Here is a 65390-nt window from a genome sequence, read left to right as displayed (position 1 = left end):
TCCAGAAAAAACACAGATGGTAAACGTTGAAAGAAGTGAAAATATCTCAAATATATTACAATATATAAAGGAAACTTAAAATGGGGGTAATCCCATTGTTAGCGGCCGGAAGTTTTTTTATGGGGCCTCTTGGGCCTCATTTGGCCCAATGGCCTAGATTTGCGTGCCTGGACGTGAATAGCCAAGTTCAATTTTATTTCGGGTTCGGTTTTTGGCACGAAAAAAATATCGGGTACGTCAAACAGTGCGGAAACGATTGTTTTTCGGCTAGTTTTGTGTAAATTCATAAAAACATACTATACGTTTGTAAAAATCGAAAATATTTTCACGGATCGCTTAAAACATTTCAAATAAGTGTTTGGTAAGTCTTTTTCGGCTTAATGGATGATACAATGCTTGGTTTGTAACTATCTTTCGCGTTTAAATCTATAGCTGGTAGTTAAACGAGCATGTTTTCGTTTAACTTGTTTGCTATTGAACTAAGGTCATATTATTAATATATTAGCTTATATTAAACGTATATCACTTATAGATGGCCCCCCAGGATATCTGGATCATAACCCGACCCGTTCGGTTAATCGTTCGTTCGTTACGTAAAAAGCGTTTATTTGCTAAATTGATAAATACATACTGAGGTGTACCTTGTTTTGGCTCAAAATGTCACAGAAACTGAAACCAAAGACCGAATAAACTGAACTCAAACTGAAACGAAACAAAAAAACCGAAAACAAACCGAAACAAAAAGCTGAATAAAATGAACCACAAATGAAATTAAAAACTGAATAATTTGACACTAAGCTGAAACGAAACTTAGAATCTTAATAAACTGAAATCAAGCTGAAATTGAAATAAAAAAGCGAACCGGAACTTACAATCCGAATCCAAAACACGGAAAACGGAAACTGAACAAAAACCAACAGCCAACTAAATTGCACTGAAACGAAACGAAACACTATAACAGCCGACATAATAAACTGAGCAAACCGAAACGAAACGACATATCAGATCATTTTCTGCCACAACAAGGTTTTACAAACCCAAAAAATAAACTTTTAAAACCAAATGAAAATTCAGAAAAAAATATGAAGCTGCAACGAAACAAAAAACCAAAATAGTAGAAACCCGAACCAAAATAATACTGAAACTGAAACCAAAGACCGAATAAACTGAACTCAAACGAAACTAGTAAACCGAAAACGAACCGAAACCAAAAGGATTTATAAACTGAAACCGAAAGTGAAACCAAAGAACGAATACACTGAACTCAAACTGAAACGAAACCAAAAAACCAAAACTGAAACGAAACCAAAAAACCAAAACTGAACCAAAACCAAAAGCTGAATAAACTGAACTAAACGAAACCAAAAACCGAAAACAAAAGCTGAATAAACTGAACCAGAAATGAAACTCTAGTTTTATTGGTGTTTTAGATGTTCAAACAACAGACTATGGTTTCATGATTCACTTCAACTATGGTGTCAACTTTCAACATATTTCAAAGAAAGTGAATTTACAATACAGCCCTACTTGCATATTGCTGCTGTTGCATGCCCAAGTACAATTGCAATAACCCAGGTTACTCACAAATCACACTCACATCAGTTCATATTACAATATACATTAACATGACGATTAAATTTGATGTGTTTTTTCAACAGTTGCCTAGCATGATATCTCAAATATGGATTATGGGCAATTGGCAAAAACTCAATGCGCGGAAAGTCAAATCTTAGAAGACTCAAGTATGTTTAATATGATTGGGCTGCCAATATTTTGTTAAAAGTTTCATCTTATCTGTTTAATTGCGTTAGATTAACAACCAGGAACGGTCCTTGGTGGTTTTTGCATCAGGATTTTAATAAAGCTACGATATTGCTGGTTAGATGATCTGACATAACACACTGCTGATACACATGCTGACTGTGAGTTCTTTATTTGGATGTGTTTCTTCAACTCTGAGTTAATATGCTCGTTTGTGTTGGGTCTACATTGAAATGTTCACATGTGTATATGTATAATTAAGTTTCAAATGTCAATATGAGGGGATTTGGGTTGGGTGATGTTATGTTGAAGACAACGTGCGTGTGTGTGTTCCTAACTTTATAGGTTTTTTCTGGCTGCATCTTACTTAGGCAGGCACATGTTTCTGCTCGCGTATGAATCGACAAATTTCAGACATTTAACATCGTATTACAATGATCATATGTATGTTTACTTTTTTTTTATTTTTATTTTTTTAAACTAAATTTTAACTTCACCTCGTTTTGAGGCTCAAACCCGGCGGTCAAGAATACCATTAGGGCATTGCTCTTTTGGTAGATACATTTACTACCCATTTTCGATGCTAATAAGGTTGTAGATGAACCTGTTTCTTATGTTTTATAAGCATCATATATATTAAAAAACAACTTAGTAAACTAATATAATGATTGATTTATTGATTTGTATTTTTCATCTGTTGATAAGCTTTTAATTTTAAATTAAAATTAGCATTTTTGAATTGATATTAATATACACGCAGTTATAAAATATTAAGAAAGTATTTAAGTTATGAAATGTAGTAATTTTTATTTAAAACCAGCAAACACCTTGTGCATTCTTGAGCATTTGAGTGATCTTTATTATATTTTTAGTAATAATGTTTAATATTACATATTTTTTCCTTACGAGCAGACTGTTGATACGGCAGACATCATGGTACCTAAAGAAGGTGGAATGGATCCAACCAACTTAGAAGGGGGCGCACCATATTGGATTTTAGCTAGAAAAAACATTGTAGAAGCTGAAATTGCAGCTATGGGACATGTATGGTGAACCTGTTCTTGGTGAGTTTAGACCTTAAGGAAACCGGACTTTGAGGTGAAAGTAATGGTTTCTTTGGTTTAAAAATTGATATGCATTGTCAACTTTTGTCATAAATATTAGTAAAAGCTTTTTTGCATTTATAGCAAATGTTCTATAGATTAGTGTATACTGTATAATGTACTTGCAATTTCTTTTTGTGAAATTTCTAAGGTGATAAGGTGAGAGCCACAATTTAACTAAAAAGTCTAAATACACCATCTTTCTAGAGTGTTTTTTTTTTTTTTGCCATTTTGAGTTTAATTTACTATCTGTAAATACAGTTCTTATACGTTCATAACGAAACCATCATCGTGATAGCTCACCCATTCTTATACGTACAATTCTTATTACGACAACCAAAATGAATCTAACATAGTTGTGACGCTCGATCCAACTCACCCATTTTAAAACATCATAGAGTTATGCCTTATTCAAAGTTAAATCATTAGATCAAACTCTAATCAAAATACTTTCGCTTATTATTCAGATATATTAATCATTTTTCATTTACACGGCCCATGTGTCCAATCAAGCCTGATCAAATGTCCGTCGTATCCCCGTCGCAACGCGCGAGCACTTCTACTAGTAACAATTAATCAAACAATCCTAAATATTCATACGCATCAATTTAATATAATTAAACCTTTTACTAAATTATAAAACCATAATGATAAATAAATCCCAAATCAAAACACAACGTCAAAGTAGGTTCATTATAAGCCTAGGCAGTTTATAATGTTTAGCTTAACATCATAAAATCAAACAAAACAATGATAAACGAAATCATGGCGAAAATAAATAAGAACGGAAGATTAAAGGCGATAAAACCCGGAGTCTTCGTCCTTGAATAATAAGCACTTCGCCGGCTGATTCGTAGCCTTCAAACCCTCGGAAATATCCTCTCTTGAGCTCCCAAATTTGTCCCAAAACGACTAGGGTATTCAGGTTATGTTTAAGGTTGAGTTTAGGGGTGTTTAAATAGGAAAAAACAAGGCCCAAACCCAAAAAACAAAGAATGTTCTAGAAGGTGCACCCAAGGTGTTGCGTGGTGGCCCTCACCCCCTTGGCCGCGTGGCGCTCCGGCTGGGGGGGGGGTTCACCCGGTCTGGTCTGGTCCGATTCACTCCTGGTTCGGTCTGGTTCGTTTCCTAATGCTCCATTTCGCCTATTTAGCTCGTTTTTGATCGTTTTTCGCCCTCTTTAACCACGAACACGTCCCGGTACCTAAATTTATTCAAATAAGTTAGTAGTATACAAATCCTAACAAAAACCAAGCATAAACTAATAAAATATTATATAAAAGGTACACGGGAGTCATGTATATTAAGCATTATATCAATACCCTTAGTAACAAATAAATTATAGTTAATTAAAAAAACTTAAAACCACACAACAATCCACCGTTCTTCCTCGTCAAGTGCCTAAGGCTTTTCCGACCACCTTCAACCGCCGGCAACAAATCTTAATTCCTGTAAGTCCCCCCGGGGCCGCCGATCGATACGAGATCTTCACGAGGTCTAGGAGTGCGGAATCCTCCTAGACTCGTTAATGGTGTAGAAGACGAAGAACACGATTACACACAAACACATACACGAACAAACACACGAACGAGATAAACACATCTGCAGATCTTTTATATAATAATCATAACTCGTTACATACCAAACACGAAAACAAATGACGGCCGACCCGAGGTGAGCTCTACCTCGGGCCGTCCCACACGACTCTCCATCTCGGTTTCTCTCTAGCTACTTGAACTGGACACACAATACTCTAATTTTCTGGATTCACACCACCTAAACAAGACACGCATATACATATATATAAACTTCTCGGGCTTGGGCTTGGGCTTGGGCTTGGGCCTGTAGGCGAAGGTGTTCTAACTTCGCCTATGGCGAAGTTGTTCTAACTTCGCCTATGGCAGAAGTTGTTACAACTTCGCCTATGGCGAAGTTGTTCTAACTTCGTACTTCGTTTCCGCTGATCAGAATTGCATAGCGACGGTCACAAAATGCACCAACAGACTCCCCTTTGACCGTTGTTCTCAATTCTAACAAACACAAAAGATCATCTGTTACAAAACATGCACCAACAGACTCCCTCTTAACTGATGATCTTCTGTTTGCTCTTCAACCAGCCGTGTCTGAAACTGTCTTGTAGCTTCATAAATCTACCAATCACCCAGCGTCTTCCATATCCGATCTCCCCTTCAGTGTAAGCTTCTCCGACTATATAGATTGAGGTCTTTGAAATGCATGCATCCCCGTGCCTAATTGATCATCTCAACCAATCACGTGAGTCCTTCTGACTTCACAACACGTGAAGTTCTTCTAACTTCACCAACACGTGAAGTTGGGCTCCCTCCACAACTTCACCAACACGTCGGCATACGATAAGGTTTAATCTTCAACTACTCAACATCAAGTGATCAATTTCATCACAAAACCACCTTGACAGAATCTAACACACATGACCATTAATTAATCTGAAGCATCTTCAATCACCAGGGATAACGATCAAGAACATAAACACTTTAATTCCCGATTAAATCCAACTTGTTCCAGAATTTTCACTTTAATAAATAAGCATCACGTTTCAGGATCCAATTCTCAAATGCCTTGAATAACATAAATTATATGCTCTGACCGCAATCCAGTAATGACAAAAACCTTCAGTTCAATTTGACTTTCTTCAGTTGGTCAACCTCGAACAACAACAATTTCATTGCCCACAAACACCCAAATATGTGTCAATATCCAGTTTCAATCAATATCCCATTCACAACCTCAACTCCATATCCAGAGTTGACACGTATTTGTTCACACGTAAGACCAAGAGATAACAAGTTTCACTCGTTGACGGAACAACGTCTTCGGTCTCACAATAATCGTGTACACCTGGCCATACAGACGAAAACTCTTTTTTTTTTTTAACTTCGCCTAAAGTCAACTTCGCTCCTCCTTAACTTCGCCTGTCCAAAACTTCGCCTGACAGATAACTTCGCCTGAGATAAGCGAACTTGTGAGGTAGGCGAAGTTGTGAATAACATCTCTTAACCTTATATCTTCGCCTAAACCCTAAAATTTAAGCGACAACTTCGCCTGAACCCCATAACTTCGCCTGCGGTGGCTGTTCGGCCAGAAACGCATCAGAAACGTGCCAGAAACACCAAAACGCAGATCTCGAACCATAGCATAAGAGCCTAAGGCTCTGATACCACTTGTAAGCCCCCCCGGGGCGTCGCCGATCGATACGAGATCCGCACGAGGTCTAGGAGTGCGGAATCCTCCTAGACTCGTTAATGGTGTAGAAGACGAAGAACACGATTACACACAAACACATACACGAACAAACACACGAACGGGATAAACACATCTGCAGATCTTTTATATAATAATCATAACTCGTTACATACCAAACACGAAAACAAATGACGGCCGACCCGAGGTGAGCTCTACCTCGGGCCGTCCCACACGACTCTCCCTCTCGGTTTCTCTCTAGCTACTTGAACTGGACACACAATACTCTAATTTTCTGGATTCACACCACCTAAACAAGACACACATATACATATATATAAACTTCGCGGGCTTGGGCTTGGGCCAGTAGGCGAAGGTGTTCTAACTTCGCCTATGGCGAAGTTGTTATAACTTCGCCTATGGCGAAGTTGTTCTAACTTCGCCTATGGCGAAGTTGTTCTAACTTCGTACTTCATTTCCGCTGATCAGAATTGCATAGCGACGGTCACAAAATGCACCAACAATTCCACCCCCGCCCATCTCAAACTCGAATCACAAACACCATATCAAATGTATGAACACCGCACACATCCTCCATTACCATCAAAGATAGTCACCACTGCCCCTCATTTTTTCGGCCACGACAGAGCCGTACTCTGACAACCACATCGAGCGACGATTCCCCTCACTTTCGATCTCCTTATCCGCCCCTTTCCCATGAACCACCATCCCCACCCCCCATCAAACCACAGCGCCCATGCCTGCCTTGTCTTTCCGGCAAGAATCTAGGAAGCAACACAAAACATGATGTAGAGATAGAGAGATCTGAGTAGTGGTGTAAAGTAAATTGTCGGCGACCGTCTGTTTTCAAACCCAGCAAACCTTAGTGGTGGTGAGGTGTAAAGCTCGAACACAGCCGCTGAGAGAGGATAGAAAAATAAGGGTGGTGGTGGTGCTCGTACCTTCACTCGCCGGAGAAGAAGAGTGGTGGTAGCCGGTAAAGACTTCGCCAAATGCCATTGATCTATGGTGTTATTCCTAAATTAAAATTGATATACGGTCTCACTATTTAGAATATCATATTATTATTTTTAGGTTTTTTTATTAGCTCAAAATGTATATTTGTTGGTAAGGGTATTTCGGTAATTTAATACTAGTTTAAAAGAGAATAACTAACGGAGTTATTGATTTGTTAGACTAGGATTGCTATTAGTAACAATGAGATTGTTATCAGTCACATTGTTAGTTGGGATTATTGGTGGTCAATAGTTAATAGTTTTGATTACTAAAATCAATTTTTCTTCATTTTCATAGGAAAACTTTTACGTGTACTTGCAAGCTTCGATGATGTTTTTGGAGGAGGTTATTCTAGTTGGCATTCTTAGAAAGTTGTAACGATTAGGATCTTATATAGTGCATCATCTATGTTCAAAGATAAGGTTGAACAAGTTAGATGGGTTGGGGTTGATTTTATGTTTCTTTTCTTTAATTTGTTGTAAATAATTTTATGTCAGTTGCTTTCTATCAAGACTGGACAGTTGAGACATCAGAAATGAGAAGTGTGATTTTCAAGAGAGCATAATCGAGTAATCGGCTATGGAGAATCATAATCGAATACCAAAATCGATTGTCGAGAATCACAATTGAGTTCTAGAATCGCCTCTCCGTTCCTGACCTCTTCAACTCTTAGTTCAATGGCCAAGAAGCGGGCTTGTGACCAAACATAATCAAGTTACTGGTTGCCCCATCAGATTTATTCAAACAAAAAGGGTAACTGGGTTCAAAGGCATAGCTTAATTTCTTATGAAGTGAGCTGCCCTCAAATTTTTGTTATCTAAAGCCCCATAATAACTTCAATATTTAAATTAATATCTCTGCTCAAAACGAATAAAATGATCAAAATAAGACTGGTCAACAAATTGCTCATTGCTTGTATTCAAATCCATATGCTTATCCACGTGATCAAGGCAGCAGTCAACATGTGCAGGGCAGAATAATAATATAAAATATGTATTAACACTACTTTATAGATCCAAAGATATGTTTAAATCGGAAACATAACCATAATGGCAATTTTGTTCAAATGTTTCTTTTAACTCACGACAATTTTTAAAAACAGTTTTCGTTTACTTGGCTTAAAAGTATACATTACGCCATATAATATATACAGAAATACAAATTTTGTCTTTTAAACATATTTAATTTATGGATCATGTACCTTAAAATATTTACTTTCAGGCGGTATCCTTTAGATGAAAAATTATTTCGCTTTTAGTCCTTTAAAATAACAAACGTTAAGTTTTTTGTTAAAGTAAGGGCATTTTAGTAATTTTCAGCAAGTCATTTGTTTATGATTACAAATAAATATTAAAGGGACCAAGCCACTTCTTCTCCAGACCCCAACTATTAGAACGGCGGCACTCCACCACCCCCACGGCACTCCGCCACGTTGACCGCATATCAATACGATTTCATCCTGGTTAACCTATTCACAAGCTCTTGCCGGATTTAGCAAATTCAAAGCTCAAGATTTGGGGGTTTAATCAGATCCGTTTAAGTTATTCACAAGCTCCATCCCCTACTCCGACGACCTGCAACTCGAAAAAGCCCCCCCAAATCGTTTTTCCGGTCTCAGTTAGAATCGGTTCACCAAACCCAGACGCGCTCTAAACGCTGTCGGCGTTGTCCACTAATCACAACACTCAATTATCCTCGCCTAAAATCGCCTCCATTTGATATTTTGGTTGTTCGTTTTACGGTTTTGAGTGGTGATTTCTTATGGGTCATATGGTGGTTAAAGACCATGGACAATGTGGGTGCTGCAATGGTAATTGTGTGGTGGCGGTGGTTCGTTGGTGAGCAGGGTGGTGGTGGTCGCCGGCGTGAACAGATTGTGACTGTCGGTGGGTTGAAGGTCTGTTAGAATGAAGATGAAAGGTTAGTAGGATGGTTTAATATTTGGGTTTTGGTGGAGGGGATGGTGGAGCCGGAGAGGATGGTGGAACCGGACCGGAGAGGATTGGCGGTGGTATTTAGTGGCGGTGCTCTGGTGGTGTGTTGTGGTGATTAGAGAAAGAGAAAGAAGAGTGGAGTAAGATAGAGATAGGGACCATTTATAGGTGAAACTTAAATTACAAAATTGTCCATCACATGCAGCTCACATGATGCCATTTAACTAAGTTTTTGGATGACCGTTAGTTAAAAGGACGAAAATCAAGTAAACATATCAAATAAAGGACATCGTCTGAAAGTAAACTTTTTAAAGGATCTGATCCGTAAATCAGATATGTTTAAAGAACAAAATTTGTATTTTTGTCTATAATATAAAAAGGAGACGCTACATCACAAGTATATAAAAGTCATTTTCCGTTTTAACCAACACCTCCCCCCCCTAAAAAAAAATACATTTTAGTCATTTAATTGTTTTTTCAGTTTCAGGAACTTACTTTCACAAGTAATGGATATTTCACTCGGCCCAGGTGTTACAACCGTCATCAAATCTGGTTGACTTTGAAACCGCTTGATACTTTAAGTGAGCGAAAATTGTTATCGTAGAATTCTTTTTATTGATGTTGCTAGTGTTTGGTATGCGTATGTTTTAGATCTTTCGGTGTGGTTGACTAATTCGGTGTGGTTGACTAATTCAGATGAGGTGGGGTCGGGTTACATATGAAAAAGAGAGCAAAAATCAATTTTAAGTAAAATTTGGCTTATGATGTATTTGTATCGTTTGTTGAGACTATGACATGTAGATGAGTATGTACAAGTGAATTTAGTATAATGATGAGCATTTTAGTGTAAATGGGATTACTTACACTGTGTTCCCAAGTTTAAATTAATGAGAGAAGAGAAAATAAGGGAAATTAAGATAGAAAAGAAAGGAAAGAAAAGAAAATGATATCGTGTTCCCGAATTTAATGAAAAGAAAATGAAAGAATATTAATCATTTTATGTGTTCTCGAGTAGAGAGGAATAGAAAAGAAAGTTACAGTTTTACCAATTTTGTGGATTCATCTCTTCTCTTCTCTCCATATCTTTCCAATTTGGAAAGAAATATAAATACAATAAAAACTCTTCTCCTCATTTCTCTTCTTTTCATTAAAAAAACTCTGGAACACCAATTTTGTTTATTTCTCTCCAAATCTTTTCTCTTCTCTCATTAAATTAAACTCTGGAACACGGCATTAATGCCGAAATGGATAAAAAAAGAATAAACATTTGTGTGAATTATGAGGTGTGATATACCCTCGTTCAATACTATTTTTGTTTTACGAATCAACAAAGTTGGAGGTTAAATGGGAATTAGGGATGACTAAATTCGGTACCAATTTGGCATAATCAAGGTACCGAGTTGAACATTTCAGTACCGCCACCAAATATTTTTAAATTTCGGGATTGAGATTTTCGAGGGAAACATTTGTATTTTTTTTACCTTTTTCATTTTTTATTTATATTTTGAATTATGATAATTTATTCTTATTTTTCTTGAATTTTTAAGGGATTTTTTAGGCCACAAATCCTTTTCACATTTCTTTATTTTTTTTTCCTTTAACCTTTTCCACGGATAAAAATGACAGCTAGGGCTGTTCATCGAATTGGATAACGGATTATTCGGTTTGTTCGGTTCGAATTGTTCGGATTTGAAATTTTTAGGATAATATCTGAAATCTGATCCGATCCAAATTAGAGGTGTTCTTATCTGATCCAAATTGGAGGTGTTCTTATCCGATCCAAATTGATTTCGAATGGATTCGGATAATTCGAAATAATCCGAATAACTTGAAAATAAACCGTGTAGCAAACATTCAAACAAATGTCTAATTAAATAAAAACACTAAACCGGAAAATTAAAATAAAACATTCATTCACAAAGAAAAGTCAAACTTCAAACAAAAATTGAAATAAATCCATAATCCATCACAATATAAAAAATTAAAATAGATACGAATAAAGCAAAACCTCAAAATAATAAAATCACATGTTATTTATTCGGATATCCGAGTAATCCGAACTATCCAAATTTGTTTGAAATCCTATCCGAATTCGATTCGAATTTGAATTAGTTATTCGAAATGATTCAACCTGAATATCCGAATAAGAATTTGGATCTGATTATTCGGGTTTCAGTTTCGGTCCGAATTTCGTTTTTTTTCCCGGATTTCAGATATCTTGAACACCCCTAACCGGATCGAACCGTTGTCCGTGTTCGTCCTTTAAGCTTTTGTTGGACAAACGAACACTCTACGAAACGAAAATTCGTGTTCGTGTATGAGTTTGTCTGTGTCTGTTCGTTAGTATTGTAAACGAACCCTAGCAGGCACTAGTGGACAAATGAACACTAATTGACAAAAGAACACATGGACATCAATGGGACATCTAAGCATAAACTATTCTAGCGAACCAATAAACATAGACAATTACATATTAATTCAAAAAGAATTCTCCCACAAATTCAGAATTACACCACATGATGTCCAAAAATACTTAACACTTAACATAGTGACCAAAACATTATATTGGTTACCGCACGGACGATACTAAACGTTCACGAACACTATCGAACAAACGAGGCCATATAAACAAACTTTCTGTCAAACAGACTTGCGATTAGCTTATAGTCCTAATGACAGCCCTATGCAAGAGTCTTTAATCTAATTTTAATAATAAGTTTTATTATATACTGCCTACATTATGCTATCATATCTATCTTTGTCATAATTGAATATTTGAAAAATAAGTTACATAAATACTATACAAAAACAAATAAATCATAAAAATCATGGTTACAAAGGAGTCAATATGGGTCATCTCACCACATACATATAAACGGACCCATTTGGTTTAATTCCACATTTGAAAGCTCACCTACTTGTCTCTTACCAACTTCCTTCCTACTTACTTACTTGCAACTCAGGTACCATAAATAAACTCATCCAATAACGACTGATTTCCACCTGTTTTACGGTATGATTTCGTCAATTGACTTGTCATCCGGATCATAATTGGATCTGATTCTTCGGTTGATGTCATCAATCGGATCTGATTATGCCTAATTTAGGGCTTTATTTTAGGACTCGAATTCAACTATTGTGTGCTTGTTTATACCTGAACACAATTAATCTCATCTGATTTCATTGTTATGTTTAATCTGTTGCATTGAAATCATCTAATGCTTCATTTCTATATCCTTATTATGTCTTTGGCTTCAATCATTTTCTATGCAACTTGTAGCATTGTTAGTTTTTACAAACATTTATGTCTTATGCAATTAAATTTGTTTAAAATGACATTATCACAGTAATATCTGTTTTTGGATTTGCATTAGCTGCAAGATTTCCTTTTTTTCTGATACTTATATCATGTTTTTTTTTTGTGTTCGTATGTTGGTTTGTTTCGTTTATATCTTTATAATTTTCGATGGGGAAAATATTTTATTTACATTAGTTATACATTCAGGGAGTAAGATGGCGACCGGGCAAATATTCTCCCGTACAACACAAGCATTGTTCTATAACTATAAGCAGTTACCGATTCAACGGATGCTTGATTTTGACTTCCTTTGTGGTGTGCTACATTTCCCTAACTATCATTCATTTTTATTAAACTTCAATTCCTTAACTTTTAACTTATGTCACACAATTTTTATTAATGTTTAGGTAGGGAAACGCCTTCAGTTGCTGGCATCATCAACCCCGGTGCCGAGGGATTTCAGAAATTATTTTTTGGCCAAGAGGAAATTGCCATACCAGTACATTCAACGTATGTTTTAAATATATATTTCTGATTGTGGTAACATAATAGTTAATAAAAAACTATTTTACATCTGTATTGCAGCATTGAATCAGCTTGTGCTGCACACCCTACTGCTGATGTATTCATAAACTTTGCATCATTCAGAAGGTTGGTTTTAAGTTATTATAAAGCTTTAATTCTATATTTATGTTAATTTATGATTATTGATATTTGGAAATGTAACAGTGCGGCTGCTTCATCCAAACTTGCTCTAAAACAACCTACAATTAGAGTTGTGGCTATTATAGCCGAGGGTGTTCCTGAATTAGACACCAAAGAGTTAATTTCTTATGCACGGTTGAACAATAAGGTTCGGATTTCAACTGTTGGTTAAATTTGAGCACGGGCCAGGGTTGGTAGGAGGCCATTAATTGGCATGGTGTAATCTGCACATGTATGTGTCTAAGTTAGGTAGTGATTGTGGTTGCAGGTTGTTATTGGGCCCGCAACTGTTGGTGGGATTCAAGCTGGAGCTTTCAAGATTGGTGACACTGCTGGAACAATTGATAATATTATACAATGCAAATTGTACAGGCCCGGATCTGTTGGATTTGTATCCAAATCTGTGAGTAATCATGCTTGATATTATGTTGTTGACTAGTGGTGGGCGTGCATAATTGGTGGGTTGGGTGACGGGTCAAACTGGATACTTTTTACCTCTTGTGTTCATCCGAAACACTGTTTTTTCGCCAAACATTTTACAATTATTTTGTAAATAGATAGTGTGCCACAGATGATAAGAGTTTTCTTATTCCACTTGTTATCAATATTTTAAACAAGGTTATATAAGTACTTTCATGCATAAAAAGGTAAAAACACACTTTGTAGAGCTTTCTAGGGGTGTAAACGAGCCAAACTGCCTGTGAGTTACTTAAGATCAGCTCGCTAAAAGCTTGAATCGAGCCATGCTTAAACGAGCCCCAGCCTGAGCCTAAAATAAGCTTGTTTAATAAACGAGCCTCTAGCCCAAGCTTCACTTATCGAGCTCGAGCTTGCTCGCAAGCCTAAACGAGTCTATTATTTATATAGTTTTGTTTATTATATTAGATAAATAAATAAGGTATTATATGATGAAAATAAATAATGTATGATGAAAATAAGGTATTTTTGTTTATTATACAGAAAATTATGATGAAAATAAATAATGTATATTATGTTAATATAAACATTACATGTAAAAAATAATAAGAAAATTATATTTAAAATTTTTAATTTATAATAAAGAGCTGATCTCAAACTTGAAAACTGCTCACGAACCGCACTCTAGCTTTACAACTAGAGCTCAAAACGAGCTAATCTCGATCTTGAAAAACTACTCATGAACCTAGCTTGAGCTTTAGAACTAGAGCTCAAAACGAGCCGAGCTTGAGCTTTCGTAAGTTAAACGAGGCGAGCTTGGGCTCGGCTTGGCTCATTTACACTCCAAGAGTTTTCGACCCATTTCATGTGTTTAACCAATTTCCTTTTTAGTTAACTTTTTTTTAATTATCGTTTTACCCGATGGACCAATTAGTGATAAACATAACCCCAATCTACTCATGCATAAGTAAACGGCTTGAAAACACCACTACATTTTTTGGTCAATGATTAATCTGTAAGTCTAAGAAATAATTACATGCTGTCTTTAAACTACAGGGTGGTATGTCTAACGAGATGTACAACACAATTGCACGTGTGACAGATGGAATCTATGAAGGTACTTATAATGAACATTATTTCATTCAAACTACTAAAATTTGAAGAAAAGACTATTAAAATTGAAAATCGTAGGTATTGCTATTGGAGGAGACGTTTTTCCCGGTTCCACTCTTTCTGACCATGTTTTGCGGTTCAATAACATTCCTCAGGTATGTTTGTTACACATGTCATAAAAATTAACTAAAATGCTAAGTATCTCTTTATAATTGTTATTTTAATTTAGATAAAAATGATTGTTGTGCTTGGAGAACTCGGTGGTCGAGATGAGTATTCGCTAGTCGAAGCACTTAAATCGGGTAAAATAACCAAACCTGTATGCGCTTGGGTTAGTGGAACCTGTGCACGCCTCTTTAAATCTGAAGTCCAATTCGGTCACGCGGTAACCTTATGTTTATTTTATCTTATTATAACCTTTTGTAACTCAAAAGGGCAATATGATAATTTCCATCAATCAATCAGGGAGCCAAAAGTGGAGGCGTAATGGAGTCTGCACAAGCTAAAAACAAAGCACTTAAAGAAGCTGGTGCAGTGGTCCCCACTTCCTACGAAGCATTTGAAAATGCCATCAAGGAAACATTTGAGAAATTGGTAAGTCTTGGTTCAAAAATTTATATTTTTATTTTCCTAGTTTTGCCCTTTAGGTACTAAAATTTGTTTTAATGTTTTTATAGGCTGAAGAGGGCAAAATTACCCCTGTTAACGAAATAACTCCTCCACAAATTCCTGAGGACCTCAACTCAGCAATTAAGAGCGGGAAAGTGCGGGCCCCGACTCATATTATTTCAACCATTTCTGATGACAGAGGTATGAATATGAATGTTTTGCCATTATGCATTTTATAAATATTCTTTTAGAAAATAATTTATTTAATTTTTGTTTGCAGGTGAAGAGCCTTGTTATGCAGGGGTACCAATGTCCACAATTGTTGAAAAGGGAATGGGTGTCGGTGATGTCATTTCTCTTCTGTGGTTTAAGCGTAGTCTTCCCCGTTATTGCACACATTTCATTGAGGTTGGTCGACGCTGACTTTTTATGAAATGGAGTTGCTTTAATAATTAATAGTTTCATTGAGGTTGGCCAATGCTGACTTTTTTTTATTTTAACAATTCCTCAGATTTGTGTAATGTTATGTGCTGACCACGGTCCATGTGTGTCGGGTGCCCACAACACAATTGTAACCGCTAGAGCAGGAAAAGATACCGTATCGAGTCTTGTTTCAGGTAAGTTTTTAAAGATTTATGTAGTTATGTGATTTGAATATTTGATTTGATTTAAAAAAGTTGAATTATTTGAATAATTTCACATTTGAAACAGGTTTACTGACAATCGGTCCTCGTTTTGGCGGTGCTATTGATGATGCTGCACGGTACTTCAAGGATGCATATGACCGAGTGAGTTTAGAAAATTAATTTCAAAGTAATTTAAGAGTAAATTAAACTTTTCGACCTTTAGGTATATAGCAAGTTTTAGGCTTTGTCCTTAAACCATTAAACCAAGGAAATAACTGAAATTGTCCTGTTGTTTAAGTTCATTTACAGGTTTCATCCTTTCCACTAAAGTGCGTTATTGTTAAGCCCAGTCATTTGCCTTGCACATGAGGGCACACTTAACAGACAAATGTAACGCCTGTTAGTGGAAAAGACGAAACGTGTAAACAAATTTGAACATAAAGGACAATTTTGTTGTTTTCTTTAGTTCAGAGATCATCATCATCATCATATCATGCCCAGTAAAATCCCACCGACAGCAAAGCTATAAGTAGGGTCTGGGGAGGGTGGGATGTAGGCACACCGTACCTCTATCCAAAGGAATAAAGAGGTGGCTTCCAGAGAGACCCTCGGCTCTAAGTACATATGTATCAAGCAAAATAAAGGAAAATCAAAGTTTAACAGTTATATAAAAACTACTACTAATTATAATAATATTAATAATAAGATCACAGTTTAACAGCTATATAAAAGCTAATAATAATTATAATAATAATAATAATATATGTAAGGGAAATACCATTATGGTATGTGACCTAAATAAGTTAAGTCTAAGTTCTAAGGTATTCAATTCTCTCTAAAAATCCTTAACTTTAATTCTACTTCTCCACGAATTCCTATCCTCAACCATGTCCTCGGAGAGGTTTAGGTCTATCAAATCATGCCTAATCCTCTCATCCCAAGTCAATTTCGGTCGTCCTCTACCCCTCCTCCCCTCTATAGTAATGTTTTCTACGGATCTAACAGGATTCGTCGTCTGTCTTCTCTTTACATGTCCAAACCATCTCAATCTCCACTCTCTTATCTTGTCTGCTATGTTCGCCACCCCTAATCTCTCGCGAAACACAACGCTTCTTATTCGGTCTAGCCTTGTGTGCCCACACATCCAACGTAGCATTCTCATTTCTGCTACCTCCATCTTCCGCACTTGTGCCTTCTTGATGGCCCAACAATCTGTTCCATATAGCATTGCAGGTCTAACTGCCACCCTATAGAATTTTCCCTTTAGTTTAGTCGGGAAACTCTTGTCGCACAATATACCTGTGGCTGCTTTCCATCTACACCATCCTACCTGAACTCGGTGGGTCACATCACTGTCTAATTCCCCATCGCTCTGTACAAAAGATCCTAAATACTTGAACTTCGTTACCTGCGGGACCACCTGCCATTCAATTGTGATCTGTGCGTCTTCATTGTCGTTTATCCCACCAAAATCACAGTGGAGGTACTCCGTCTTAGATCGGCTAATCTTTAAACCTTTTGTCTCTAAGGCTGTTCGCCACTCCTCAAGCCTCATGTTTAGATCTTGTTTTTTCTCAGCAAGTAACACAATATCGTCTGCGAACATCATGCACCACGGGAGAGTCCCCTGAATCGACTTTGACAACTCATCCAAGACTACTGCAAAAAGAAACGGGCTCAACGCTGACCCCTGGTGAAGACCTACCTCTACAGGAAAGAAATCAGTATCCCCCACTGGCGCACGGACACTTGTTTCACTCCTGGTATACATATCCATAATTATCTCTATGTATTTCCTGGGCACTCTTCTACCCTCCAAGCACTCCTAGAGCACCTGTCGTGGCACACTGTCGTAGGCCTTTTCTAGGTCAATAAACACCATATGTAGATCACGCTTCTTCTCCCTATACTTTTCCATTAATCTTCTTATAAGGTGTATTGCCTCTGTGGTGGAACGCCCCGGCATGAAGCCAAATTGGTTGACCGTAACCTGAGTTTCTCGTCTAAGTCTAACCTCAATCACTCTTTCCCATAGCTTCATAGTATGACTTAGTAGTTTGATTCCTCGGTAGTTACCACAACATTGGGCGTCTCCTTTGTTCTTATAGATAGGAACTACAACGCTGCTCCTCCACTGGTCTGGCATCTTACCTGATTTGAGAATACTATTGAACAGAGAAGTTAACCACATGACTCCTTCCTCCCCCAGACACTTCCACACCTCGATGGGTATGTTGTCTGGGCCAACCGCCTTAGACCTTCCCATCCTCCTAAGTGCATCCTTCACCTCTTCTCGTGTGATCCGTCGGCAGTAGCAGTTATTCGATTGTTGTCGTTGAAAGTTTGTGTTGTCATGTTCTTCTTGGTAAGCTCTCCCATTGTTAAAAAGATTGTGGAAGTAGGTTTGCCATCTTAGCTTGATGTCCTGCTCCTTGACCAGAACATGCCCATCTGTATCCTTTATGAACTTCACCGGTCCTAGATCTTGCCTTCTACGTTCCCTGGCTTTGGCAATCTTAAACATAGCATGTTCCCCCTCTTTTGTTTCTAGACTTTCATGCATCCGTTTAAAGGCCGCCTTCTTTGCTTCCGCCACTGCCTTCGCCTCTATCTTGGCCGTTTTGTAGTTGTCCCTCAATTCCACTCGCTCCTCCTCATTCGTGCACCTCATTAGCTCCCTAAAACATCCTTGTTTGTCCCTTATCTTGTCTTGCACTGCGTCATTCCACCACCAAGACTCCTTATGCCCACTTGTCTTTCCTGTTGTGACCCCGAGAGTCTCCTTTGCTACTTGGATGATCTTTGTCTCCATAGCTTCCCATATATGAGTTGAGTCCCCATTTAGTCGAGCCCGCGTATGCGGTATGAGTTTATCCTTAAACAGTAGGAGATTTTCGTCCTTCAAATTTCCCCATCGAATTCTCGGTGTACCTTTCTTCTCTCGAATAGTCAACTTATTTCTGAAGGCTATATCTGTCACTAGTAGTCGATGTTGAGTCACAACTGCCTCCCCAGGTATGACTTTGCAGTCCCTCCACCAACGTCGGTCTCCTTGCCTCATCAAAAGGTAGTCAATTTGCGTGTCTTTAGTTCAGAGATGAAGTCTGAAATTTGCATATACCTAGCTGAAGGACAAAAGGTGTAATTCACTCTAATTTTAATTAAAGCTCATGACTAAATATTTGCTTTTTCTCAATTTTTTTGGCAGAAACTTTCACCATATGAATTTGTTGAAGGCATGAAAAAGAAGGGTATTCGTGTGCCAGGAATTGGTCACAGGTTTGTTACTTCTTTCCTGCAATTTCATAATAATATTTGCTCAGGACCGAATATAAACATATTTAATTTTGGTTAAAGGATAAAGAGAGGTGATAATAGAGATAAGAGAGTGGAACTACTGCAATTATTCGCTCGCACGCATTTCCCGTCAACAAAATACATGGAATACGCGGTTGAAGTTGAAACCTACACTCTTTCAAAAGCGAACAATTTAGTGATGAACGTTGATGGTGCAATTGGAACCCTGTTTCTGGATCTTCTTGCTGGCAGTGGAATGTTTACCAAACAAGAAATTGACGAAATTGTTGCCATTGGTTACCTTAACGGACTATTTGTGTTGGCCCGTTCCATTGGGCTTATCGGGTTAGTTGTATTCATATTTGTACATTGAACACGTGTAGTATTAGAAGTGGTAACAGACTGCTGAATTGATTGTTTTGAAATATGTAGGCATACGTTTGACCAGAAGCGGTTGAAGCAGCCGCTTTACAGGCATCCTTGGGAAGATGTTCTTTACACCAAGTGATTGTTTTCAAAAGCATACACATCATTCAGAGTTCAAACATGTTATGTTAAAAGTTTTCTGTTGTAATGACATTTGGAGTGTTTTTGTGATGGTTGTTTGTATTGGTCCTTGTAAGATTGACAAAATTAACTTTCATTTTATGAGCAAGAGTTTCCCTTTCCAGGGTTTATATCCATATTATGTTCTATAGTAATTGGTATTTTGTCAATGCAATGCAAATTATTTGACTAGAAACCAACAAATTAAATTAGTTGTTTTTTTTCATTATTAAAGTTATATTATTTTTCTGATTTTATCTTTGATTAATCTTGTTAAAAACACTAGTATTTTACTTTTAAAGTGAATTATGCCTAATTAAAAGGTGCCAAAAATGACATACTAACGTTGGGTCGTTGGCATTTATAAAAAATGTCGAAGTATTATATTATATGAAAGGAGGACAAAAATGAGAAGTAGTTAACCTTAAAAAAAAAAAAAAAAAAAAAAACATAACTCAAAATTTAATAAAAAATGAAAAGTAAAAACACAAAATGTTGAGGAATAAAGATCATTGTCTTTTTGTTTATCATTGTGTTTATTTTCGTTATTGATTATGTCTTTTTTCCTTAACATTGTTTATTTTTTTCTTGATATTGTGTTATATTACTCAACACTGTGTTATATTTTGTTCGGCATTATGTTACATTTTGCGATCTGTTAGTCTTTTTTAGTTATAAATGTGTCTTTTGTTTATTTTTGTCATTGTGTCTTTGATTTCGACATTGTGTCTTTTCGTCATTTTTTTTGGAATCAGAATGACGGAGTAAACATTTGAGTTTTTATTTTTTTTTATTTACATTTTGAGTTATAATTTTTTTATTATTTTTTTTTAAAATTTTTTGTTGAGATGTTTTTATGTGGCCACAAATAATTCTCACTTCTCATTTTTGTCTTCCTTTCTATTTTAGCCTTTCCCATATTATATGTATACATAAGTGTAACTAATATTTTGTAATTTGGGTCATTTAAATAGTTTGTGGCTCGAAACTTGTTTGAAATTAGCACGGTGGATTCGCTAGTCAACTCGTTTAAATATGAATTTTTTTGTCTGTAAGCTTGTTTAAGCATTTTAGCCCGATGAGCCCAATACCTCATCCTAAGCCTAACGCTCCAACCCATCACCTCAAGCTCGTTGATTTCCTTACCAACAGGATGCAGCTCAGGCTTTAACAAAATGCAAAAGTGATAATAGAAATATCCGCCACACATTACACATAAACTAGTAATTAAGGCCCACACGTTACTGTGAATTAAAGTGCATAAAGAGAATCGTACAAAGTTTTGGCCGCTTCATTTGAAATATCGAAATGTACGCGTAGCATCGATGGTTCAGTTTTTCATTGTCTCCAAGAGTGATGTAATAATACGAGTTCAATGAAAATACCTATCTTGGTCCTTGTTATATGGGTGCCAAACTGCCAATTGTTTTTCTTCAACCAAAAAGCTTAAATAACTTGTCCGTCTAAGCTTCGATGGTTTGTACATTAGCGCTTACAATTCTGTTTAACATCGAAAACACGTCATAACGGCATATATTCAAAGTTTTATAAAACATTATATTTTAATAGTTATAATAAAAGAAAAGGTTATGAGCACTGAGACACTTGTCACAATGTGTTTGGAACAAAAACTATTGAAAAAAGATATGGATTAGGCTAACCGTAGTGAGTCAAGAAGCCGATTTTAAGTGAAAATCGCCCTCCACATTGCCCCTTGGCGATTTAGGGCAATAATTCTAGTTAAACATGTGTGTGGTAGCTTCATTAAAAGTCATTGCGTAATTTTAAAAAATGCTTAAATATCTCGTTCATTGTGTTAACCCACTTGTTTATTGTAAGTTGTAACCACTAAAACAGTGTGAGAGGCCGTCCACGCCGAATATTATTCATACAAAGAGTGATAACAAAATGTATCAAACCTGATAGCTCTAAATCATTTTTAGTTAAAAGTATATAGCTTTTAACTTTTAACCAAAAAAGAGAACCTTTTTACGTGTGTGATTAGGTGATTAGTCACTTAGGGTATGTTTGGTTGGAGGTAATGGAATGAAGGGGGAATGAAATGGAAGAAGGAATGGAATGGACAAGGGAATGAAATTGATTATTTCATTCATTTGTCTTGTTTGGTTAACCTATGAGAATGAAATAAATTATTACTTTATGTTGTTTGGTATCCTAAAAAATTGTATGATTGAAATAGAAATAATAAAAACACCTATCTCAAAATAATTTTTCTTACAAAAAAAATCGCAATGGCGATGGTGGTGGTGTTAGCTCCGACGACGAAAATGGTGGTGGCAGTGCGACGGTGGAAGTGGGGGTGGAAGTGGGGGTGGCAGGGGTCAAGCGGTGGTAGCATTGGTAGTGATGGTGATGGTAGGGTGGCGGTGATGGTCAGACGACGGCGGTGGCAATGTTTTCGGTGGTTACAGCGACGATGGCGACAACGGTGGTGGCGGTGGTTGCGCTGGTGGTAAGGTGGTGGTGGTGGTGGTGGCGGTAAGGTGTCGGTGATGGCAATGGTAGTGGTAGTTGTTGTTAGGTGGTGATAGTGTTGTTGAGAAAGTAGGGTGAAGGAGGAATAGAATGAAAAAAAAGAAGAGGGGTAGGAAGGAATGGTTTTGATGGAATGTGATTCCATATGTAATGGATGATTCCATTCTATTGAGCAATCAAACACCACTTTTTTCATTATTTCTCCTATCATTCATGCATACCAAACGCTACCTTGGATGACATGTGCGTCATAGTCTTTATTTCCTTGCCAATTACTTTCATAATAACTATATAAAAAAATGTAAAAGATAAGGCTATGTGTTATAAGTCACTCTTAATCTCTTCATTATTACATCAGAGTTGCTTCAGTATTTCCTTCAATCTTCATCATTCAACCACACTACCCAATTGTTTGAAGAGTGGCCCGCGTAACCATGGTCATTTGCACCCTGTCGGGGAGGGGGGGGGGGGTGGACTGTGGTGTTCTGGTGGTGCCGTGCGTGTGCCACCGGTACCCCTAGTTAGGGTGTTCAAAACCGGTTATTCAAAAATTGGCTATCCGAAATCGGATTTTGATTCAGATATCCAAACATATATATATGGATTTTGAAAAAATGAATTAAAAAAAAATTTAAAGAAATGGGTAGTAGCGGCCTGAGATGATGGAGAAAGTGGCAAGCTGGAGATGATGACGGGAATGCTGTTTTTGTGGCATTATTAGATTAACTAAGGTTGGGTACATTTTAATATTTTTTATTTGTTAGTGAAGGGTGTTTTAGTCATTTAGCACTGATCATAACCAACGGACTTAAACATTTGTTAGACCGAGATTGGTATTCATAACAAGACTGAAGTTGGGATTACCACCTGTCAGATTGTCGGTAAGGATTATTAATGACAAATGGTCAATAGCTTGAATTATTAAAATCAAAATTTTAGTTATTTGGATTTACAAAATATTTGAAAACTATCCGAAAAATAATTTAATATATTCGAAAAATTATCCAAAATATCCAAAAATCTATAAGTAATATATATTACTGAAAAAGTTAAAAAAAATTATTTTGATGATTTGGATGTCCGAATTGCCAAAATTTTCAAAATCCGAATATGATAATTCGGATTCGAATTATTTTATGATATTTTTGAACACCCTGTCCCCTGTGTCCCTAACCCCACCTTTTTTCCCACCACCATTGCCTGTATGATCCTATCATTGTACTAAATCCTCACTGTAATTAATACCTCACCACCAACACCAAGTAGTAGAAATGTTGGATCACTACCGAGTTGCCACTGTCTTACCAAATTCATCAGGTGAGGTACCATAACACACATGCAATTCAAGTATTGTGAATTTGTGTGCTTGTGAATGTGATCCATTTGTTGTTGTATTAATCTATTATAATATGATTTATTATAATAATAATGTTGTATCTATAGTAACCATCAAATACTTTGATTTCTATCTTGTCCTTGTGTGTTTGGTTTAAATTATTATTTTATGCAAATTGTAGCATTAGTTAGTTTTTACAAACATTCATGTGCTATGCTATGAAATCTGTTAACTATGCATTTTCTGGATGTTTCATTAACTGCAAGATTTCCTTTTCTGTGATATGATTTACGTTAGTTATACATTCAGGGAGCACGATGGCAACCGGACAAATATTCTCCCGTACAACGCAAGCATTGTTCTATAACTATAAGCAGTTACCGATTCAGCATATGCTTGATTTTGACTACCTTTGTGTGGTGTGGCATTTCCCTAACAAACATTCATTTTTATTCAACTTTAAATACTTATCAATTAACTAATGTCACATTTATTATTGTTTTAAGGGCGGGAAACGCCTTCAGTTGCTGGAATCATCAACCCCGGTGCCGAGGGATTTCAAAAATTGTTTTTTGGCCAAGAAGAAATCGCCATACCAGTACATTCAACGTACACTTTATATTTTTTTATATTTATATTTCTTATGGTAGTAACATAATAATAAACTATTTTACATCCATGCTGCAGCATTGAATCAGCTTGTGCTGCTCACCCTACTGATCATGTATTCATAAACTTTGCATCATTCAGAAGGTTAGCTTTAAGTTATTTTAAAACTTTAATATTTTATTATGTTATATTATAGTTATTGAGTTTTTGGAAATGTATACAGCGCGGCTGCTTCATCAACACTTGCTCTAAAACAACCTACAATCAGAGTTGTGGCTATTATAGCCAAGGGCGTCCCCGAATTAGACACCAAAGAGTTAATTTCTTATGCAAGGTTGAACAATAAGGTTGGATTGTTGTTAATTTCAACTGTTAGTTTATTACACTTGTATGTATCTAAGTTAAGTGGCTGCAGATTGTTATTGGGCCTGCAACGGTTGGTGGGATTCAAGCTGGAGCTTTCAAGATTGGTGACACTGCCGAAACAATTGATAATATTATACAATGCAAATTGTATAGGCCCGGATCTGTTGGCTATGTATCCAAATCTGTAAGTAATCATGCTTGATGTTATGCAGACATGCAGTCGACTATCTTTTTGGGGGTTGTCTAAAACACTATTTTCCTAAAAAAAAAACACTTTTTTTTGTATATAGTTAGTGTGTCAAACATGACAAGAAAGTTTTAATATTCCAGTTATTTTGAATATTTTAATTCAGGTTATATAGGTATTTTCATGCATAAAAAAACACACTTTGAGAACTTCCTAGGGGTGTAAACGAGCCGGGGCGCTCGCTAACTACTCGAGATCGGATGGGTAAAATTGCGAATTGAGTGGAGCTTAAACGAGTCTGAGGTCGTGTGTCACTTATTAAGCGTGTTCGCGAGCCTAAATGAGCTTAGCTTGGTACTTATATCATTTTGTGTTTATTATATGAAATGTGTGTGTGTATAATTATTATATATAAAAAGTTGTGGTAGAAATAAATAAATAAATATTTATATGTAAATTAGTTAATAAATAATAAACGAGCTCAAGCATGAAAAACTACTCACGAACTGAGCTCAAGCTTTAGAAATTAGAAATAGAGCTCAAAATGAGCCGAGCTCAAGCTGGAGCTTTTGTAAGTTTAAACAGGCTGAGCTGGATCCCATCGGGCTTGGATCAATTCATTTATACCTATGGAGCTTCTGACCCATTTGATGTGTTTGAGCAATTTTCTCTTAGCTTTATTTAATTTTATTATACCCACTGGATCAAATTAGAGATAAAACATAACCCCAATCAACTCATGCATAACGGTATTTTCTCGGTCAATGATTTGTTTATAAATATAAGAAATAGTTGTCTTGTGTTTTAATTACAGGGTGGCATGTCTAACGAGATGTACAACACTATTGCACGTGTGACTGATGGAATCTATGAAGGTACTTATAACATAAACTGTTAGTTGATTCCGTGTTACTGTTCAGTTCGGTTTTTACCAGCCGGTAAAAACAGTTTTCAGATTTAACTTTGGGTTAAAGTTTAGTAGAAAAGATAAAACAAGTTGCAAGCCAAGTGGACTGAAAATTCAGGTTGCTTGCTTAAGTAAATCTGCAGAAGATAATAAGTGTGAGATCAACTTGTGTGTCAAGTAGTTTTGTGTTTCACACTCTATAAATAGAGGGGTTTGTTTCTTTGATTATGCACTACCACTACCACTAATACAAATAAGTTTTTATAAGAAATACAACAACAAAAGTTAGTAGAAATCTGGTCTATATATTCTTTTTTGTTTTTCTAGTTCAAGATCTAGTTGTGACCACAAATTGGTATCAGAGCCTTGCTCATTGATCCAACCAGCTGTTAAACTGGTCCAAAAAAACACTACAGCCACCGCCAATCACATAGGTCGAAGGTTTCGGCCTGTTTACCAGCCATAATCCCTGTTCCAGCCAAGAATCTGATAAAAAAACGAATCTGACCAGCAGTCCGTATGGCTGATTCAAGCAGCAACAGTACCATTGCAGATCGAAACTCTGTTTCAGCAGTTGTTACTATCAGAGAAGTAGTTGGGGGAACAACATCATACCAATGTCCGTTACTAAGTATAATGAACTATACCTCTTGGGCTATCAAGATGGAGTCGTTCATGGATGCCTAAGGAATATTGGATGCCATAGAACCACCCGAAGGAGATGACGTGGATGTCAAAGTCAGGAAGAAAGCAAGGCTTTCATCTTCCAGACGCTGCCGGAAGACATCTTGTTGCAAGTTGCATGTCACAAGGAGGCTAAGGACGTATGGAACGCCCTTAAAGTTCGATATCTTGGTGCTGAAAGGGTACAACAGGCTCGGATTCAAACTCTTAACCGAGAGTTTGAATTATTGAGCATGAAGGAGGCTGATAGCATTAATGATTATGCTAGCAAGATTGGTGGGATCGTGTCCAAGTTCCAAACACTTGGAACGACGATTGAAGAAAAGGTGCTAGTAAAGAAGTTGCTGACTTTTGCACCAACCAGATTTCTTCTTATTGTTGCTACAATAGAACAGTATTCTGACTTGAATACTATGTCGTTTGAAGAGATTGTCGGATGTCTCAAAGCATACGAATAACGTATCAAACCCGTTGGAGCAGCCAAAGACTCTTCGGGTCAGTTATTACTAACCAGATCTGAGTGGCAAGAGAAGCATAGATCTGAGACGAAACAAGTCAGCAGAGGTCGAGGATCAGCTTCGATCAATCACCGTGGTCGTGGTCGAGGTCGCGGTAGATTTGGCAGCCGCAGACGAGGAGGTAGACCTCCCTCGAATAATAATCAAAGGCCATAACAGGTTGATCAAAATGGCAAAAGGTGTTACAATTGTGACGGACTCGGTCACTTTGTAGCCGATTGTCGGGCTCTGAGAAGAACCGAAGGCGAAGCTAATTTGGCAAGGGAGGATGATGATGCTACTTTACTGATGATAAAGTCTACACAAGATTTGGTAATGTTGAATGAAGAAAAGGTATTTCCTAGCGAAGATGCCAAAGACAGTACCGAGAAAGGCGTTTGGTACTTAGATTATGGTGCAAGCAATCACATGACCGGTGAACGAATTTACTTTAGTGAATTTGATGAAAAAACGATAGGGCGTGTAAAGTTTGGAGATGGTTCGGCAGTTGAAATCAGAGGCAAAGGGTCGATTCTTCTTCAGTGTAAAAATGGTGATCAAAGACTCATTACCAATGTTTATTACATTCCAGATTTATGTAATAACATATTGAGTCTCGGACAACTTGATGAGGTTGGATGCAAGAAAAATATTGAGAACGGTTATCTCTCACTCTATGACTGATCGGGAGCAGCGTTAATGAAGGTTAAGAGGTCTCCAAATCGGCTCTATAAAGTGTGTCTTCATGTTGTTTTACCAACCTGTTTATTTTCTAAAATGAACGAGACAGCTTGGATTTGGCATGCTCGTCTCGGGCATTTAAACTTTGATGTCATGAGAATGATGACATAAGAAAAGTTGGTGATTGGGGTTCCAAGCATAAACCACAAGTCACAACTTTGTGAAAGTTTCTTGGTCGGGAAGCAACGAAGGCTTCCATTTCCGTCCCATGCCTCGTATTGAGCAAAACAACCTCTTGAACTAATACATGCTGATCTTTGCGGTCCTATTACACCTTGCACACCATCTGGCAACAAGTATTTGTTGTTGCTTGTTGATGATTTTAGCAGGTTCATGTGGGTATACATGATAAAGTCGAAAGATCAAGCTTTGGAAGCATTTGCTAAGTTCAAGAAATCTGTTGAAGTTGAAACGGGTTATAAAATCAAGGCCTTAAGAACGGATCGTGGAAGAGAATTTGTGTCTACAAACTTCGAACAATTGTGCAGCGAAAATGGTATAAATCGGTACTTAACCGCACCATATACACCGCAGCAAAACGGTGTAGTTGAACGAAGAAATCAAACGACACTTGGAATGACAAGATCGATGATGAAGGCAATGAAGCTACCACAATGGTTATGGGGAGAAGGCGTACGACATTCGGTTTACATCTTGAACTGAACACCCACAAAAGCTTTGGGAAAGAAGACCCCGTATGAAGCGCTAAAAGGACGAAAGCCGAATTTGGGACACTTGAAAGTGTTCGGTTGTACCGCCCATGTTAAAGTACCCACGGTTCAGTTAACAAAATTGGCAGACATAAGTGAATCTATGGTGTATCTCGGGAGTGAACCAAGAAGTAAAGCTTATAGACTTTACAACCCAAGAACCAAAAGAGTGTGTGTAAGTAGGGGTGTTCGCTTTGAGGAAAGCAAGCCATGGAATTGGGTCAAAGAACTCGATGCAAATGAAGAAGATTGGGTCGAGTTCACCGTTGAAGATGAAGCCTAAACCACCAGGTTTGGTTCGGCCCAAATTTCACCCAATTAAAGCGAGATAGCTGCTGTCCAAAATGAACATGATGGGGCTGATTTTGCCACTGTTAACAGCAGCCCAACAGCAGAATCTGGCCGCCCATTCAGATTAGCCTGCAGGTCCGGATAGGCGGTTCGGACAACCTGGACAACCAGTTTCATGATTCGAACAACCCGTTTGAAGACTAAAACAGTCCGAACAGCTTTGGATAGCCTAGTTCATCAGATGTGAGCCCAATTTTTAGCTCATATTATGATGACACCCCTGCCCAGGGTTTCCGACAGCTGAATAATGTTTATTCAAGAACCCAATCATTGCAACAAATCCCGTTTAACCCACCTCGATTTGAAGACCCAGACCTGCTGCTACTAAATGAAGAACTGAGTTCATTTAATGAGGCCAAAGATAGTAAGGAATGGAGAATTGCTATGCAAGAAGAATTAAATTCGATTGAGAAGAATGGCACTTGGAAATTGGTTCAACCACCCAAAAGCGTTAAACCAATTGGTCTAAAGTGGGTTTGCAAAGCCAAACGAGACGCCAAAGGTGACATAACTCGTTACAAAGCTAGACTTGTAACAAAGGGCTATGTTCAAAAGCACGGTATCGATTATGATGAAGTATTTGCTCCGGTTACCCGAATGGAAACCGTTCGGTTACTTCTTTCTCTAGCCGCACGAGATGGGTGGGAAGTTCACCATATTGATGTCAAAACCGCATTCCTGAATGGAGAATTGAAAGAAGATATCTATGTATCTCAACCTGAAGGATTTGAGAAACCGGGAAAAGAATACCTCGTGTATAAGTTATCAAAAGCCTTATATGGCTTGACACAAGCTCCGAGAGCTTGGAATTCGAAGCTGGATGCAACGCTAAAACTGCTTGGTTTTACTCGTTGTCCAAGAGAACATGCCATGTACAAGAGAACCGCCAAGGCTGGTCCGTTAATTATGGGAGTTTATGTGGATGATTTAATCATCACAGGACCTTGTAAAGATGAGATAAATGAATTCAAAAGACAGATGCAAGATCGCTTTGAAATGAGTGATTTGGGATTGTTAACTTAGTACTTGGGAATAGAAGTTAAACAAAGACAAGACGGGTATTACTTTGAAGCAAGCAGGTTATGCCACGAGAATTCTCAAAGATGCAAATTTGTGGGAATGTAATCCTACAAAATGTCCTATGGACCCAAGTCTAAAACTCAGAAAAGATGAGGATCAAGAGTGTGTTAATGCCACTGAATATCGAAGAATAATTGGCTGTCTTCGATATTTAACACACACACGACTAGATATTAGTTATGCGGTTGGTATAGCTAGTCGTTTTATGGAGTCTCCAAGGGCATCACATTCACAAGCTGTGAAACATGTGATGAGGTATGTGAAAGGCACGGTTGACTTCGGGATTCGTTACAAGAAAAATGGAGATGCAAAGTTAGTAGGCTACAGTGACAGGTCTCATGCAACTGATCGTATGGATGGTAAGAGCACAACAGAGATGGTGTTATATTACGGGGGTGGTCTGATAGCATGGTGTAGTCAGAAGCAAAATATTGTTGCTTTGTCATCTTGTGAAGCTGAATTTGTAGCTGCAACCTCTACAGCTTGTCAAGCAATCTGGTTGAAAGGTCTATTAGAGGAGATAACTGAGAAAAGTGTGAAAGCTATAACACTATGTGTGGATAACAAGTATGCAATCTTGCTAAAAACAAAGCACTTATAGATGCCGGTGCAGTGGTCCCCACTTCGTACGAAGCGTTTGAAAATGCAATCAAGGAAACATTTGAGAAATTGGTAAGCCTTGGTTCTAAGTTTTATATTTTTAGTTTTCTGTTTTTAGGAATCAAGGACGAATTGATATAACTCAGCAAATCGTAAACACACACAAAATTAATATTGAATAACTCTCAATATATTATAGAGGGATAGAACTCAAAAACCCCTATTGCACATAACTGGTATTTCTCTTGATGAACCCTAACTCGGTTGAATCTCGTGTTTTTTTTTCAATGTCTAACCATAAATTCTGTTTATATAGGGTATGTTTGGCAAGGAGCTTCAAGCTTTTAAGAAAAAAACTCATACTCAATTAAAAGTCTTGTTTGGTCGAAGGAGATTGAAGCTTTTAGGTAATGTGAAAAAGCTTAAAGCTTGAAGCTCCAACTAGTAGCGTTTAGAAAGAGCTACAAGCTTTTAGTATTTTAATTACTTAAATAACCTTCCAAAATAAGTAAATTTAATATTTTTTTTAGTTATGCCCATTTGGTCATTTTATACATTTTATTAAAAGCTCCAGCTACTCTGCCAAACATCTTATTAGACTATGTCGGCTATAGTTACAGTTTATTATTTTAAGTTCTATATTGTATAGGGTATCTAAGTGTATTTAGTATCTCTATATAATTGGTTGTAATTGTATCTCATAATATTCAATAATACTGATTATCTTTTCCTAACTGATTTGGTATCAGATCCAAAATCAGCTCCTTTTTTTTTCTCTAACCCTAATCGGCTCAATCTACCGCCCAACCCCTACTGCCCCTCTTGCCGACGCAACTTCCGGCCAACATAATCTTCAATGGCAGCCATAATAACCTTCTCCAATCAAGAAAAGACTACCCACAACTCTCATCAATTCGCCTTTACCCTAAAGCCTACCAACTCTGGCTACTAGAGGTCGATGATCGAATCCTTCCTGACATCACATAATCTATTTCATTATGTTGACGGTACAATTTCGTGTCCAGAACAGAAGGTAACCGTTGGAACTGCAACAACAGACAATCCTAGTTATACTCCCTGGATTTCTAACGATGCTCATATCCGCACGTTGCTCATCTCCACTATTTTTGAAGACTCGTACCAGCATGTTCAGGGCAAGACATCTCGTGAAGTCTGGTTATCTCTGGAACGGGCTTATGCACCAGTCACTGCTTCTCATGAATTTACTCTCCGTAGCCAACTACTACGCATCACTATGAAGGGTGATGAGAAACCTGTTGACTACCTCTGTAGGGTACAACAATATGCCACTGCCCTTGCCAACATCGGAGAACTAGTAAAAGATAAAGAACTTGTTATGCTTACTCTTGCAGGGCTACGGGAAGAATACAACGGTCTAAAAGGAACAATACTGGGTCGTCAACCACCTGTCGTCTTTCATGAAATCGTTGCCTTATTAAATGACCATGATTTTGTGGTCACCAAACTTGTGCAAACAACCCGCAAGCACTTCTTGCTGCTACCTCTACTCCCTCACAACAGTTCTACACTGCTCCTGGTCTCTTAAAATCTCAACCAACCCTTGAACAACTACAACAAAAACTCCAAAATATCCAGTTGATGGCCTCTCAGTTGGGTCACCAACTGAATCCGAATCTTTCAGCACAACCACAGGTGTTTTTTGGATCTCGATCATACAACACAAATCACGGTAACCGGAACAACCGTGGCCACTCTCGGGGCAACTCACGTGGCTCTCTCAACTCAAGTCCTAGAGACAATGGTGGCAACAGACAATTTTTATGGGCCTCCACTCAAAACACCGTTGGTCACTGCAATCGTTGTGGAATTGGGCATCTACCTTCTCAATGCCCAAATCAGCCCAATCAGCAGAATTGGCCCGCTCCACAGGCCAATTTTTCCGCCTTTTCGGATGGAGCTTCTTCTTCTGGAAGTGCTTGGAAACCTGACACGAGTGCAACCCATCATGCCACTCCAGATTTAACTAGCTTGGACAACTCTGAGGCATACTATGGTAATGATTCATTATTTGTTGGCAATGGTAATTCCATACCCATTTTACACATTGGCTCATCTAAATTCCACTCTTCACACAGAACCTTTAACCTTTCAGATATTCTTCATGTTCCTGAACTTAAACAAAATCTTTTATCTGTGCAAAAATTTTGTCTTGACAATAATATATTCTTGAATTTCACTCTTCTTATTTTGTTGTGAAGGACGAGTCTACACGCAGTACCCTCCCCACGGGCCCTAGTGAACAGGGTTTGTACTCTATCCGCCTTCCACAACTCAAGTCTCTACCCAAGGTTGCCTTCACTGCTGTTAAAGCTTCCTCGAATATTTGGCATCAACGTTTGGGACATCCTCATGCTCAAGTCTTTAATTCTATTGTTTCTTATTGTTCTTTACCTGTTTCGGACAAATTATCAAACACTTTATGTTCCTTTTGTCAAATGGGAAAATCAACTAAATTGCATTTACCTGATTCTAATTTTCGTAGTTATAATATCTTGGATCTTGTTTATTGTGATGTTTGGGGTCCGTCACCGGCACCATCGCTTGATGGTCACCGGTATTTCCTATTATGTGTTGATCATTGTACTCGATATATGTGGTTTATCCCTTAACTCAAAAGTCGGATGTTTATGCTATATTAACAAACTTCATAACCATGGCTGAACGCCAATTTAACACTAAATTAAAATGCATCCAATCCGATTGGGGAGGTAAATTCCGCTCCCTCACCAACCTTTGTCGCAACCTTGGCATCATCCATCGCCGTTCTTGCCCACACACCAGCGAGCAAAACGGAATTGTGGAACGCCGACATTGGCACGTTATTGAAACGGGTCTCTCTCTATTGGCTCATTCATGTCTTCCCCAACGTTTCTGGCACTTTGCCTTCGAAACAAGCGTTTATCTAATCAATCGGCTTCCCTCACGTGTCTCCTCAAACAAATCTCCATTTGAACACGTTTTTCACCGTAAACCTGATTACTCCTTTCTAAGAGTTTTTGGTTCTCAATGTTTTCCTTATCTCCGCCCATACAACCGTCACAAAATCGAGTTCCATTCTACTCCTTGTGTCTTTCTTGGCTATAGCCTTTCTCATCATGGCTATCGGTGTTTTGATCCTTCCACTGAGCGTATTTACATTGCTTGGCATGTTCGATTTAATGAACATGTCTTTCCGTATACACCTTCACCAAAGCCGAACCCATCTCCACCTACATCCTCCCCGTACATCTCTATCTTTCCTAATCCACCGCCCGGTTTCTCACCAGAACCCAACACACCAGCCTCGACCTCGTCCCCAGCCAACGAACCATCTTCACCACCTTCACCATCTCACCCGTCTCCTGCTAACCCTGCCCCCACGGCCCAACCCTCTGCTGCCCAAACTACCCAATCCTCGGCTGCCCAAACTGCCCAACCCTTGGCTGCCCAAACAGCCCATCCCTCGGCTGCCCAGCCTGCATCCACGGCTTCCCAACAACAACCCCCATCCCCTCCCCCTATGGATACTCGTTCAAGACCCCCTAACCTCAGACAACACCCTAAACGACCAGATCGATATAACCCGGCTGCTTACCTAGCCAAGACCACATCCTCCTTACCCATTGAACCAACCAGCTTTACTATTGCCAACAAATATGCTGAATGGTGCCATGCTATGTCCGAAGAATTGGATGCGCTTCACAAAAATGGCACATGGACTCTTGTGCCTCCTGTACCTAACACTAATATTGTTGATTGTAAATGGGTTTACAGGTTAAAAACTGATGAACATGGTAACATCAGCAGGTTCAAAGCCAGATTGGTTGCGAAAGGCTTTCATCAACAACATGGCGTGGACTATCATGAGACGTTTAGTCCTGTAATCAAACCCGCCACAATTCAGACCACATTATCCTTGGCTGTTACGAATAAATGATCCCTGAGACAACTGGATATTCAGATTGCTTTTGATCTTGAGGAAACTGTCTATATGCGCCAACCGCAGGGGTTCGTTGATCCTACAAAACCGGATCATATTTGTTTTTTGCACAAATCCTTATATGGCCTCAAACAGGCTCCTCGTGCCTGGTTTAACAAACTGTCTGGTGCTCTTCATCAGTTGGGGTTCTTTGGGTCCAAAACTGACCCATAGTTGTTCATTCTCCATTCTCCGGGTTCTCTGGTTTATCTCCTGGTTTATGTGGATGACATCATCATCACCGGTAACAATCCTGACACGGTTGCTAAGCTCATTACCCACCTCAATTCACTTTTTGCTCTTACAGATTTGGGGCAACTACATTATTTTCTCGGGGTGGAGGTTGTTCACAAGAAATCAGATTTGGTTCTTTCCCAACGAAAATATATTTGCGCCATTGTACATTGGGCGGGCCTGGCTGACTGCAAACCAATTTCCACTCCCATGCACACCTCTCATGTCTTACTTCCTGATGATAGTCCTCTCTTGGACGATCCCTCTCGGTATAGACAAACAGTTGGCGCCCTTCAGTACGCGACCCTTACTCGTCCTGATATTGCGTTTGCAGTCAATTGGGTGTGTCAATTCATGCACGCTCCAACGGAAAATCACTGGGATGCTGTCAAACGCATCTTGCGTTATTTACAGGGTACTATGAATATGGGTCTTTGGTTTCGTCACAACACGGGCTATCGGCTACAAGCCTTCTCTGATTCTCATTGGACCACCAATGTGCAGGCCTTCTCTGATTCTGACTGGGCTGGTTGTCCAATCGACCGTCGCTCCACGGGGGGATTTGCTATATACTTGGGTTCAAACCTCATCTCCTGGTCAGCTCGTAAACAGCAAACAGTTTCTCGCTCCTCTACTGAATCAGAGTACAAGGTCATTGCAGATACTGTTACAGAATTAATTTTGCTAAAGTCTCTTCTTCGTGAACTTGGCTTACACAGCGAGGCACCGACACTTTGGTGTGACAATCTTGGTGCCACATATCTCACCGCCAATCCGGTGTTTCATGCCCGTACTAAACATATCGAGGTTGACTACAACTTTGTTCGTGAACAGGTTACTCAAGACCATCTCAATGTCAAGTTTATTTCAACCAATGATCAAATAGCTGATATCTTTACGAAGCCCTTGTCTTCTCAAAAGTTTGAGTTTTTGCGGTCCAAGTTATAGATTGCTAACCGCCCTGAACTTGCGGGGGAATATTAGACTATGTCGGCTATAGTTTCAGTTTATTATTTTAAGTTCTATATTGTATAGGGTATCTAAGTGTATTTAGTATCTCTATATACTTGGTTGTAATTGTATCTCATAATATTCAATAATACTGATTATCTTTTCCTAACTGATTCATCTAAATATATCTAAAAAGCTACAGCTACCAGCTTCAAGCCACCAGCTTCCAGCTACAGCTACCAGCTAGTTTTACCAAACATACCCATAGACTAACTCTAACTTGATAGCCTTACCTATTTTAATTTCAGTGTAAGTAGGAACTGATAGCCACTACGACCTATTTGTCAATATCGATCCTCAAGTTTACCAAGTTATAACCTGGAGTCCGAAATTACCAACAAGGAACTGAAGTTTGTATAATGTTTTTATAGGCTGAAGAGGGCAAAATTACTCCTGTTAACGAAATAACTCCTCCACAAATTCCTGGGACCTTAACTCAACAGTTAAAAGCGGGAAAGTGCGGGCCCCGACTCGTATTATTTCAACCATTTCTGATGAGAGAGGCATGCATGAATGTTTTACAATTGTGCATTTATTAATTTTTTCTTTAGAGGTTAATTTATTTAATTTTTACTTGCAGGTAAAGAGCAAGCTTTTGCAGGGGTACTGATGTCCACACTTGTTGAAAAGGGAATGGGTGTGGGTGATGTCATTTCTCTTTTGTGGTTTAAACGTAGTCTTCCTCATTATTGCACACAATTCATCGAGGTTGGTCAATGCTGACTTTTTTTAAAATTGAGTTCCTTGGTCAATGACTCAATGCTGACTTTTTTTATTTTAAAAATTCCTCAGATTTGTGTGATGTTATGTGCTGACCACGGTCCGTGTGTGTCGGGTGCCCACAACACAATTGTAACCTCAAGAGCGGGAAAAGATACCGTATCGTGTCTTGTTTCTGGTATGTTTTTGAATAATTTAAAGATCTATGTGATTTTAAAAATGTTGAATTATTATTATTATTTGAAACAGGTTTACTAACAATTGGTCCTCGTTTCAGTGGTGCTATTGATGCTGCTGTTCGATACTTCAAGGATGCATATGACAGAGTGAGTTTAGAACATTAATTTCAAAATAATTTAAGAGTAAGTTACACTTTTCCCTTTAGGTATATAGCAAATTTAAGGTTTTGTCCTTAAACTATAGAAATACCAGAAAATTTTTTTAGTTGTTTACATATTTTGTTTTTTCCACTAACGGTTGAGGCTGTTAAGTCTAGTCATGTGCCTTGCACATAAGTGCAAACTTAACAGACAAATTTAACGCTCATTAGTGGAAAAGCCAAAACGTTAAAAAAATTTGAACATAAAGGACAGCTTATGCTATTTCCTTAGTTTAAGTGCGAAGTCTGAAATTTTCTATACACCTAAAGGACGAAAAATGTAATTTACTCTAATTTTTTATATAAGCTCATAACCAATTATTTGCATTTTCTCAATCTTTTTGGCAGAAACTTTCACCATATGAATTTGTTGAAGGCATGAAAAAGAAGGGTATTCGCGTACCCGGAATTGGGCATAGGTTTGTTTTTTTATTTTTTCCCTCCAATTTCAAAAATATATATGTGCTCAAAACCGAATTTAAATATTTTCAATTTGTTTAAAAGGATTAAGAGAGGTGATAATAGAGACAAGAGAGTGGAACTACTACAATTATTTGCTCGCACGCATTTCCCTTCAACAAAATACATGGAATACGCGGTTGAAGTTGAAACCTACACTCTTTCAAAGGCAAACAATTTAGTGATGAACGTTGATGGTGCAATTGGAACCCTGTTTTTGGATCTTTTGGCAGGTAGTGGAAGGTTTACCAAACAAGAAATTGATGAGATTGTTGAGATAGGTTACCTTAACGGGCTTTTTGTTTTCGCCCGTTCCATTGGGCTTAACGGGTTAGTTTTTATTCATATTTGTACATTGAACACGTCTAAAATTTGTGTACCGTTTGACTGATGTTGATTGTTTTGATTTTTGAAATATGTCGGCATTCGTTTGATCAGAAGCGGTTGAAGCAGCCGCTTTACAGGCACCCGTGGGAAGATGTTCTTTACACCAAGTGATTGTTCTTTACACCCGCGGGAAGTTTGCATTAATAAAACGCATCTATATAATAGTATATATATTAATTCTTTTACCAGCATATAAATATTAAATGCATATAACTTTACTATAATTGTTATTGCATTCAACTTTCAAGCATATTATTAAGCTTTCAATTTAGCACAGCTATGTGCTAGTAAACGAGTAGAGGCGAGATGGCTTGACTTGTAAATGACTCGTTAGCTCATTTAAATATAAAAATTTTAATTTAGATTTGTTTTATGTCTGCTTAGTTTAGCCCCACCGATGCGCCCAATACCTCATCCAACACTCTAACCCACCTCAAGTTCATTGATTTCCTTACCAGCAGAATGCTTAGGATTTAACAAAACATAAGATAATCTGTCACAAATCGTAAATCAAGACACTATAATTCTGAATCAAAGACGTATATTACTAGATCAACAAGATAACAAAGATTATAATAGGAGAATCTCAAAAGTAAATGTTGTATGCCACTTTGCTAGACAACAAATTACACAAAAAAACATGTAGAAGGCAATGAAATATGAGCATAATGGATTGTTCAAAACGAAGAACAATCGAATTATATGTTCTTAATAATATGATGGAGACAATGACCATTCTTGATAATGATATGATGAAGACCGGAAGACGAGAGGAGGGTAGAGATGAGAAAATAGTACTAGGTACCGTTAGCACCGATTCGGTACCAACTATATGAGGTTTTGGGATCGGTACGGTACCGGTATATACCGAATTTTTCCTATAGTATCGTAACAGAACCGGGCATTTTTTTGGTATAGGTACCAATATCCAGTTTTTGGGAATTTTAGGGTAGGCATCGTTCGGTACCAAGTTTATCCCTAGAGAAGAGTTTTAAGACAATCTAAGTTGTAACCTCCTTTTAACATATGCAAACACACATAAACCAAATCCAACCCATTAAGCCTATAACCAACTTCAGCTCATAAGTCATAAGCCCACAAACTCTGCTTACTTACATTTAAGCCCATTATCTCCCATTAACCATCAAATAAGTCCACATGCAAAATACACAAAAATACAATAAACACAATCATAAATTTGGATACAAATTGAAAGAATAATAACTTCACATTTTCAACAGAATCATGCTACATTGTGGTGGTTCATTTTAAATATAAACAAAAGGAAAAATAGAAAGAAAGATAAATTAAAATACATAGTTGTAAACAAAAGATATGAAAGTGAATTCTAAAATTCGTTTAACCAAAACCTAAAACTGTGTAAGGTTTAATGGAGAAGTTAAGAACCATGAGGGGGGGGGGGGGGGTTGACGCAGGGTCGTGTTCAGGCTAGGTATTGGTATCTCAGTTTTATATCCACCTATCCGGTTGTAAAACTGTGTCTTATACCCAATCTATCATCCGCCAAGTATGATTGTTAGTTTGTTAAAAAGAAAATATTTGTTGGGATTTCCAAGCTCATTTCTTTTTTAACCATCATATATAATTATACTTTTTGTTAATTTCACTAATATACAAATTAAAATACCATACATTACATACATATTCACACTTTATCATAAATAAATATTTTTGCATATCATTTTATGTATATATTTTACAACATACAAAATATAAATAATATCAATAAATACAATATATCCCATAATAAGAATTAAAATTTTCATATAACGAACCTACTAAACGAACCTCTGATAGATAAGGGTTACAGAAAAATAATAGAAGTATAAACTAAAAATAATTTAGTTAATTAAAAATAATTTAGTTATATGGTTTGGGTAAACGAGTATCTGATTTCGGGTAACAGTGTAGGGTATCACCTGATCCAGTAGCTGGTTCATACCTTCGAAAAAATTAAAATATAATCCCACAATCCCATAGCTAGCCCAATACATGTTGACTTCGAATATACTCGTCCCATATGTTTTGGGTTTACTCACTTGGTACGTGATTTTTGCCATCCCTATGAAGGGTATCTATGCTTTAGTTGCTTGTACAGTATAAGATACAACTCCGTTTGAGTGAAAATAAATCGAAAACGTAGATAGAAATAATCATGTTATAAAGGTATATTCAGAATTCTATAAACATTATATTTTGAAAGTTATGAGCGGAAAAAAAAGGTTATAAGTGTTAACCTGATTAACAAAAATAAAAAATAAAGATTAAAGTTATAGATATCAGACTAGCTGCTTATAAGCCTTCAACAATCGCTTACCAAGCGAGTAGAAGAGGCTTATGCTTTTGAAATCCCCATTTAAACCTTTTTGGTTAAAGTTATGTAACCTCTTTCTTTAACCAAAATGCGGACCTTTTTACGTGTTTGATTAGGTCATTTTTCACTTAGATGACATATGCATCTTAGTCTTTACTTCCTTGCCAATTATTTTCACAATAATAATAAAAAACAAACAATGGTAGCATAAACCACAACTTTTATCCCACCACCATTGCCTATATGATCATATCATTGTACTATCTTCCATTATTTCTTTCACCACTACGACCGTCACTTGTCACCAACATCGATCATCACTACGATACCCCACCATGTAGTAGAAATGTAGAATGACTTATCATATTTACATACAAATAACAATAAACCTTGATAATAACTAATTAATTTTAAAGGTTTTAAAATCATGTTGTAAAAGTCATAGCAATTTATGTACCTAAACAAAGAAACAAACGAACCCAGTAAAATCCTGCCCATAGCAGTGTTATTGATAGCACCGAGAAAGGGTAGAACAAAGACAGACCTTATCTCTATTTCAAAGATAGACAGGCTACTCTATATGAAACCCCGGACTCCAAATACCTTTCAATGAGAAACACAATATGGCAAATTAAGTGACACAACATGTAGCTACCAGCTTCAAAGCAACCAAATAATACTAAAATGATATTAGTAAAGTATTGGTGGTGTGTAAGGTTGATTATATTGGAATAGCATCAACTAAAGAAGCAAACTAGCACCCTCTAAAGTACCTAAACAGATTTATCTAAAATGGACTTCGACCAAAACATATAAATCTTGTAAAATCATATTCATGTTTAGTTTGTATCTAACAATGATCATGTTAGTTTGTAAGCGGAGAGTTGCTACATGGGTATTGTGTGACTGGAGGCTTCTAGGTAAATTAAAAAGAATATTTTATTGGGTTGTAGACTTGCAGTTCGACCAATTATGTTATACAAAACAAATTGTTGGGTAATGAAAAAGACAAAAGCATGTAAGCTGGAGCCTAGATGTAGCATATATTAGGATGCTGAGATTGATGCGCACACAGGGTTGGCCTAGGATTAGAAAGAAGGTTTTTTTGGGAAAGATTTGGGTGACTAGTATATCTGATAAGATTAAGAAATGTAAATTAAGATACGAATAATGAAGCCAGTTAGAGTTGTGGAAATCTTTATTGTAGAGAGGAGCAAGAGTTTAGACAGACCTATATTGACTTCATATGCACGAATTAGATAGGATATACTTTCTTTAGTGTGTTCGAGCTCTTCTACAGTCTGTGAACTTAATAATCAAATAGGTTTGTCACTTTCAAAATTATTTCATGTTTCATGTTCCCTACCCGGGAGTGCGGGACAATTAATATGAAAACTCTTTTCTCACTCAACCCAAAAGTACAACTTTATTATACCATTTTAATTTATTTTTTTCTAAAATGTAGTTATTATCCTTTTCAAGATCTTGGCTTCAAGTGTTTGATGGGATAACTTTTATAATACTAATAATAAAATAATATGTATTTAAATACCAAAATGTAATGTTCATTAACAATTTGGCTTGTGCTTCGCATGGGGTTTATGTTACTTGAGCAGGTAGGAAAGCTATAGGTAGTGTGGTTCAACCCGCACGCTGTGACGGGTACGTAGCAGGAACTCGGAAGCTATAATTCAGTTCGTTATGATACATCAAGAACAAAAATGAAAAGAAAAACATTTGAAAATATATTAAAAGGCATTTGGTTGAATTTCACTTAACCAATGCCACGTGCGTAGAGTTTTTCGATCTCGGTATACTCACAATAGCAAACGAAAGAGAAAACTAAAAGGCGTAAGTAAAAAAGGGTATCGAAACTTGTTCTCATGTAAGGTGCAAACTCACGCTACCAAACCCGTGTGCTGCGACATATACCAAACGAAGGATGACCCCGAAAAATATAACATGTTCGGTTAGTTGGTTACTTAAATATACAAGATAATAAAAATAGAATCAACAACACGCATGTCTATATTTTTTTATTATTTCAACCTTAAATTCATGTATTTTCACGTGAATTGCGAATGATCATGTCTCCCAGTAAACATCTTCCATCAGAATTGATTCAAGAAATGATTCATGGGGGTCAACGGTCAACAGAACTAAAGAAGAAGGTTTATATGTGTCCCAAAATTACAACGGTGAACTTCTTCCAAAGTCTAGAAAGTCAAAATTGTGATTGGTCAACCCAATCTAACCAATAACAAATCACAATTACCGAAACGTCACGTGTTTCAGATTTTTGACTGTTTTCTAATACGCCACTTTTTGTCAAAGAGGTATTTGTCGAGTTATTTTTGGCTCATTTTGTAATAACTTTGTCACGGGCATTCGGGATCATTTTGGCAAATAAGTCTGCATAAATAACAGATCGTGGTGGCCTAATTCACCCATCTTAAAGAAAACCCGTAACTAAAAAAACCATCTAGCTCCCGAAACAAAATGCTTCAGACAAGACTCAAACCATGACCTCATAAAAAGTTAGTCGTAACAACTATATGTAACAAGCATATAAGCTTGGTTTGGAACAAATCATAATATATATTTAATTTATATAAATTCCTTGTTTTGTTTGTTTAACTTCTTATAATCAAACAAATCATAATATATATTTAATTTATATAAATTCGTTGTTTTTCTTTGTTTAACTTCTTATAACCAGTGACAAACTTATGACTTTTTTAATAATATATTAGAGGGCGTCTACGTGATGCGATGAAAAATACAACACACTAACAATAAGACTGGCAAAATGTGAGAAGGTTCAATAAAAGTTTATAAAATAAAGCAAATATGAAATCATATAAAACAAAAATGATTTTGAGAGTTTAGTTGATACGAAATTTAGATAATTAGATTTCTAAAGGAATTTTGTTATATATATATATACTAAGTATAAAATGAAAACCCATTTGAGTTGTGAAAACTCTAGAAACTCATTCTCAACCACATGTTTTTAATTAATGTTTAAATTTTGTGGTCCACAATTAAAGTGAATAAAAAATGTAAATATAAATATAATTTTTTCTCTCTCCTGAAAACATATATAAAAATTAGTAAAAAAATGTTAAAAAATAGCAAAACATTTTTTTTTATGTTTCGATGTTTTGTATTAAATGTTACAACATATATTACATGTAACAAAAAAAAACGATGTTACATAGGGTTTTCGCGGGTTTTCACAACTCAAATGGGTTTTCATTTTAACTTTACCCTATATATATATATATATATTGGGAGTTTGTATGCATATATACTTACATTGTGCTTTAATAATTTTTTTTATCAACTTTTTATTTTTACTTTTTGTCCCTACACATTTCATAATTTATCAATATGTCCCAAATATTTTTTCCTTTTAGCCCCTAACTTTTTTTCCTTTTTAATTTTGGTCTTCTATACTTTTCAACTTTTACAATTGTTTTAATGTTCCCGTGTTTATTGGCCCATTTGTAACACGTAGATGTTAAGTTGACTTAGTTAATTTTTCTATATTTTTTGTTTTGGCTAACTTTTGTGTGCTAACACGACGCAACGAGAGTGTATGGTTCAACGTTTTTACTTATGTTTTTTGTTTAGTTTTCTTAATGGTTAACAATAGTTACTAGCCACGAGAGAGAAGGTGGTGACCGAAGGTGGCGGTGATGGTAACTTAATGCTTTCAAGTGAAATGGATGTGTAAATACATGATTTTACACACCCTCCCACCGCAACGCGGGGTTGTTAATACTAGCTTGTTATAATAACCACGAAATTGAAGATGCAGTCTAACTAATTAATTAATGGTATTTATAACCAATCCAATTAGTTACTTTTTTGTGTATATAATAAACTAGCTTTAGAGTCTGTGTAACAAACGAGATGATCCAAATAATAAAGTTATAAATAGAGCAAATAAGTACATTAAGCATATGGAAAAATGATTGCATCTATGCTTATATCTATACTGTGTGTATATAAATTGATTTATTTATATCAGAAAATGATTTTTTTTTTCAAAAAAAATAAAATTAATAAAATAATAATAATAATAACAATAACGCAAGTACAAAAACATACCCAAGAACGGTACATCTCTTGGAAATTGGATTCTCAATATTATATATATATAACTGAAAGAATTTTGGTTATGAACCAGTTTCAAAAAAGACTTTTCATATAATAATAGTTGTGAGCTACACCATGAAAATTATTTTTATAATTTTAAGGGGGCTTCTCGACTTTACCATAATGACAACATATAAAAATAACACGTTAACCTGTTCAATTTTGTGAATATTTTGCTTCACTTGAGCATAATTTTGTATGACATGTTTCACACATTACATTTTAATCACCATTAAAGGAAAAATTAATGTTGACACAAATGTTTCAAATTTGATAAAAGCTAGAAGCATTAATAGACCTAGAGGTAGCACGTCAAAAGTGTTCGCCGTCTTTTTTAAATTTTAATAGTTGTTGAAAAAATAGTCAATTAGCCAAATCCCGAATCTTTTCATTATTTACAAAAATGTCATTGAAAATAAATTCGAAACCTAAATCACGTTTAAAATTCGAACTTTCAATTTTTTGGCATTTTCAAGTCAAAACGTTGAACCTGCAACAAATTTGATGATAAATCTACTTACATTCTCAAACTTTTAAAGATACTCATATTACCTATTTTTGACCAATAACAAATTTTGAGCCAAATGTAATTAACTTGTACAACACAATCTATTCATCAACTTTTGACCCGTAACAATTAAATTTAAGTCCCACAAAAAGTGAAAAACCTAAAACAATCATTGAGAAAAAAAACCGAGAAACTGACTATGATAAACTTAATTATATATGAAAGTGAATGATATATATTATTGCATTTTAACATATATATATAGCTTGGTAAATAAACTGAAAAAAAATAAATGGATAGATTTAAAGTATATATTTATGATTTTTAAGAATATTTATTTTTATAAAAATGTATAGTATATATAATAAAATAGAGTTTAAAGTAAAGTGAATAATTTAATCATGTTATAGATATAATATAAATAGAGTATAAAAGGAAACTGAATAATTATTGATCTATAATATAGTTATTAGTTTGGAAGGAAAAAAGTTATGAGGCTTAACCACAAACTGACACGTGTCCACAGTTATTTTACTTTATTAGAATAACTAGATTAATTGACATGTGCTTTTAAAAAGATAACTAAAATAGTCAAATTCATAGAAGACAATTTTGCTCCCTTATACTTCTAGAATTGTAAAGAGCATCGAAAAACTTTATAAGATATCAATTTTTTTTTTACCATTTACTTTGATCCATCCCTCCTTATAACGATGTGAAATTAAATGCTTATAGGCTAATATGCATGATACGTTGATACTAGTTGATAAAAAGTAACAAAAGCAATTTTGAAAAGAATGTGTACACGATGCAGCATGTTACCACTATGAGGTACACTCAAAATAATAGACAAAGATGATAATGTTGATTCCTTTTTCATACACAAAAGATATAGAGATAATGTTAGCTCTATTGCTTTTGAAACATAAATGGCATTTGAGAAACAAATTCACCTAAGGATAATCTTACAACATCACACTCCTATTTTTGGGTGGTACAAAACTGTTTTTAAAATAAGTAAATAAAAATCTAAACCTATTTTTGTTTACCTATAAAACATTTTTTTAACGACTAAACTTTTACATTCTATAAGGTTTGAGCCTTTGACCTTCACTGTCACACCTTAAACACTCTATAACAAAACATTTATTATTAAAATTGTGGTGTACTGATTTTTTTTATCCTTAGAATCTGATGTATTAAAAAGTATTTGAATGAACGGAACATGTTTGATGTTCAAACTTTTTTTAACAACGTTTGGAACCACACTTAAAATCTAGGTGAGCCTTCTTGAGGCAAAATATCAACCGTCCATATTTGATTTTGACGCTCCATACCTGACTCACCAAAATAATATCATCAAAAAGGAAACCCACAATCTCTATGAAAAAACATCCTTTAATTAGGTTTCGAATTTAAGACTTTAAGATCTGAAGCCTTTACCATCGATCATCCCATGACAATAGAGCAGATAACCAACTAACATTGTTCAAACTATACATGCATGAGTGCCGAGAGCCCGAGAACGTTGAGAATTTAATAAACAAGTGGAGGTCTACTCTTGATTACATATTTATTGTTTTTTTATATAGTATTTTAATACTTCTAGAAGATAGTAACCTTAATCTTGAGTTTAGTCGTTCATTTTGATCGACTGTGTACATTGTATGTTATCTAAGTCGTTTAAGCACACATGCTAAGATGGACTTATTGATATCACGTCATATACTTTTTAATTGTAAACAATTATATCGGAGATATTTAGTGGGGGTCTATTGTATATTCTTATTTACTAATATCATTTGTAGTGACTTATATATCCTGTGTAAGTCCATATCAAATATCCGGGTCATTTGTTTTGGACCCGGAAAGGTTATTCTCCCGGACTATATGATTTTGGTTATAATGTTTCCATGGTATTTTTTGATGATTCATTCATTGCTTTATTTGGGTGGGGAAGGCTCATGTGCATTTTAATCTTAACATGAGAACGTAGGAAATAATAATAATTTATAAAACAATGAGAACGTAAGAGGCAATACGTTGTACAATACCAATCTACAAAAACAATGATTAGAAAAAAACCTAAAAATTACAACAAAAGAATCAAAATCAAGAACAAAATAATAACAACAAATACTTATAACAGCAAAAGAAAAAATCTAATAATAACAACAAAATATAAATCAGCAAATACTTATAACGTCTCATAATCGAAAATTAGCAAATAAGAACAAAAAATAATAGCAAACACCTAAAAAAAATAAACATAATAATAGTAGCAAATTGGTTCTCACTGTTTCAATGTTAAGAATAAAATGTATTTGATCATGTTTTTTATTTGGGTTTGAGTATATTTTTGAGTTTAAATTTGATTTCACACTTTTTAAGATGTTCCTGGTTTCCTGGCTACTAGTTAGACCATCTCCAATGGTTGGTTTATCTTGGTTCAAACCAACCTCAACCATTGGAGTGGTTGGTTCAAACCAAAATCCAATATTTGAGGTTTGGTTTTTTAAACCATCAAAAACCATTCATTGTGGGCCTCAACATCACATCTTTCACCCCATATATATATACCTATTTTATATTTATAAAATATATTAAAGTATTATATATATATATATATAATAATTATATTTCTTTTAAAATTTATGTATTTTTTTGTTTGTGTATTTTTTGCATAACGGCTAGTTTAACAATTAAATTTTTTAACAACTAGTTTTTTAATGTTTTTATTATCTATTTTACATTGCTTAATTCGAATAAAAAACTAAACAAGAAGTCCTAGAAAAAACATCTATAACATGGGTCGCTATAACAGATTGGTCGAATGATGAAGATGAACCACATGAACCGTCATTTTATTGACCAACATCTGATTTCCAAGCATACATGAAACGGTTCACGGATTTACGTAATCATCATGCACTTTAGAATGATTGAATGGAACATTTGTGGACGGTGTAGAATAATAATAATTCATAGGTTTTATTATTAGGCAAAAGTTTCAAGTTATCTCTCTTTCATTTTGGTAGAGTAATTGTCATTTTAAATTATATTTTTTTTATCTATTTTAGTTAATCTATTTTTTACTAAATTTTTATTATATTGCTATTTATTTAAATAAAATTATAAAAATTAAATATTTTATTATATTATGAAATTCTTATTTAAAATAAATATAAAAGTAAGTGATCATGTAGAAATGTAAAGATGGTTTGAGAAGTTGTATTGTTGGAGTAAAAATGTGGTTTTTAAAAAAGCTGATGTGACAGTGATGTGACTGGTTTGAACAAAAAACTATTGATGATTGGTCTTAGGAGGTTCTTGTATTTCGTTTTAATATACTCGACCTTAAGAAAAGTAGCTAAATCTGAAGCCCGGAATTAGGTTCAATATAATTTATTACTTATTAGCATTGAATATATATTATTTTTAAGCCCCGCCATCTATGATATATAATTATGGAAGTCAAGGGTATGCACCCATAATTCAATTTATTTGAGGCTGGCCCAAGGTTGCTGTACCATTAAGATAATTTAAAATATTAAGAATTTGTGGGTGATGCTGATGCATCATCATGATAAAAAAAATGTAGTTGAATATTGTTGGTTGCTGACCTTTTAAAGTCAAAAATTCATGTCCAGTATTCATTTATCAACTTGACAAAACTCCCAGGTAATGTTTGGTATAAATAAATGAAAGATAGAATGAAATGAATCATTTTAAATAAATGAATTAAAACATGTTTATGTTTAGTTGTTATGTGTTAATGGAATGGATTTTTTCTTAAGGCATGAAACTTCTTTCATTTATAGGATTTTCATTACTTTAAGGATGGGTGTTTTTTTTTCATGGAATATTGGTTTTAAATAATCACAACTATGGCCTATTGGTAAATATCAGTCCCGACTTTACACTTGCCTGCTGATCGTCCCAACTATTGATGTATTTGTTTTTAACGGGCCGCGACTAACGGATGTTAACTTCGTTAGTGATTTGCTGACGTGGACCTTCTTCTCCGGCCGGAAACTTGCCGAAAACCTGCAATTTGCCTCCATTCTCCCTAATATCGTCACACCGTCTCCCTCCCTCTTCAAAAGACATTGGAAATTAGAAAATGAAGTAGATTTCATCTTCTTTCATGGCCAATCCCTATATATCAACCCGATTTTATTTTCAAAAATTTGAAATCAATGTTACACGATTTACAAAATAAGCATAGGGCTTTTGTTAAGAGGATAAAAACGAGTTGAATGATATGTCAATTACCTCGAATGGTGCACGATTGACGAGGGTGGACTTCGCTGGAGACAACAACAGCGGCACGTCGGTTAGGTTTCGAATGAGGGGAAAGATAGAGAGAGATGGTGTAACGATATTAGGGAGAATGGAGGCGAGTTGCAGGTTTCCGGCAAGTTTCCGCCCGGAGAAGAAGGTCCACGTCAGCAAATCACTAACGGAGTTAACATCCGTTAGTCGCGGCCCGTTAAAAACAAATACATCAATAGTTGGGACGGTCAGCAGGCAAGTGTAAAATTGGGACTGATATTTACCAATAGGCCATAGTTGAGATTATTTAAAACCAATATTCCTTTTTTCATTCCTTCAGAATAATAATAATAATAATAATAATAATAAAAATAATCGTTTTTATTGTTATTATATCAAAGCTAGATTATAATTATTTAACTTATAATTATTGTTATATTATCAATATTATAATATATTATTATTATTATTAATATCATTATTATTGTTTTTGCATAATTTGGTGAGTTAGCATTTTACAAAGTGCATGCGTGATTCAACGTTTTTACTATTATTTTTATAATCTTGCTGTAATGCGCGGGTCTTAAAAACTAGTTATTATGATTATTTATATTATTTATTAATTATTATTATTTAATAATAATAATATTAGATTAGGAAATAATTATAATAATAATAATAAATAGTAAATAATATTATTATTAACAACAACAACAACAACAATAATAATAATAATAATAATAATAATAAAAGTGAAGAATCATTTCATTCCTACATGGTAACCAAACATGACAGTGGAATGGAATGATTCATTTCATTACCATGTTGATTCCATTCCCTCATTCATTCTATTACCTCATACCAAACATACCCTTAACTAACTTACTTAATTTTCTTTTATTATTTTTCTATACAATTTAAATATATTTATTTCTAGTATTGTTAGTTTAATCAAATAAACTATTTCGATACTTTATATTTTATAATTAAACTCTTAATATTATTAAAAACATCAACATAACCACTTAGAACTCAAGCACATATCTGATTGTAATAATGCAAAAAATAAGGGGAACAATGAATGTGGTGTCTTATATTTCAGAACTCCCAAAGGCCAAAGCTGCATTGTGTTTGTTCATTTAACGTAAAAATATGACATTTTTGATACATACCTAGAAAGTAGAAACTATTTTTATTTTATTTTACTTCTACACATCAAACTTCTTTAGTCCAAAATGTTTCATGAGCTTAAAAGGTTATAAATCATCAACACACAAGCAAAAGACGTTCTATTGTAAACAAAAGAAATTACAAAAGAAATTTTACAGATATGTAACATGTAACATGTAACATTTTTTTCTTGAACGCCATTAGCTTGGTGACAACAATGTCTCTCACAAAGGGTCTAATACGTACGAATTAACATTTTTTTTTATGAAAAAAGAATGAATAGTATTTTGTTTTCCCATGATTTACCTAATTAAAAAGTTTATATAGGCTTGAGTTAAACCAGAACTTCACCATACAATACAAATTATAAGTTTAATTGATCAATTTCTCTAATACCCATTCCATAATTATAAACCATAATTTTATGATACTTGAACAATAATCAATATAGATGCAATACAATGTTTGGCAACTCAACAATGATGAATAACAACCTAAAATTAACAATTGCCTTGTTGATTAGTGATTACGATGTGCGGTTACTAGGTGTTGCGACGTGTGTGATGTCTCCAAGGCTGGAGGCGTTATCCTTCGTGTGGTGGCTCGTGTCCTCTAAGGCGGTGGCTGATAGTGGCGGACGGCGGTGTGTGCTTAGTGATGGCCTATGGTCTCCAGTGAGACAATGTCTTTGAGTTCCGAATTGAATGAATGTTAGATGGTTTTCAAACCCTAACTCACTAGCAATACTTTTTTTTTTGTTTAAATAAATTTATTATTATTGTTACAAATAGCCCTTCCAAGTGTGAGTTTTATAAAAACAAAGCTTTTAGTATTTGCCGAGTATTTTTTTATAAAAATGATAGGTTTTATAAAAAGAAAAAAAATCAAACGCATGGGTATTATTAAAAAAAAAAATCAGTTGTGACCATTAGCTTTTTGAAAAAATACATTGAGGGTGACCGCATTCAATACTTATAAAATTTTTGGACAAAATCACGACATTTACCCTTGCTTCTAATGAGATACATTTGTTGGATTCAAACGTAGAACGCCCCAAGAGGAAAGCCTAATGACAAAACCCTTGACAACCCTGAGGAACTTGCGATGCAACAACGTATAACACTACCAAAAATACTTGCATTTGCAAGATAATATTTTTTAAATGCTATTTAATAACTTTTATTTGAAATCCACGATCGGCAATGATACTAAAACCAGAATAACCATGATCCAATATTCTTTCTTCCATGAGGTTTTGTCTTCAAAACTTGCAGCAGAATCCAACTGCATAAAAAACGCACTACGTGAGACACATCAAATAAAGTTTAAGCAATATAATAAAAATTAAAAAGAACTCTTGAAAAGTTAATATCTTTAAAAGGGATGTTATATTCAAACACCATCTTGTTATGTCTTTACAGTTATATACGGCTTGTATATGGGCTATACGAGTCGTATAGACATCACATGTCTGACAAATGTACGAAGGGAACAAGATGATGCAGTCTATATGGGTCGTATAGCACCTATACGAGCCATATAAGCTTCCTAACTCATACATGTAGGATTTTTTTATTTTCTTACTTAAAAAATTACAAAATATAAGAAATACCAACCAACATGGTTATAAAATAAAAACATTTAATTTAAAAGTACATTTTGTTCTATACTAATTAAACTAGGGGCAAATTCGGTACCAGTACCAAAGTTTTGAGTTTCGGTATGGGGACCGGGACCGGTACCGGTATTTCCCGATAAAGTTACAAGCAAAAGGAGTGTTTTCGGGTACTGGTGTTTCAAAAGGCATGTATCGAGATTCGAGATAAAGTCGGCACCCCGAAACGCTCAAGTTATGATAAGTCACTAGTACAATTCTATTTAAATTCACTTTCCTTATTATCTTTCATCAACTCATTTACACAACTTACCGATCATCTCATGAAATTTCATCTTTAGTCCTCACAGAATGTCTTCTCTAAGAAATCACTGTTGTAATCAACGTCGTTCATCTGCTTCTCATGATCGCTGTCTGGCTGCTAGAATCACCAAGGAGTTTGCTGTTGCTATGCCTACTATTGTGACCCAAATCCAGAATCACAACTTGAATGGTTCTGCTACTTCAGCTGCCCCGAACAACTTCCACTTCAAGAACTTCACTAGTGCTAAACCACTCCCGTACCTTAGAGAAGAGAACGCCACAAAACTTCTCCGATGGTTCGAGAGAATGGAGAACATATTCATTCATTGCTAATGTCCGGACGAAAAACAAACTAAATTTGCCTCGAGCGTCTTTGACGAGCGAGCTCTCACTTGGTGGAACACTTTCAAAGCCCTTCAAGGAATCGAGATTGCTATGACTATGCCTTTGGATGAACTCAAAGAAGCTATGAAGAAAGAATTTTGCCCTGAACATGAATTACAAAGGCTTGAGACTGAGTTTTGGGAATAAAACAAATTGGTGGTGATAACTCGACTTACTCCAACGGTTTCAAGTAGCTTAGCCTGCTAGAATCCCACATCGTAACCCCTATGTCTCGTGGGATTCAAAAGTATATTCGTGGTTTACCTACAATTTTCCATGACGTTGTGGTTAGTCGAGACCCTCTCTCCATCGATGAAGCTATTGACCTTGCTACTTTACTTTCCGATGACCATGTTAGGGATGGAACCCTCTCTTGAAAAGATTCTAAACCTACCCTTGACAAAACCAAAACCGAATCCTCAACCGATGCTAAAGCTGAACCTTAACCCACTCCACACAATGACAACATTTCTCACCACAAACGTAAGTTTAACCACCCAAACTATGCCGTTAGCCAAACCAACCATTAACCTCAACAAAACCAAAATGCACCAAACAAGAAACCTTATACCGGTGCAAACCCATTATACTCCACTTGTAACTATCATCACCCGGCTCAATCCCCGTGCCGTCTCTGCACCCAATGCAATCGTTACGGCCACCTTTCTAATGTTTACCACATGTCGCCTGGAGCGCTACCCTTCCTACAACGGTCTATGCCGCCTGCTCCTATAACCGCTATTACCAGTGCTTGCTATAATTGTGGAGACTCTAATCATCTCTGCAATGTGTGTCCTCAACTCATCCATGCTCACCAAGTTCAAGTTATACCCGCATCCTACTACACTACCCATGGTCATCAAGCTCAAACCCATCAACCTTACATTCTTCAAGCTCCTCTTAATCAAGATCATTCCTACTTAACCCAAGCCTATCAAATCCCGTACCCGTAAGCTCAAGTTTACCAAGCTTACTCCAATCAAACCCCACTCTTGTAACCCGTTTAAACTCAACCTATTCAAGCTATTCCAAATCAATCTACCTCGACTACTCAAGTTCTTATGGATCCAATTTCTCCAAGTGCTCCAAGTAAAGTGAATCAAGTCAACGTGAACTAAAGCTTCTCAAAGACTCTGAAGACTTTTGTTTCTTTCATTATTTCTATCTTAAGTTATTTTCATGTTATGCATTGTATCGGCTCTTTACTTAATTATGACATTGAATAATTTCAATTTGGATTATGTATCCTTTGCGTGTTTTTATCTCATGAATAAAGTATTTTTCATTTATCAAGGTTAATTTCTTATAATATCATACTCTTAACTTATTCTTGTTCATCACGATTCATTTTAGTATCTGCTTCAAGAAATCCATTCTTTTCAATTTTCAAGATTTATACTTTTACATCAAAAGATGTTTCAGAAATTTCACTGTTTTATTAATCAACTCGAACGTTCATTCTTAGAAATGTTTTCTAGTTTTATATTCAAATTCATCAAACTTTTACCTTATCTCAAAATTATGTCTTTCAATGCTTTGTAACCCATACGGTGGGACGGATTATGCGGACTGTCGCACCCTCAAATTTCAACTAACGGGGGTTTAACCGCGAGGCGCGTGACATACCAGGATCTAGCCACGTGTCATACTAAACAATCATTTAACAATAAAACATATCATTTATTATTACTCATTAAATGGTAAAATACGTTTACAGTATAAAATGAGTTTGTGGAAGCGTAAAAGTGAACAATTTAAAAACAAAGTATTAAGTGCTCAAACATGTACAACCCTTCCAAGTGTGAAACCATATAAGACATGTATCCATGCTATAATGCTACTCCAAACAAATGCAATCAAGTGCTCCTTAGCATGCCTAGCAACCTGGGCAAGTATAAATACTCAAGGGTCAACACGAGGCTGGTGAGTTCATAAGTTGTAGTAAAAAGTAGTATGTATAGTATATTCAGTATACGCAGCATAAGTAGTGTATGTACAAGTAGATTTAGAACTTTTCAAATATACCAGGGCAGCTAACCCATTTACAAGCTACTAGACGTTTGAATCGAAGCTGACTGTTTGTATGCCTTCCTACCAGGTCTATCACAAAACACTGGCGATGTATGTTAGGACAATTTACGCCCGTCCGACCTCCAGTCGAGTTATAGCAGGTGGGGCTTGCCAAACCCAGTAGTAGTACTTAAATTTCCCTGTGATCCCATCCTAACGGTTCAAGGTATGTAAGGACTTTAAGTGATATAAGGGCATCTAGTATACACCTTGTGATATATAAGAAACTACATAAATCCAAAATAAGTCGCTGCGTTTTGTAAATACGTTATTAAGAGCCAAGATCTAGTCACAATATCGATACGTTAACTTGTGTTCAATACGTTAATGAAATACTTTATTTATGACCAATACATTATAGAGAGAATCCGACATCATAATGTTACAAGGAATAAATATGACACAAAACCCTATGCAACTCTACTATGGAAGGCCTATTTATAGGCATGCCTCATTCGTTATACTGTATTAAAGAATGAGGCCTCTCATTCGTTTGAATAGTACTAACGAATAACTTTCCATAGCCCATTCGCCAAACACCCTTAGCAAATGGGTATACCTTAACGAATGAGCCTCCATTCATTACACTATAGTAAGGAATGAGCTCTTACATTAACGAATATGCCTAGTCTTAAACGAATGAGGCCTCATTCGCTAAACATTCTTAGCGAATGAGCCTTTATACATTAAGTGTAAAGACTAAACTACCCCTATCCTATTCGAATAGCTACGGACACCAAATCCACGCACTTACACACTCCCCCTTGTCCGTAGCTGTCGAATGCTTTCCAATACTTTAGCATCCAATACCTTAGCGACGAATATGTTAACGTTGAATACATTAACCGTGAATACTTTAACTGCATATCATCAACCGTAATACCAACCTCCCCCTTGGCTGACGATTCTCGGTCGTGTGAAATCAGACAAACTATAACTCTTTGTAAGCAAACCAAAACTTGTAGCTACTCGTATCAGATCTTCCCCTCAAATAAGCCTCAAATAAGCATCTCCAGGTGATCATTCTGATCATCCAACTGGCATATGATATGGTTCGATCAAACGAGTCAATCAACAGCAAGTCATCGGTTATATGTCGCACTGGTAAAGTAAAAATATCTTTACATTTAACCTCGTCACACATCTTCATGAACAACCTGATCATTACGCATCTTTCATTTTGATCTTCACTCTCTCGATAACGTATATCCCAAATCATCACTCTTTGAAGCTCTTCGGCAACCAATACGCTTGGATGCACTACTGCTTTGGGGATATGATACAGGGATCAAACCTTTGTTAATCAATACTGAAACGATCTCATTCTTCAATCAAATGATAGGACTCGTATATTCCTCAATCAGATCTACCCATTCAAGAATTGTCCTCTTTAACAGAAGCAATCTGCCGAATACTCGTAGCCAACATTGTCAGGATCAAAGTCCCTCAGAAAGAAGTAATCGGACAGACACTCGTATCCCACATAGTCAGGTTTCAATGTTGAACAAATCAATCCATGATCGAAGAAAAATTGCAGTCTTGGACTCAGTCAAACGTAGCTTTGCATTTACATATTACCACCCGAGTTGTAGTAATTTTTCAAGAAACACTTGCGAAGGTAGGAAGATACCAATCGAATAAACTCATTGAAAGTTTTATCTCCCCCTTTTCTTGACAAATTCGGAAAGGTCTTGAAAAAATCTACGAAAATCTTCAATAAACGCCCTTTTAACTTAATCGGGTACTCCCCCTCGGCCCATCGATATACGTGAAAGTTCGGCCGGAAAATATATCACCAAAATTTGCATGAAGAGTATCCATCATATTCGGAATATCCCCGAAAAATTTTGTTTAAGAAAATTTTCCGAAAATACTTTTTTTTACTCCTCATACGTTACACTGTTCACAGTCGTTTGAATAGTATACAACGAAAGGCATCTTGACCAGATTCGTTACCCATGAACGAATGAGTCACATTCGTTATAAATAACCAAACCTTCCACATTCATTAAATCTTGAACGAATAGGAACACATTCGTTAACTCACATTCGTTATGGAACTGACGGATGTAAAAAAAAAAAGTTCAGCAGAATATATGAATTAGTTTTCTTATTAAATTTTTATTATATTTTTCTCATGTATCAAATATTCACAATGATCAAACATTGCAGATAGGTACAAAAAGTTCAGCAGATTGCGCAATAAAAAGTAGTTTCATGGTTCTCTCCAAATAACTTATCCAAATTATGAAATGCCAATTGATTTGTCTTCTAAACTCATAATACTAAGTTCTAGAAGTGGAACCAACCCATTTGGGTTCGTCATTAGGTAGTAATGGTGTCGGAAAGACAGACCAGAATATAACTTCCCGAATCAGCTTTGACCTATTTTTTTGTAAAATCATAAAAACTATTCAAAACTCGTCCAAAAATTACAAAATTTACCTTTCTGGAAACTAGACTCAGAGTAATATCCTAGAATCAAGAATCGATCAATAATAATCATTTAAAATCAATTTACAGTCCAATCAATAAACGAGAACGAATCTGTCAGCAAACTGTTATCATTAAAACTTAAACCCTAACATGTTTATGACATCTCTAGGTTTCTGATTCATCAATTAATCATCATGATCATCAATATTACAGAGCTTTAACATTTAGGGTTTCAAAATAACTCATCAAAACATGAAATTAACACATAAGACTTACCAGTTAACGTTAGGAATGATGGAAATCACTCAAAAACACCACCAATTGCAAGAAACAAGATTGAATTGAAGGTGAATTAGGGTTAGGGTGTTTGAAAACGTGAAAGAGGGAGGAGAGCAGAATGTCGATGGTTTTAGGGGTGGAATTAAGGTTTGATTATTTTATATTTAAACACATTTACAAGAATGGCCCTTTTAGAATGAGTTTTGGCTTTAAACGAATCTTTTAACATCAAACCGGGTTATAACTAATCGATATAACTAAAATTATAGCCAAAGTCTATAAAACTAAGCCTCATTTACTTCGTAAAATATTATTCCTGTAAAAGCTGAAATCGTATCTATTACGCGCAATCGTTCGCAATTTCACGAAACAAGCTATGAACTAAACACATAATGATTTAACATGTAATTTCACACGTATAATGTTATAAACATATGCTTGAGGTATTATTTTTATATAATAACTAATAGCATGTTAAGTGAGCGTAATCTACTAAATCATGTAACACATAAAATCATTTAACACATAACAATTATATCCAAATTATTTAAACACGTCTTTTTCGACATTAATCACTAACACGTACTAACGGGCTCGTGTGTGTGAATCGTTACTGACTTGTGTAAATGCTATGCATGACGTGTAAGATAACGGAATTTGGGTTAACAGTGTTAACGTGAAAGTGCGGGGTGTCACATCATCCCTTTGTTGAAATAATTTTCGTTCCGAAAGTTGATAGGTGTCGCTAAGTAAATAAGTAGACTCACATTGTATAAGTATGAACAACATGAATTCCGTAAATTTTCCGTTTATTGAAAGATCAAAATGAATTAAGTATCCATCCCTTCTATTGGTTATTGTCACAATTGTTTTGGAAGTGTTGCAAATGTTTAACAAAAATTTTCCGGTTGTCCCACGGACCATCCGACAATCTAAGTAATTATGGGTTGACACGTAATTACCCAAGTCCTCGTATGGAAATCATAATACGTACAATTATGTGTCATAATCTTGTACCGAAAGTAGTTTGAGTAACTGTGAGAATGATAAGAAAATAAGGACATGGTGGATACGCCGCTAGTACAACTTATATATAAGTGCCCTTATCGGATTTTCATTCAGAGCGTTGTTCTGGCTATTAGAAGTTCTATGTTATGCTAAATTTTAAATTTTATTTAAAAATATTTTCCTTAAAGTTTAATTGTTTATAACATGACTATGTTTTAGTTTTCCTTAATTTCGGGACGACATTCCCTAAAGTAGGGGAGACTGTAGCATCTCGGATTTTTCGTATTCCTATTTGTTTACCCGATTCGGGAATGTAATTCGGATCTTTCTTATCAATAAAATCATGCATTTATTAGTAATTAATTGTGTTTAATTTAGTTTAAAAATTTATAACTTTCAATCATGCCAAATAGCCCTTAGAAACTCTTAAAATCGCTTTAAATGGCTTAGAAATGCATTTTTGGAACTTCAGGGACTAAAACTGCCAAAATCAAAAGCTGATATGTAACACCCCGTAACCGCAGCGGAAACGTACACGGGATGCAACAGACACATCTGATATCAACAGCATTGCTTATAAAGAAAATACCACTACATTAATTTATAACATATTACATTGTTGCGAGTTTCATTACTGTCTAGGTGTTACACACATATTTTACCGATAAGACATTAATAAATTCATTACAAAACATAGAGCAGCAAGCTTCCAACAGGTAGCACAGATAGTTAAGCACATATCAATCATTCCAACTTGGGCATACCTAGAAAACATGTAAAGAAAACGGGTCAACTACGAATAGTTGGTGAGTTTCACTAATTTAAATAAACACTGACAAATCATTTTAATAATCATTTATTAACAATATAATCATGCTGGGAACTATGTTACCCCAGAACATTTCCATTAAATTCCTGGGAACTATGTTACCCCAGAACAATAATAACCCCTGGGAACTATGTTACCCCAGAACAATAAATACCCCTGGGAACTATGTTACCCCAGAACAATAACAACCCCTGGGAACTAAGTTACCCCAGAACAATAATAACCCCTGGGAACTATGTTACCCCAGAACAATAATAACCCCTGGGAACTATGTTACCCCAGAACAATAATAACCCCTGGGAACTATGTTACCCCAGAACAATAATAACCCCTGGGAACTATGTTACCCCAGAACAATAATAACCCCTGGGAACTATGTTACCCCAGAACAATAACACATGATAAACATTTTATATATTCTGTGCATCAGACCATATATATATAAATGTACAAGTATTTCCATACGATCGGTATGTACTTAAACACTTTAAATAAGACATGTTTTCCGCCCCGGGAAAATATAATTAAAACAATTCATTAAAAGGGGCTCGTGAAAACTCACCTTTTGTGAGTCGGTGAGTAATACAAGGAACAGCTACGTGCCTGGATCTGTAATATAATATCTAGTCGTTACTATATAATTCCCATAACTTAAATACGTATCAATCGGTACATCTGGGAACATTGTTAACCCAGTACTGTACTCGATTCGGGGACTATGTTAACCCCGTGACACTTCTAAGGACTCAGATTGTGACATTGCTTAGAGTTTGACAGTCAATTTAGTTAAGGTGATGAAATTATAGCTCGGTTTGACACCCCGTTTGGCCGTGGGGCCCGTTTCCGTCATTTCGGTGCCGGAAACGGTAAAATCGGGTAAAATTACCCAAATCATCCGAATTATTTTCGGATGATTTATTTTTACTTAATTTACTTAGATTTATGAAATAGTCCATTTTTAGAGTTTTCATGTACCAGTCAGCTCGTTTATGCGAACTTTGCCGGTTTACACGTTTTAAGCTTTAAAAACTTGTTTTTATGTTCTTTTTAGCACAAATAATTACCCGATTAGTCTCGGGTCTTGAAATTTTGCACAAGACTTAATTTGACAGTAAGGAATTTTTGTAAAAATTTTCCAGATTTATTTTCTTATATTTACATTTATTTATCTATTTTTAAATCTCATTAAAATACTAAATATATCAAAAATACCAAAACACTTTAGAAAAATCCCAAATTTTTCTGGGATGATCTCTATCATCCTCATAACTTTCTGGAATTTTTCCAGATTTATTTTCCTATATTTACATTTATTTATCTATTTTTGAATCTCATTAAAATACTAAATATATCAAAAATACCAAAACACTTTAGAAAAATCCCAAATTTTTCTGGGATGATCTCTATCATCCTCATAAATTTCTGGAATTTTTCCAGATTTATTTTCCTATATTTACATTTATTTATCTATTTTTGAATCTCATTAAAATACTAAATATATCAAAAATACCAAAACACTTTAGAAAAATCCCAAATTTTTCTGGGATGATCTCTATCATCCTCATAACTTCCTGGAATTTTTCCAGAATTAAAAACTTATTTTTCAAGCCATTTTCACCCAAAACCGAGCTAGAAAGTCCTAGAACTCGTTTCACCGAAAAGCCTACTTAGACTTTTCCAACTGAGCTCAAATTTTGTGGGTGACTTTTATATGTTATAAAAAGCTTATCTTAAATTTTCCAGAATTTTTCATCATGTTTAGCTATTTTTCACTATATTTGGCCAAAACCGAGCATTAAATTCACCAAATATTCATCTTTTATCCAAAAATTACCAAAAATTCACAGATCTCATATTATCATGTGTAGATCATCTCTGTGAAATTTCGTGACCCAACTCTAAGCACACAACAATCTGTCCATAATTCATATACACACGAAAACCGAACTATCTTGTGTTTTCTAGCTTTAGATCGCAAAGATCTCGGTTTCTAGCCTTTGCTAGCCGCTAGATACAACACTTACAAGCACATCAACACCACACCAAGCAAGTTATACCCACAATCAAGCCATTTCTTTCCTAGTGTCGGTTAAAACATCAAAACAACGATTTTGACCGTAAAAATCCATTCTCGACTCTTTTTACTCATTTCTTGGACCAAGATCCCTTGTATAACTTGTATACATCTCTTGGTCATGCAAGAGTCGGTTTCATCTCGGATTTTCACCCGTCTTTCACATGGAAAATTCATTTGACAAGATTTCAACCGTAAAAATTCATTCTAAACACTTTTAACTAATTACTTGGATCAAGATCCTTTGTATAACTTGTATACATCCCTTGATCATACGAGAACCGGTTCCATCTCGGGTTTTCACCCATATTTCACTTGGAACCCTTTTGTTCTTGCAAAAACAACTCAAAACTAAGTAATTAACACCAAAGATTATGTAATGTAACATGCTTATACCTTCAAAATCTTGGTTAATCTATGATGATCTTGGAAGAACACTTGAAGTTTGAGAGAATTTGAGAGATTTTGGATGAAAAAAAAGAAAAATGGAATGTGTAAAGGAGTGTGGGGGGGGTGGCCGGCCTAATGAGGTGGTGTGGGGGGGCCCACATCTCAAATATTGTCCACACATTTGGATTACACAATCCGGATAATGTTGTGGATAATCTGGTTCAGTTCGTTTCTCGTTTAAACTCGTAATTCGGCTTGAAACGAAATTAAAATGGTCGTTTTTCGGGTTAAAGTAAAATTTTCATAAAACTGATTTAAAAACTTTCAAAACTTAACCCATGACATTAAAACATCATATCATTAATAATTACGCATCTTTTTCGGCTTGATTGATCGTCTCTTGCTTGGTTTGGTGTTAAAGGTTTCGTTTATCGTACCGACGTACTAATAAATCGAAATCCTTTTTCTGTGCTATAATTCACTTATCCCGAAGCATTAATACCTCGTAAATATCACTAAACATTATATACTTCGACTATAATATAATTCCCAATTCGTTCGGGTTTCAATAATCGTTCATTGGTTAGTTGTAATTCCAATATGATTCACTATATAATTGAGTATGATTCATACTGTGAACCATATATATTCGTATAAACGTGCTATAACTCATATAATCAATATTAAATAACACGTAAATAGTATATTCCGGCTAGGGTATACCTGAATTTGCCGGAATCGTTACATTCTCCCCCCGTTATAAAAATTTCGTCCTCGAAATTTTATGCGTCAACTACTTCCTTTTGAGGAAATAGGTGGGGGTATTTCTTCCGAAATTCATCCTTTCGTTCCCAAGTAAATTCTGGGCCTCGTTGCGAATTCCATCTAACTTTGACCAACGAGATCTTATTGTGTCTAAGTTGCTTGATCTTACCGTCCACTATTTCGATGGGCTCCTCTACGAAGTTGAGCCTTTCACTTATTAGAACACCCTCTAAGGGTAACACCGATGTCTCATCCGTCAGACATCTTTTCAAATTCGACACATGAAACACGTTATGAACTGCACTTAGTTCCACAGGCAGTTCTAGTCGGTAAGCTACCGGACCGATCTTTGCAGTGATGTTGAATGGTCCAATGTATCTAGGGGCCAACTTCCCCGCCTTTCCAAATCTGACCACTCCTTTCCAGGGTGATACTTTCAAGTATACCTTTTCACCCTTCTCAAATGACAACGGTTTTCGACGGGTATCAGCATAACTCTTCTGCCGATCCCGCGCGGCTTTCAGGTTGTTCTTAATTTCAAGAATCTTGCTGGTCGTCTCCTGGACCAGATCCGATCTAATGACCTGCGGGTCACCCACTTCAGACCAGCAAAGTGGTGATCGGCACTTCCGCCCATACAATGCTTCATAAGGTGCTGCCTTTATACTGCTGTGATAACTGTTATTATAGGAAAATTCAACGAGTGGGAGATGTTGATCCCAATTTCCCTTAAAGTCCAGTACGCAAGCACGAAGCAAATCCTCCAAAGTTTGAATGGTCCTCTCAGACTGACCATCGGTCTGAGGGTGGTAAGCTGTGCTTAGGTCAATACGTGTTCCCAATGCTTCTTGGACAGCTTGCCAAAGTTTGGAGGTGAAATGGCTATCCCTATCGGAGATGATCGAGAAGGGGATGCCATGACGAGACACTATTTCATTTATATAAATTTGCGCAAGTCTCTCAGTGTTAAAAGTATTCCTAATTGGAATAAAATGTGCCGATTTGGTTAATCGATCCACGATTACCCAAATCGCATCATGACCTCGGGGTGTCTTGGGGAGATGTGTCACAAAATCCATTGTGATCTGCTCCCACTTCCATTCGGGAATTTCCGGCTGTTGTAGCATTCCCGAGGGTTTCTGGTGTTCCGCTTTAACTCTCGCACACGTCGTACACTTGCCGACGTATGTGGCTATATCCTTTTTCATACCTGGCCACCAGTAAAATTCTTTCACATCCTTGTACATTTTATCTGATCCCGGATGTATGGAATATTTTGATTTATGTGCTTCATCCATGATCAAATCACGAAGGTCATGGAGGGTCGGGATCCAAATCCGATTTTTGAAATAGAGAATTTCGTCCACACGCTGTTCGAAATTCTTCTCATTCCCGTAAAGTCCTTCTTTATCCAATTGGTCCTCTTTCAACGCCTCGCGTTGAGCGACTCGAATCAAATCCGAAAGGCTCGATTGGACTACCATTCCCAACGCTCGCACGCGTAGTGGCTTGACTCGATCCTTTCTACTCAAGGCATCGGCTACAACGTTAGCCTTGCCGGGGTGATACCGTATGTCACAGTCATAGTCACTTAATAATTCGACCCATCTTCGTTGCCTCATATTCAGTTCTTTTTGATCGAATATGTGTTGCAAACTTTTATGATCAGTGAATATGGTGCACTTTGTACCGTAGAGATAGTGTCTCCAGATTTTAAGTGCAAAGATGACTGCTCCCAGTTCCAAGTCATGAGTAGTGTAGTTTTTCTCATGAACTTTTAGCTGTCGAGACGCATAGGCTATGACCTTTTTATTTTGCATTAACACGCATCCTAACCCTTTACGGGATGCGTCACAATATACAACAAATCCATCGTCTCCGTCGGGGAGACTTAAGATTGGTGCTTGGCACAATCTTTGTTTTAGCGTTTGAAACGCCGTTTCCTGCTCCTCACCCCATTCATATTTCCGATCCTTTTGAGTCAGGAGGGTTAAAGGTTGGGCGATGCTGGAAAAGTTCTCTATAAATCGACGATAGTATCCAGCTAAGCCTAAGAATTGGCGGATTTCTTTCGGAGATTTAGGCGCTTGCCAATTCTTAATAGCTTCAACCTTACTCGGATCAACGTGTATTCCTTGGTGATTTATAACATGACCGAGAAATTGCACCTCTTGTAACCAGAAGTTACACTTGGAGAATTTTGCATATAACTTCTCCTGATCCAGGAGCTCTAAAACTAACTTTAAGTGTTGCTCGTGCTCCTCTTTACTCTTCGAGTATATCAAAATATCGTCAATAAATACAATGACGAACTTGTCGAGATAGGGTTTACAGACTCGGTTCATGAGATCCATGAACACCGCTAGCGCATTTGTTAGCCCAAAAGGCATAACTAAAAATTCGTAGTGGCCGTAGCGAGTCCGAAACGCGGTTTTTGGGATATCCTCCTCTTGAATTCTAACTTGGTGGTATCCCGATCTAAGATCAATTTTTGAGAAATAGCTCGCACCTTGTAGTTGGTCGAACAAATCATCGATTCGGGGAAGAGGATATCTATTTTTGATGGTTAATTTGTTCAATTCCCTGTAGTCAATGCACATTCGAAGGCTTCCGTCCTTCTTTTTCACAAATAGTACAGGTGCACCCCACGGGGAATAACTGGGACGTATAAATCCCTTATCCAACAATTCCTGCAACTGGTTGGATAGTTCTTGCATCTCGGACGGTGCAAGTCTGTAAGGGGCCTTAGCAACAGGGCCGGCTTGAGGTAACAGATCGATTCTGAATTCGACCTGTCGGGTTGGCGGTAATCCAGGAAGTTCCTCTGGAAAAACTTGTGGAAATTCGCGTACCACGGGAATATCGTCCACCCGTTTTTCCTCAGAATCAGCGGCCGTCAGGCTCGCTAGATACGCCACACATCCCTGACGTATATATTTCAACACCTTGAGGTGGGATATAAATGGTATCATGGTGCCGGATTTTTCTCCCTGCACTAATACCTCCTCGTCATCCGACACCCGGATCTTGACGGTTTTCTTTTCACAGTTTATTTCTACCCTATTACGTGCCAACCAATCCATTCCCACTATCACGTCAAAACTACCCAATTCTACCGGTAACAAGTCAATCAGGAAGGATTGTTCGCTCAGAATAAAAGGGCAATTCCGAACAATCCGATTAACTATCATGGTTTTACCGTTAGCGACCTCTACGGTGTAGGGTTCTATGGTTTCACCAATAGGAAGGTTTGCTATCGAAAGGAACCTAACGGAGACAAAACTTCTATCGGCGCCTGTATCAAATAATACAGAAGCGTAATGATCAGAGACGAGGAAGGTACCTGTCACTACGCTGGGGTCCTGGCGCGCCTCGTTCGCTCCCAT

General features: G+C 36.2%; 1 protein-coding gene across 1 annotated transcript; it reads left to right on the top strand.

Moving 5' to 3' along the window:
• The first annotated feature begins 12531 nt into the window (after positions 1-12531).
• On the top strand, positions 12532-19787 carry LOC143636286 (ATP-citrate synthase beta chain protein 2-like). Its single transcript, XM_077103924.1, has 16 exons — positions 12532-12647; positions 12740-12842; positions 12918-12983; positions 13062-13185; positions 13306-13440; positions 14511-14571; positions 14646-14722; positions 14797-14952; positions 15033-15161; positions 15245-15377; positions 15457-15584; positions 15688-15793; positions 15888-15964; positions 19011-19081; positions 19160-19444; positions 19532-19787. The coding sequence occupies exons 1-16, from the start codon at positions 12548-12550 to the stop codon at positions 19605-19607; spliced, it is 1827 nt and encodes a 608-aa protein (XP_076960039.1). The 5' UTR covers positions 12532-12547; the 3' UTR covers positions 19608-19787.
• Positions 19788-65390: the final 45603 nt, after the last annotated feature.

This window comes from Bidens hawaiensis, unplaced genomic scaffold (genome assembly GCF_021521415.1).
Source record: "Bidens hawaiensis isolate Kalapana, Puna unplaced genomic scaffold, B.hawaiensis_p1.1 tig00007857_1, whole genome shotgun sequence".
Classification (NCBI taxonomy): domain Eukaryota; kingdom Viridiplantae; phylum Streptophyta; class Magnoliopsida; order Asterales; family Asteraceae; genus Bidens; species Bidens hawaiensis.
The sequence above is the reverse complement of the archived record's forward strand: the minus strand, read 5'-3'. Positions and strand labels throughout refer to the sequence as shown.

What these genes read in the sequence shown, in the direction of transcription:
- LOC143636286 (XM_077103924.1), top strand. Translation starts at nt 12,548, where the DNA reads ATGGCGACCGGGCAAATATTCTCCCGTACAACACAAGCATTGTTCTAT. An exon ending in ATGCACGGTTGAACAATAAG is followed by an intron (nt 13,186 to 13,305) that starts GTTCGGATTTCA and finishes TTGTGGTTGCAG; the next exon opens with GTTGTTATTGGGCCCGCAAC. An exon ending in CGTATCGAGTCTTGTTTCAG is followed by an intron (nt 15,794 to 15,887) that starts GTAAGTTTTTAA and finishes CATTTGAAACAG; the next exon opens with GTTTACTGACAATCGGTCCT.